Source organism: Rousettus aegyptiacus, unplaced genomic scaffold (assembly GCF_014176215.1).
Source record: "Rousettus aegyptiacus isolate mRouAeg1 unplaced genomic scaffold, mRouAeg1.p scaffold_m13_p_1, whole genome shotgun sequence".
In the NCBI taxonomy this organism is placed as follows: Eukaryota; Metazoa; Chordata; class Mammalia; order Chiroptera; family Pteropodidae; genus Rousettus; species Rousettus aegyptiacus.
The window spans coordinates 5,241,814-5,302,761 of record NW_023416284.1 but is presented as its reverse complement, the minus strand read 5'-3'; the positions used below and the strand labels follow the sequence as shown (position 1 = coordinate 5,302,761).

The 60,948-nt window shown below is 54.2% G+C and overlaps 2 protein-coding genes and 1 pseudogene across 2 annotated transcripts in view; 1 reads left to right on the top strand and 2 right to left on the bottom strand.

Moving 5' to 3' along the window:
- The first annotated feature begins 8,567 nt into the window (after positions 1-8,567).
- Positions 8,568-8,686, top strand: LOC118605341 (annotated as a pseudogene).
- Positions 8,687-14,569: 5,883 nt separating this feature from the next.
- TMEM201 (transmembrane protein 201) lies at positions 14,570-38,377 on the bottom strand. Its single transcript, XM_016163589.2, has 11 exons — positions 38,179-38,377; positions 31,312-31,432; positions 30,538-30,732; positions 28,842-29,018; positions 27,337-27,689; positions 26,490-26,693; positions 20,863-21,095; positions 19,383-19,454; positions 18,527-18,826; positions 17,652-17,789; positions 14,570-16,572 (listed from the first exon to the last, which is right to left on the bottom strand). The coding sequence occupies exons 1-11, from the start codon at positions 38,289-38,291 to the stop codon at positions 16,475-16,477; spliced, it is 2,004 nt and encodes a 667-aa protein (XP_016019075.2). The 5' UTR covers positions 38,292-38,377; the 3' UTR covers positions 14,570-16,474.
- Positions 38,378-41,251: 2,874 nt separating this feature from the next.
- SLC25A33 (solute carrier family 25 member 33) overlaps positions 41,252-60,948 on the bottom strand; it is a 25,991-nt gene continuing 6,294 nt past the window's right edge. The window contains exons 2-7 of the mRNA XM_016163607.2: positions 56,340-56,519; positions 48,562-48,639; positions 47,855-47,955; positions 45,956-46,022; positions 42,875-43,155; positions 41,252-41,729 (exon numbers count right to left, since the gene is read on the bottom strand). Of these exons, the coding sequence (XP_016019093.1) occupies positions 41,527-41,729; positions 42,875-43,155; positions 45,956-46,022; positions 47,855-47,955; positions 48,562-48,639; positions 56,340-56,519 (910 nt within the window). The 3' untranslated portion in view covers positions 41,252-41,526. The remainder of the gene's footprint in view (positions 41,730-42,874; positions 43,156-45,955; positions 46,023-47,854; positions 47,956-48,561; positions 48,640-56,339; positions 56,520-60,948) is intronic.

Here is a 60,948-nt window from a genome sequence, read left to right as displayed (position 1 = left end):
GGTGGGAGGGGGGGAGGGGGAGCGCAGTTTCTGGCTCCTTCATCTCTGCACATCTAAGCGGGGTGGTGAGAAAGGGGAGCGGGCCTGCAGCTGAGGACCCATCCCCAGAGGTTCCGGTTCCTGGAATGTGTTCCTGGAAGGGACGAGGGCCCTGGTCCCGTTGTGAGAGAAGAGGAGAGGGGTGCCGGGGAGAAGGCACCCGACTGACAGCTGCAGGGGGCGGGCACTGACGCTGAGTCCCCCGCACCAGTCAGGCGTTTATGACCCCGGCTGGCTGACACAGGCCAAAGGACTCGGAACTTCAGGTGAGTTCAGAACCTTCCTTCTGCCCCAGGCCTGGACCACGGGGAAGCCCCAGTCCCATAGCTTCATGACAGAGAAGCATCATGAGAATGAGACCCCAAGAAGGGGCGGGACTGAGGTGCCCAGAGCTATAATCCCCGAGGGCCCATTCCTGCCCAGGTTCAATCCCTCGCCGGCCCCCTGACCTCCCTTGCCCCAGGACCAATCACGGTCGGCAAACCGGGGTTTCTGGTGACTGTCCCCAAGGAGTCCCACTCCAAGCCTTTCCCTGCTCAGGGCTACTGGAGATCTGAGGCCTTTTTCTTTGGGGGGTGGGTGGGGGGGTTACCCTTATTGCTCAGGTTCCTCTCAGGCCTCGACCCACGAGGTCTCCCCGTGTTTTGGCTCCCCTTCGCCACCCATATCTACTTCCCGACCATCACCTCTGCCTGCACCTACCTCTGGGCATCCCCTAACAGTCCACAGAGCCCTCAGCTGAGCTCCCAGCCCCCCCCCCCCCAGCCCCTGCGGAAGGCACTGCTGCCCACACGGTCCCTGAGGTTAAAACCACGGTGTCATGCTGTGGCCTTCACTCACCCACCACCCACCTCCACGCTGTCCCCTGCCACGACAGGGCTCCTTTCTTAGAAGCCTCCGGGGACCGTCAGCAGAAGCCAGGTGGGCCCTGTCTGGTTCGGTGGTTGCTCCGTTGCTCTCTGAGTGACGAGTGTGCTCTGCCCTGCCCTCTCCTGCTGGGCTGCTGGGCTGCAGAACTAGAAACAAAAGAGCCTCCCCCCACCCCACCCCCCAGCATCGAAAGCATTCCCTTCCCCCCCTGCCCCGTCTGGGTAGCGGTGCCAGTCAGGACAGAGCAGCACTCAGAGGCCAGCGGGAAGGCGGCCGTGGTGGAGCAGGCCTGGCCTCCTTTCCTTTGTAGAGGACACTCAGCCTCTGGTCCCAGCCACTCTCATGAGAAAAGGGACTATAAAAACGAGTCGGTATTGGTAACGGGCTTAGAACAAGGCCTGACTCTTCACGAGGGCTCAATACGTGTTTATCACCATCGTCATCTAAATGCTTGCAACCCCGGGAAGCCAGGCATACACTCCCATTTTACAGGTGAAAAAACAGGCGGGGAGGCGAGCCGCGTGCCCGCGTTTACGCAGCCTCAGCGGCGGAACAGGGGTTTGAACCGCAGTCTGTGGGAGGCTTGTGCTCTCAGCCACGGGGCATGCTTTCCAGTCTCCTCTGCGTGTGCACAGCGCGCGCGTGCACACACACACACGTGTACTGCTCCCGCGCCCTGCAGGAGGGCTGAATGGGACGGGAGGCTGCACCCCGACAAAGAGGCGGAGCCCCGGGGCTCCCCCTCCCCCAACCTCAGAGGCCTCCGGGCTGGGCTCCAGGGAGGCACGAGGCGCCACCTGGTGGTGATGGGGGTGAACGCCGCCCCTGTCCCCGCCGCGCGTCCGTTCGGCCAAGGCGTGCGGCGATCGCGCCGCGCGAGCGACGACGTCCGGAACGCGGAGTCACGCGCTGCGCCCTGCTCCGCTTCTCCGGGCCCGGGGAGATGAGGGGGAACCTCGCGTTGCCGTGCTCGGGCCGCCGGTGGTTTGAGGCAGGTATTGAGGCAGCAAGCTCATTTTGCTGAAAATATGTTGTATGTTCCCCCAGGCATCCGTTTCCTTTCTTAATTCCTGCGTGCGAGAGGCGCGTTGTGCCGGAGCCGCTGCCCCGCTCGGCTTGGTGCCGGCGGCTCAGCGCACGGCGGGCACCCAGCTGCACCCTGTGCCAGGCTGCCCTCCCCTCCCCTCCCCAGCGCACCCTGCAGCCGCCGCGCCGCCCCTCCACCTGGGCACTTGGCGGCCCCTTCCAACGGAGTCTGACCCCGAATCCACTTCCCGCCCAACCTTCCCGCTCCTGCTGCACTGTCTGCTTCAGTGCCGGCCGCCCCCCTGGGGGCAGAGCGAACACCTGCCTCTCTGTTCACTTCTCTCTTCTCAGCCACCATCCGCAGGTGTCGCCAAGCCTCGCTGTCTGTGTGACCGACAAGGGGTGGGGGTGGGGGGAGGCGAGTGTACAGGTTTCACTCGTTCATTCAGCACGTGCTGTCAAATGCCGCGGTCCTGAGCTCTGAGGATACGGCAGTGACCAACGTCCCTGCCCCCGGGATATTCTGGTGTGAGAGCGTGAGGGAGCAGATGACAGACACAAATAAGAAACGAGTCCACTCATAACCCTTGCACGGGCGTATGTGCTAGGAAGAGTAAGAAAGCAGAGCGGAGCCACGGTCCGCAGACCCCCAGGCGCCCCCTCACCTTCCTTAGGCTCCACCCCCCGCCGCATCAGCACCTGCTGCGCTCAGCCCCACGTGGCCTTCCTCTGGGCGAGTGACCCCCCGCAAGGACTCCTGCGCTCCCTCCTCGCACCCTGGATGTCCCACCGGGCGCCCTCCCATGTGGATTCCCCTCTCACCTGGCTGGAGGGTCCAATGCCTCATCTGGACACCGGGGCGTCTGCCGTGGGGCGAGGGGCTCCGTGGAGGGGCTGGCCTTGGTGGGATCCGGGACGGCTCAGCCGTGGCGGCAGGCCGGAGGGGAGAGGACAGGGGCCAGCTGTCCATGGGGCTGCGAGATACGACGTGGGAGCATGTGGACTCCGAGTTTTGTGTTTTTTTCCTGTTAGTCAGGAAGCAAGCTCATCCCCAGAGCGAGGAGCAGGGAGGAGATGCTGAGACTGGCAGGCAAGTGCTCCCAGGCGCTGGGGGGCCTGAGACAGCGCCCCCGGCTCTGCCGTCATGCGGCTGGGGGCAGACCCATCGGCGTGGCGTGGCTGCGCTCTTCTCTAGCGCTTTGGTCTGAGTGGTTCTGCACCCCGCCCCCACCCCATCCTGTTTCCTGCTGCCCCTGCTTCCCCCCACCCCCTGCCCCTGCCCCTGCCCCTGCCCCTGCCTGGGAGCTGCAGGGTCTCTGGGGGCAGGGACTGCAGGAGAGAAGCTGGCAGCCGAAGCTTCCTCCCTCCGTGAGCAGAGGCACAGGGAAGAGAGGCGGTGGAGGGAGGGCCTGTCGCCAGAAGCTCCGGGTCCAGCCACAGCCAGGCCAGCCCCCCATTTCCTCTGCCCAGGGCCTCTCCTGCCGAAGCTGGTGTGACAGTTTCTCTCGCTTGGCCACCTGGAGCATTTCAGTTGAAACTTCTGATTCCAGCGTCTTCCCTCTAATTCGACTGCCCTCTAGTCCCTGCCAGACCCTATTTCTATGAGTTCATTGTCCTACAGGTGTTAACTAGACAAAGACATAGAAAGCTCTGGAAAGGTCCTGAGTGAGAATGATTGTAACCAGTTTTCACCAAGTACAAGGCGCTGTTCTAAGCATCCTTCGTGTTAACTCACTCAGTTCTCACAATGGTCCTCTGTGTAGCCTCCATTACGGGTTCCATGGCACAGGTGAAAGGTGGAAGAACAGAGAGGGGTCTAAGGTGATGTGCTCACGTCTGGACAAGCTGGAGTCTGAAAGCAGACCCCCTTCCCCCCGGGGCCTGACATGGTCCGGAAACCGAGGGGGCCCCCAAGGCTGGATGGGAAGGGTGGAGTTCGTGCAGCATCAGCTACATAATGTGCAGGGTCCTGTGCAAAGTGAAAATGTGGGCCCCTGCTCAAAAATTAGAACGAATTTCAAACTGGCAGGGCATTAAACCAAGCGCGGGCCACTCAGGTCACACGCCCGTGAAGCCAGGATGGCAGAGAAGAGAGACAGGCAGGACCGGGACGGTCCGGGGCGGGTCGTAGCAGATGTCACGTTGTCGCCTTTGCCTTCTCACAGGCAACCTGCTCCCCAGCCTTCCAGGCTCAGCCCGCAGGGGCTCCGTCATCGGGGGGTGGCAAAACCTCCCGGGTCCTGAGATGGCCAGGCCGGAATGCGGGGGCAGGGGCAGCAGCCCTGTGACAGGCCCGAGTTGCAGATGGGGCTGCACCTTTTTTTCCTTCAGTACGACCCCCCTCTCTCCATACCCACTTCTCTGAACCCCAAATCCCCCAAACCCTGAGGGATTCCTGCATCAGGACTAGTGGCTCCCTCCCACTTCCTTCTTCCTCCCACGCTAGGCCATTGGCTCAGGGAGATGGCCCCCATCCCAAGGCACGGGGCTGGCGACGTTTAAAATGTGTGACAAATGTGTTCTGAACATCGCTTACACACATAGAACTCCCTCTAACTCACCCTCGCTCCCACCGACCCTGTAACTGAGACCGTCGTGCCCTCTTGGTCCACAACAGCGGGGGCGGGGGTGGGAAGGGGTGCTTACAAAAGTTATAAAGACAGAAAAGTGCGCCATCATTAGAAATCGTGGAGAAGAACTTTAATGGTGAGAGACAATGCCAGGATGTGAGACGAAAAGCAAACCTGCTGCTCCCTGGCCCCAGCGGGCTCTTCACACTGTTGTTGCCAGTCCCGATGAGAACCCCACAACGGGGGCATCAACACCCCCACTCGAGGAGACCCGGAGACACAAAGGCCTGATGGGATCTGAACTCAAATTCATCTGATGACACCGAGTTACAGCATCAACCACCCCGTGGACCCAGCTCTGTGACACCGCACGGCATCTAGAGCTCACCGCCCCTCGTCCCTGCAGGGGACCGCAGATCCACCATCCCTCACCAGCCCTCGGGGCCTGATGGGTTTCAGAATTTGGGGCGTTCAGATTGTAGAAAGCTAACAGACGCATGCCCCACATCATGGCCAGAATCAAACCCGTGAGCAGCTCTGCGGCAAACTGCATCTTTCACGCAAAGTGTGCATGTGTGTCGCGGGTGGAGATCGAGACTGTCGCTTCACAGCCGTTCGAGTCAGAGATTTTGCCAAGTGAGTTTGTCTCCAATAAACACTTTCTCTTCTCAGAGCTCTGGGGCTTCAGAATGCACAGTGAGGAAGGGATTGTGAATCTAGACACAAAACTGAGGCACATAATAAAGGGTCCAATTTGACATGGAAAGTGGCTGAGCTGGGATTTAAATCACGTGGAGCCATCAGCTCTGTGCTCACTGCCCGCCTCACCCCGGATCATAGCTACTATGTAACAAGCAGCCGTTCGTTACAGGTGTTTCACACCAAGCACCTTCACACTGCAGGCTGGTTTGATCTCACAGCATCCGGAAGAGATAGAAAACAGGTCCCAGTTTTTTCCAGGAAGAAACTGCGTCTCTGCAGAGTAATTAATTTATCCAAGGCGAGCGGGTCGGTAGCGAACTGGTAGAGGCAGGATGCCATCCCGTCCCACCTGCTCCCCGCGGGGCAGCTGGATTTCCTCTGAACAGTTCCCCTTGTGCTCTGGACACATACATACACGTATGACACACACACACGCACACACGTATATGTTACAAACTGTGAGTGCTCGTAAACACGGGTACCGAGCACGGGATATAGGAAACCCTCGCCTGCTTTCACGCCTTCCTAGTCTTATCCCCCGGGGAATTATTGCTAACAGTTCAGTTCGTTCGCGGCAGGGTGGGCTGTTGTAACCGAGGGTTCTGGTGCAGGATGACAACATGAGGCTTCTTGTTCAAAAAGTGTTGAGAATTCCAAGACGGCGACAGAAGAGCATTAACCCGAGGAGATCGTGGCACCTTTCCGAACATGGGGGCTGTGCCACTGCGTGTGGCACACCCAGGAGGCCACCCCTGCTTCTTGGTGCGTTTCTAAAAGTCGCTCACAAATACGTTCAGGCTTTCAAATATATGTAAAAAGGCAACCAACCGTATGCGTTATCCTGCAACTTGCTTTTCTCGTTTATGAAGAATAACAAGTAACACTGTGTACCAGGCACTTTACACGTTTATCTCATTTCCAGCGCCATCAGGTGGGTATGACAGGATACAGAATAAGCCGTCATTAGCCCCATTGTACAAATGGGGGGTGGGGCTGAGGCACAGAGAGGAGCAGTCCAGGGCCCCGGTGTGACTGGCAGACGGAGATTAGAAGACCGGCAGTTCGGATTGGAGACTGCCCTCCTCACTCATACCGCGCTGGCAGCAGTAATTACTGTAGATTGTGGGTGGCTTCCAGGTTCTCGACCTTCTGCCAGTAGCTGCCCGACAAGACACTGAATGGAGACGTGCCATGTTTATTTATTTAATGAGTCCCCCTGACAATGGACATACAGGTCGCTTCCAATTTCTTGATATTTACATAAACAACTCTGCAGTGACCCGCTTTGGTCCATTTCTGGATCAAAAAAAAAATGTTCTCTGGACCTGACTGCAAATAAAGACAAGGTCTCAGGGTGATAGTGTTTGGGCTAATGCAATGATTTTCAATCTTGGGTCTACAAAACTGGGATAACTTTAAAATTGTTTAACTTTATATTGAAATAGCTCATCTGTATGAGCTTGCTACGGCTGCCAAACAAACCAGCACATAGACTGGCATATTAAACAACAGGAATTTTATTTTCTCACAGTTCTAGAGGCTGGAAGTCCAAGACCAAGGTGTCGGCAGGTTCGATTTCTCCTGAGCTCTCTCTCCCTGGCTGGCAGATGGCCACCTTCTCTGTATGTCCTCCCTCACGCAGATTTTTCTGTGTGTGTGCACACCGCTGGTGCCTCTCTCTTCCTTCTTATAGGGACACCAGTCCTATTGAATTAAGGTTCCACCCTTATTACTTCCTTTAACTTTAATTACCTCCTGGAAAGGCCCATCTCCAAATACGATCATGTAGGGGGTAAGGGCTTCAACGTACAGACTATGGGGATGCAATTCCATCCCTAACATCCATATGTTCCTAAGTGTGCAGCTTGATAAGTTTTCACAAACTGTATTAACAGCAGATAGGTCAAGAAATAAAATGTTAGCAGCATCCAGAGGCCCCCCTCCCCCACAAAGGTCCCCTTCTAGGTACTTCTCAACCCCCCCCCCCCCAAAGAATAACCACGATTGCGATTCTAACCTGATAGATCATTTTTGTCTGATTTTGAACTTTTTATATAAATAAATATTTATGGATTCATTTGTGTCTGGCTTCTTTCATTCCACAGTATGCTGCGAGTTCATCCATGTTGTTGGGTATAGCAAAAGTCTGTGTATTTTGTTGCTGCGTAGATGTCTACATTTATCATGCTTTACGTAGCCTTCCCACCGTGGATGGACATGCAAGTCGTTTCTAGGTTTTGGTCCTGCAGCAATTGCAAGAGACGAATATGAACTGTACTAAATAAAGAGCTCTCAGCCTCTGAGAATCTAACAGTTGAAGGAATCAAACTTTAATGAGCTCCTACTATGTGCCAAGTATCTGCATGTAGATCATCGCACTTGGCTAGTTTTCCTTCCTCTGGGTCCGTGCAAGTGGTCTGCTTGGCTGTCTGGCCCAGTACTACCTACTGTTCTGCGTTTATCTGTTTCCACGTATTTCCCCTTTGCCCAGCTAAACTGATCCATCGGGGTCTCTGGGGGTGGGAACCAGCGCCAGTAGGTTCTAAAGTTCCCGGAGGATTCCAATATCCTGCTAAGGTTGCAAACCAGTGATTTCAACTCAAAATTTTAGAGCCATGTGTTAACGAGGCCAGCCAGTTCCATGGGCCTGTGGGCGTGGCTTGGGCGATTTTGGCTGGCCCTGCTTCAGGCAGCTGGTTGCAAAAACCAGACCGGGGCCAGAAGGAAGACTGGGGTGGGCCAGGGGGTGGAAAGTAGGTGCCGCCTCCGGGAAGCGCCCTCCGAGGCCCTTACTGACACAGAGAGGGGCTTGAGAGCAGATCAGGGCACTGTACCCCCGGAAGCCTGCCAAAGACGGAGATTCATGGGTTCCTCCCCAGACCTAAGGTGAGATTTCTAATGAGTCCTGTGCACATGCAAGTTTGAAAAACATGGATTTAAAAAGCAGGCTAGTTCAGAATATGGGATCCAGAGTGGCAAGCCACTGTCCCGTGTTCCTGTGGGGAGAGGGGGTGCCTCAGACTCCTCATTTGTCAAATGACTCTGACGATCTCTAAGGCTTTTTCCAGCAAGACCGACTGGTGCAGCCGAGTCCAAGTTGGTTACAGGCAGACAGCTTCTGACTCACTGTTAAGTGCTATGTTAACACCTGAAAAAAGACGACACTACTTTCAAAAAGGCTGCCTTGGGCTGGTGGTGTGTTTCTAATGATGATTTGGGAACCAAGATAAAGAGTGGAGAAAATTATCAGGGGGAAAATGCCTACAAAAAGTAGTTAAGGCAATTGTCCCATTAGGCAGTGTTATTGTAATGCTTAGGATTATCCAAGTTGCGTAATATATTTTTAAAATAAACTTTTTAGCCTACAGCCATGCTACCCTGAACAAGCCCAATCCTGTCTGATCTTGGAAGCTATGCAGATTCGAGCCTGGTTAGTACTTGGATGGGAGACCACCTAGGAAGACCAGGTACTGTAGGTGTAAAAAAAATAAAATAAAATAAATAAGGGATTGTAAGCTGACAAGGTCCTTGCAATGTATGAAGTCAACCAAGGGTTGCCTTGCCAAATAAACAAACAAACAAACAGACTTTTTACTTAGCATAGTTTTAGATTTACAGAAGAGCACAGAGAGTTCTTGCATCCCCCACATCTAGTTCCCCCTGTTGCTACCATGTCACATTATTGTGGCATTTGTCACAATGAATGAACCGGTATCACTATTAGCAAAACTCCATAACAAAGTCTTGTTTTTACGGAGGAAGGTAGTTTGGGAATCCATACTAACTGCGTGGGGTCCAGGGATTTTTGCAGGGTGAAAGTTCAACAAAATGTGTCTAGAAGCAACTTTAGGCTGCTTACTGTTTACTCAGCACAGAAGTAGCACATAAAAAGGGACCTGCTTGCTGGGTCTCTTCCCGTATCACTCCACTGTGCCAGGGGTCACTCAGGGACATGTGTACAAGCCTTTTTGTAAAGTCATCGGCAAATGCAGTGAGTATTTTGGCAGGTTTTAGTGAAGGGGCCAAATAGCAATGAAATACTGTAGCCAACTGCCCCCTTTACTATTTAAAAGGTAAAAAGAGAGAGAGAGATCTTGTCCCCCAAACCCGATCACAGTGAATTTGGAAGCCGCAAGTTCATGACAATCTATCGAGATCTCTGAATGAAAAGAAAACCAAATTTCCAGACAAAACCCCAGCTCAGCAAAGCTCTCAGCAGCTGCTGGGGAGACTCAAGGTCATAGAATGAGTGCCCTGACCCAGGACCAGAGTTCTGTGCTAGATCTTGCCATAAAACTGGCTTCCCACCTAGCAGTTCTTGGAAATGTCTTGGCGACAAGGTTTGCATGCTCCGGCCATGCAGCCTGGAGTTGTGCTAATGCGTGTCACTTGGATGGATTAGTTTGGAAATACCCACAAGGATTAGAAGGAAGAGTTAAATTCATTTAGAGAAATTTCTATACAAGGCACCGAGTGGCGCCATCCGCGTGCCCCCACCTCGGTCACGCAGGCAGTGAGGGACCCCTGCATATTTACTCATCTATCAGTTTTCACACACGGTTCAAGCCAAGCACCAAATATCTAACACGGTTACATAGAGGAGAACAAACGCATTAAATGCGGCTACGTGCGTGGATCTCGGTCTCAGATCTTTCTTGGTTCTCCAAAAATTGAACAACTTTTAGTCGAAAACCAAAAAACAAAAAGCAAAAACGGCGGAAAACTCTTTCCACCTTCAGAGTTGAGGGGCACAACGAAAGGACCCCAATCGATTTCCACCCGCACCCTCAGCCCTGAGCAGCTAGCTGGGCCGGTGAGCGCGCCGAGGGGGTAGACGGACCCACAGACAGCACACCCCAAACTGCCTCTGTAAACTCGAAGCGCGAAGCGGAGGCGGCACCGTGTCTGCCCCAGGGGACTCTTCCTTTGGCACCGCGTATGCTCTCTCTGGGCGGCGAGGGCGGCGCCCACACTCGGCATCGGGGCGGTTGTCGGACCTGCCCAGACCTGCCTCCGGGAGAGCGGCCGCCTCTGCCCACGAGCGGCTCCTTAGCGTGCTCAGTATTCGGTTTTAGGGCCAGGACCAACATCGCACCGGTCAGCGGCAGCTCATCCTGCAGGTCCAAAGCCAGCGGCTCCGCCCACCGCCGCCCCCTGCCTGACCCCACCCCCGAGTCGGAGGCTCCACCCCTGCGACGAGGCCACGCCCAACACCCCCCACCTCCACCCCGCGCGCGCGTTCACCACCCCCCGACCCGCCGCGGACCTGTTGTCTCCACTCGCCCCTCCTTTTCGCTCCCCCCGGATCCAGCCTCACCCCCTTGCCTTTGTTGGGGTCCCGGCAGGGGCAGGTCGGTGGGGCCAGGCCAGGCAGGACGTTAGCAAATGCCCTTCCTTCCTCTCCCTCTGCGAGACTCTCCCCTCCCCGCCCCCTGCCCAGTCTTAAACCTCATGGCCGGCTCCCCTGAGTGTGGGTTCCCCCAAACGGATCCACAAAGACAAAAGTGCGTATATCAGACCCGTTCCCTAGTGACTCCCAGTATGAGATTGGAAGCTGGCTCCCACCGGGGGTCACCCTCACTGGCCTTCACAGGGGGCCCTCCAGCGTCCAGGTTTGGCTCATAGGACGGGGGCTGGGGGGTGGCGGGAGTGGTGTCAAAGCTTGTGTCACGCGGGTCTTTGCAAGCTAAAGTGCTACAAACCTACAAGACTCCTTCTCCGGGGATCAGCCCCCCCCCGCCCCCCCATTCCAGGGGTGTGGATTTTCAGGGCGGGAGGGGGGCTGGATGCCTCCTGGCCTCTGCTGTCCTGTACAATTTTCTCTTATACAATTTTCTCTTACGATAGTAACTTGTGACTGTTCCTTTAATCCTGTCTAACGGACATTTCATTCATTCGAAAATATTTAATGAGCCTCAACTGGGAGCCAAGGTTTCCTCCCTGGTGGAAGTTACGTTCTAAATGGGAAGGCAGCTGAGCCAAGTAATCCGAGGGGACAGCCACTTCTTGCGGTTGAATGGAGGCAGTTGTAGGATATTGAGAGAATAACAGGGAAGCCATTCAGGCCACTCATAGGCGATGGCCTTTCCGTGGGACCTGAAGCTGTGCAGTTCAGGGAGGAGGGCTCCTGGCAGGTGCACAGCGGAAGCTGTCAGTCCCATTACCTCTCTCCAAAGCACTCAGTGCGCATGCTCAATGCTGAATTTTAAGACCTGTTCTCCCCGTGCCCTGTTTCTAGTTTCCCCGGATCAGAAAGGGACCCCTCCATGCAGCCAACAGTGCACATACAAACCCAGAGGTCGACCTGGACACCCCTTCTGCCCCCACCTCCAATCACCGAGTCCTGCAGGTTGTCCCTGGAACCCGATGGTGTTAACTCTGCTTCCACGCTGTCCTGGAGGCCATTTCTCTCCCCAGAATGGTGGAGCAGCCCCCCGCCGGCTCTCTGCTTTCCTTTGTGTGCGTCCAACCCAGATTCACATTCTGCTGCTGATTGATCCTTTAAAAATGCACATTTGCTCCTGACATGATCTTGCTTAAACTGGACACCGGCTTTCTGTCTGTTGTTAGAATGAAATCTACACTCTGTCATGCACCCTACATGGGCGGTCCCCGCTCTCCTCCTGGGCTCATCTCAAACCACTTACACCCTCCCTCCCTGGGTTCTTGACACACTAACTTTCCACTTCCCTGCAAGCTGGCCCCTGGGCTTTTGCACGAGCACTTACTCCCATTCACAGTGATCTCCATCTTGCCTTCGAGTTTCATCTCCAACCTGACTAGTCACATCAAGGTGCCGTGTCCCACCGCTTCAGGGCCCTTTTGGTGTGGTCACGTGATGACTGTGTGCTCATCTAAGGCTGCCTCTGGCCCTGCGGGTCAGGGGCATCTCCCCTTTGCTCCCCTTTGTAGCCCTGTGAACCTAGCACAGCCTGGCCCGTGCTCGGGGCACGAACGTGGCTGGCAATAGAGGAATGAAAGAGCGTGCGTGCGCCGGGAACCACGGCTCCCTCCCTTCCTTCACTGACCCCGCTCGCTCTCACCGGGTGGACGGGTGGACGGGCAGGATGCACACATCCAAAGCCAGTGAAAGCGCAGACAACCCCACGCTGGCCCAGAAGCCGAGCTGGTTGCACCCAGCCCTCCAGGGACTGAGAACAGCTTTCTCTACGTCTACGCCTGGTAGCAAATGTCTTCAGGGTTGCTCTTAGGAAGAGGCACTTCGCAGTGGTGCAGTCACTCCAGGCCCCCGGACGCCCCCTAACAAGAGGTTTCTGCCTCTGATCACCTCTCAGAAAGGCTGGGAGACCACATGGGTCCTTCCTCTCCCATAGCAGGGAGCGGCCAGGGCATCGCAGGGCTCGTTGGTAAGGAGGATGACATGCTAGCAGTGGTCCTCAAACCTTCTGACATAAAACTCAGGCGAAGCCCAGCATAGGAAAACTGCGCCTCTCTGCCAGGAGGTGGGTGGGTGCCAGGCTCCCTGCTGGCCTCCCCCCACCACCCCGCAAGCTCCTCCCGGAAGCCTGGGTGAAAACCACCTTTACAAGTCTGACTAGAGCCTGGATCTTCTGATCATCCTTCCTCTCCCCACCCCCGCCCCCCGCAAGCTCTCTGGGATTGAGGGCAGGCTTCCCAAGCAAGTCAGCTCAGGATTTTTGATAAAAAAAACTAGATCATTTTCTGTATCTTCCCAGAATGCAACTAGGCAATGAATAGTGCAAGCTTTAGAATCTCGATAAGCCTTTGATAGAACGATTCAACTCTCAAGAATTATCCTAAAGGCCTTAAACACAGAAATGCATAAGACATAGGGACCTACAGAGATGTTCTGTCTGTCCCTGTTATAAAGGCAGAACGGACGGGTCTGGGTATTCGGCAGAGAGGGAAGGCAGGCGGCCTTTAAGAGGGATGAGAACGCACTTATGGACATGGAACAGGTAAAATAAAGTGACAAAATGCTATGTACAGAAAAATCCCAATTTTTTTTTTGTAAACCCCCCCCCCCCATGTATATAGATATGTAGAAAAAAAAAGACTGTGTAGGTACCAATATTCAATTGTGAGATTATGGGACATTTTCTTTTTTGCTCACTTGTATTTTTGGGTTTTCTATAATAAATATTGCCCTTTCATGAAAACGACAGATGACATTAGTCATGTAATATAAACTAAAGAAAGAAAAAAATCCCACCTAGCAACCACACACAGCGATTAGGGGTTTTGTAGGGTCCCCCAATTTGGTTCCCTCCTCAGTGTCGGGCTGGGCGCGGGAGGGGGAACCCTGGACAAGGGGACAGGCAGGTGACTTGTGGGAGCCACAGGTTCTTCCTTGGCACGTACTTTGCCGGGGTGCAAAAAAAAATTGTTTCCAAGTGGGTTCTCTGTGGCCCCCAGAGGTCATGGCCTCAGGGGACATCATAAGGACCCAAGGTCAGCGAACTCAGAGGTGTGTTTGTGGCTCCGCCTGCGGGCAGCTTGGTCCTGCTTCCCAGAGGGCCAGCTTCTAGCAGAGTGACCATCTGCCCCCTCCTGCCTGCCCTTCAGCCAACTACCCACCATCCTCCCAGGGTACCCTGGGCCAGAATGAGGCGCTCACATTTATTGGGGCTCCTTCTGCACTGTGTTGTGATTTAATCATCCCCTCCTCGGCCCTGGAGGGTGGGCCTGTGGCTTCAGAGTCAAACTGAAGCCCACAGAAATGCAGACAGCCTGAGCACGGAACTTGTGCTTCTGACACATAGGCGGCCAGCCCCTTGGTCCCCCACCCCGGCTCCAGGCTCAGCGTGGGGCCAGTACAGCATCGCCCCTGCCCATGCTGGGCCAGCTGCCCTTGGCCCAGATGCTAGGCCCAGATATCAGCCTCCTGAATTCCTCAGAGCTAGGCCTCCTCACCCAGCCTGGGCTTTGGGCCCGCCCGGATGGGTGGCGTCCAGCTGTGCACCTGGTGTTGGGCCCGGCTGCTGGGAGGATAAGGAGACCATTCCAAGTGGGCTCAGGAGAAAACAAGGTCTCTAGACATGGATGACCCTTGCCCCTGCAGCCCCAAGCCAGGTCAGGGCCTGCTGGTTGGGACATGCTTTTCTGGAGACAGGTGAGCACTTGCGGCCCGAGGCCTGCTCAGCAAACTCCTCCTGTTCGCCTTTCTGGCCCAGACCCCACCCAGGGGCTGGTCTCCCATCGGAATCCCTTAGGGCTTCTGGGACACTGTCGCACTGCGCCACCACCCCACACCAGGAGCCCCGCGACCCCACCCGAGCTCCATGGAATCACCGCCACCTCACCTGGGGCTCCGCCCCACCGTCAGGGTCCTGCGCTGGCCCGAGCTGGCGAGCAGAGAGAATAAAGACAAGAGACTGAAGTATAGTTCAAAGGTTGCTATCTTTTTTGGTTTCCTTTTCTGCTTTTGTAAAGAAAAATAAGGTTGGTTTTTTGTTTCAAAGAAAACATAAGAAAGCCCCTCCCCGCCCAGCCACACCCCTGCCTCTGTTGGGGTGTTGGCTGGGCCTGGGGCAGACAGGGCAGACCGCCCAGGCCCCGAGAGGAGAAGGGTGGGCTGTACGGGGGCTTCCTCAGAGCCAGAGAGGAACTGAGTTTGGGAACGGAGTTTGGCTTTGTTAGGCAAAAAAAAAAAATTAAAAAGTCGACACGTGTGCCTACTATACAAATGAGGGCCAAGAGACACCATCTCCGAGTTGGAACCATCTCTGGCAGTTGGACTAAGGGTCCTGGTGTGGCCCTGGCCCCCCGGGGCCCCATGTTCTGGGGTGGGAGACAGGGCAGGAAACAGCAGCTCTCAGGACAGAAGTGGGGGGAGAAAGGGGAAAGTCAGAGCAATCTCCTTCCCCACGTGGTAAAAACAATTACTAAAAAAGCACCCGAAGCTTAAAAAAACTAAACCTCCCTGGCAGGGAGAACTGGGGGCATCCTGCTGATCAGCAAAATGCCTTACCTGGCAAAAATGTGTAGAAAAATAAAATTAAACTTTATCCCTGAATGACAGAGTGAAGACCCTTCTCCTGCCCTCATGACCCGCCCCGCCCCCCACCGCAAGCTCGAAGTTCACCGAGGAAGCCGACCCCTCCCCGAGCGGCCCAAACACGTGCACTGACACGCACATGCACCCGCACACGCGCGCGCTGCCCACACCTGTGGCCGAGGCCCAGGGCAGCCGGGGCTGGGGGTCCTGACGTCCACAGGCACACGCAGCCTCTCACCCCTCACGGCGGCGTGAGGGTCCCTGTGCCGGACCAAGGTCCCTCCCTCCTCCTCCCGGGGCAGGACAGGACCCCAGCACCAGGGCGAGGTGGGGGTCGGGGGGACCTGCAGCAGAGGTCAGAGGGCGGTGGCAGGGACCAAGGGGAGTGGGGCAGGAAAGCCAGCCAGGTGGCCTGAGGATAAGAGGTCACACTCAGCCCATAGTGACAGCAAATAAAAGGGAAGAGAGTGGGGTCTCGGTGGCTGAAGGGGGCCGGGTCTACACTGGGGCGGGGGGCGGGGGGCCCTCGGTAGTGTTCACAGAGTAACGGGGCTACTGCCGGGGATCGCCAGAGGTAATGAAACGGGTGCACTCGGGCAGAAGGGAGCCCGGAGGAGGTGCTTATGCTAGTCCCGAAGGCCTAGCTGGGCTCCTGAGACCCAGGGATTCTGAGGAGCCCGGGGCTGGGGACCCCAGACTCCCACCGGCCCCCCGGGAGAGCCAGTGGGCAGGCCAGGCCTGGAGCCAATAGGAAGGGTAAGGGGCCGAGCGTGCCCACCCTCAAGGGGCCTGCCCAAGGGACCTGTTTCCCACTGGGCAGGGCTGAGGGCAGGTGCCATGCGGGCCTTCCCTCCCGCCTCCCCCGGGGGCCCGGTGCGGCCGGGGCGACAGGGGAGTACAGTACTGAGACGCAGTCACGGCCCGTGGCTCGGGGCAGGAGGCTCGCGGCCCCTGCCGCCATGACAGCAGTGGTGTCGCTGCCGGGCCGGGCCGGGCCGTGGGGGGGCCCTGGGGTCGTGCAGCCCCTCGGGGATCCCTGGCTTCAGGACAGCACCAAGCACAACTGATGTGAGCCAAGGAGACCGGTGGAGAGGGGTGTGGCCTCACGGACCACACTCGGCCCCGCAGTCTGTCAGGTGAGGGGACAAGGCGTCCTGAGGGCAGGACTCGGTCCGGTGGGTCGAGGGCCCTGGAGAAGAGGGGGAGGCGGAGTCCCTCGGGGGGACTCCGCGGCCGGCAGTGGTGGCAGCGGCATGCACCGGGGCGCCGGGAGGCGGAGGGCCGCGGGTCAGCGCAGGCTCTGGTACAGGTAGGCTGAGGTGAAGAGGGCGTTGGCAGCCAAGCTCACGGCCAGGAGGCCCCGGACCAGAGAGGGGCCGAAAGGACCTTCGGGAGAGAGGGAGAGACCGGTCAAAGGCACTGGGGTGGGAAGATGAGCCTGTGGGTGGGGCGCCTGCCCCAGCAAGCAGGGACACCGAGGGGCCAGCCCCAGCTCTTCCCTGGCTCCTAGAGGCCTCCCCACCCGGAGAGACCCCGACCTGGGGTGACCTAGTCAAGTGGCCCCTCCCCGAGGGAGCCAGCCTCCTTGCCTGAGCCTGAGCCACCGGGCAGGTCCTGGGCTAGGGCGTCACGCACTTGTATCTTGGCGATGGGGTAGGGGTGTGACGCCACTTTACAGACAGGAAACGGGGCTTTAAGGATGAGAGCCCTGCCCAGGCTCGGCGGTTAACTGGCTGACCGAGGTCCCGCACTCCAAGTCTGTGCTCTGGCCATGGCCCTGCTGCTGGGTCACACCCGCAGGACCCACCTGATTTGAGGGTAACACCTGATCTTTCTGGGAAAAACCCCCATGTGCCACTCCGTCCGTCTTCGACACACGGGCCCCATGCTCCCCAGGACAGCTAAGCGCCGACCGCTGAGCACTCACCAGGTGCCCTACACCTTACGTACAGAGCCGGGACTTGATCTCACACCGGTAAGCGGGGCCAGAACTGGGGCCCAGGCACCCGGGAGCCCCATGCGGGCCTGCAGCCCCCACGCCAGCCCCCAGCGTGCCCCTGCTCTCCAGGGCACGCCCTCCCAGGGGGGCTCTGCGAAGGCAGAAGTATTCTATGTCCGTGATATCTAATAAAGCAGCCACAAGCCACACGTGGCAAAGGGCACTTGAAACGTGGCTGGCACAGGAACTACATTTTCACTGCTACTAAGCTTTGTTAAAATTTAAACGGCTGCCCGTGATGGGAGGCTGCTGTCATAGCGCGGACCCAGACCCGGACTGGAGGCGAGAAGGCCGTCTGCTGAGTCAGCCTGGACCCAGACGGCGCTGGGCGGGTTACCTAACCACCGTGTTGCCTGAGGGCCCCCTTGAGGGGTCTCGCTCTGTCAGGGTCCCAGGCAGGCCAGGAGGCGACGGTGGCTGCACACCCACGCCGCCCTGCCCTCCCCCTGCACGTCGGGGCACAGACCTCTCCAGGCGGCGGCATCCTCTGAGCACCCTCTGGTGGTGGTGTCCACCACACAGGTGGACGACTGGGACGAGTCGTCCTCTTTCTTGATGGAGCGGCTGCTGCAGGCGCTGCCTCTCTCCGGCGCTGACCTCATGTCTGCAGGGAGAAGTGGTGTCTCAGTGGATGCTCCCCGTTCATCCCCAGGGACAGACACGGGGCTGCTTCCGACCTCGGACGTGGCCGGTCGGCACTGTCTGCCTGCCGCAACCCGCTCGCCCCGCCCCGCGCGGTGGGAGCTGTCCTGCGCTGGGAGCGACAAACTGAAACGCCATCCGGTGCTGGCAGGTGCTGGCCAGAGTGAAGCTCCTCAAGGAGGCAGGTCCATGGGGTGGGGGTGGCAGAGACCGGGACGTGGGACCGCAACCTGCCCTTCTACTCGTCTGGCCAGCATTCAGGCCCAGTGTGCCCGGATCCTCTGACATTGTAAGAGACACAGGAAATCCACACATTCACGCGAAAGCTCTAATTTAAGAAAGGTAAAAACGCTTTGCCAAACATTATTTGAGCAAAAACAAAAACATCTGTCACCAGACGCGGCCCAGCAGAGCATCGCGCATTTCTGATCCATCCCAAGGAACAGAGGCCCCTCAAGGCCAATTGCAAAACAAGAAAATAAAATCAGCCAACAGAAGACAATGTCCTGGGGGGTTCAAGGTCACCAGAAGCCAGGCCAGAAGCGACTGGAGCTTGGGAGGGTGGCCACACACACTCGGACAGATACGATCAAGGACGGGCCCGGCACAGCCTCTCGCCGTGTGCCGCCTCACTGACCAGAGGCTCCCACAGCCCTGCCGGGCTCCCCCGCCTCCGGGGAGGCGGTCAGGGGGTCCTACCCACTGTGTGCTTCGTGTCCTGCGCCGGCTGCCTCCGCGGGACCTGGGCTGGCTCAGTGGGGAAGAGGCTGCTGTTGTGGGGCGAGTGTTCGTCTGAGCTGCTGGGGGTGCTGGGGGCCTCCCCGGGGGGCGACGGGAACAGAAGCAGCTTCTGCCCCCTCAGGTTGAGCCGGGCAGGGCTGATGAGGGGCCTGCGGTGGCGCAGGGAGCCAGAGCTGGAGGCCACGGAGCCAGCCACGGAGGGCGCGGGGGAAGGGAGTGGGGAGGAGGGGCAGCTCCCGGCCCGCAGAGAGAAGTGATCTGGAGGGTGACAAAAGCAACATGTGATCACGTGAAGTTCGCTATTGTTACAGCAAGCTGGCACGGCTACTTTGTTACTCTATCACCCCACAACGGCAGGCAGGGCTGTGCAGGGACTGGGGGTCAGAGTGGGGAGGGGACTGCACCCTGCCGGGCACCTGGGGGAGGGGAGAGGACTGTGGAGCCTCAGCTGTGTCCCCGTGGCCTCCCAGTTTCCAGCCAAAGCCCTGGTACCGCCCTCTGCTGAGAGCGAGGCCAGGAGACCGAAGGTCAGGGCCTCAGAGCTCTGGACGACAGCACTGTGGCAAATACGAGAAACTGCCACTCACGCCCATTTCACAGGAGAAACTGAGGCTCAGAGTGTTAGTCACGCGCCCGGGGCTGCGCAGTGGGGAGCACGGGGCGGGGATTTGAACACTGGCCCGTTTGACCCCAAAGCTCATGCTTAACCTCTCTCTGGTCCGCCCCACGCAACGCCCCAGGAAGCCTGGCCTGCACGCTGCCCCCACCTGACGCAGCCTCCCTGTCACTCCTCTTGGCTCTCGGTTCTCCTTACCTGAAAGAGGAACCTCCCCGGATCGAGACACCTGAGACGGTGGGCGGCTCCCACTGAACAGATACCCTGAGTCTAGAGGAAAGAAAGCTGACATAGACTGGGCCTGCGGAGATGACAGCCACCTGCCCTCTCCCTCTGCATGGCCTGCCCCGATGGAATCCAGCCTGCCACCCCGAGGGATGATTAACCCGAGCCATTTCTAAAAGAACAAACCATGAAGCAAAGTGCCCACCCGCCGCAGTCTGCCACCCTCTCCCCACGAGATGGCTGGCCAAAGGGTCCAGCAGGGCCTGCACTCGCCCTGGGCCCAAACCCGCTGCACCCCCATCCCGAAGGCCTAAGACCCTGTGCCCGCTCCTGGGCCTCCCAGGTGCCACGCCCAGGGTGCTCCATGGTGGCCCTGCTCTATCTGCTGCTCACCAAGGGCCCGGAGGCCTAACAGAACCGGGGCCTGCGCTGGGCCAGGGCTCAGCTGGGAGTCACCTGCCACGGGCAGGGCTCCGGGATTCTGCTAACGTTTCCTGGCGGGAGGACCGGCAGCAGCCCCTCCCTCCTGGCAACCTGGCCGGGTGTGGTTACACAGAAACACTCGGAGTCTGGGTCCCTGTGCGTGGGGCGATCACACCTCCGGTCCACCCTGAAGGCCTTGAACCTCATCCACCATCAGCTGAATGCCGTGTCCTCTCATGAGCCGTCCCTACTGCAGCGTGACCCACCCTCTACCTAGGAGGACGTCCACCTACGCATGCGGGGCTAGAAGTCTGAGCGGGGCTCGAATCCACCTCCTAGCACGCCATGGGAGGAAACTGAGGCTCGGAGTGCCTGGCTGAGCTGCAGCCCCCACTTGGCAGAGCTGCCGACGGGCTCAGACGAGACAGCGACTGCACGTCAGCAAGCCCGGGGTAGCTAAGCCCGCGTTCTCAGGGGATGGGGTCCTGCCCGGCGGCCCAGCACCAGGCCTAGGACCCAGGGTGAGGAAGAGCCACCCGCGCGGCGGCTTCCCCACTGAGGAAGGTCGTCACGGAGCACACGCAGGCCTAAGGTAGGACAAAGACCCTGCCAGGGCATTTCAGTGAGGGATGACACAAAGTCTCTTGCGACAGGGACCAGGTCTCAGTCACACCAGGGGCCACGTGCGGCAAGCGCTCAGTAAACATGGCTGACCTGAACTGAGCCCCTGTCCTCTGGACCACACAGGGAGGCGGGGGTCGGAAAACCACAGCGGCGGTTAGGGCAAAGTGGTGGGAGAGAGAAACCCAGAGCGAGGACATTTACGCGTGGGCACCTTCTGCGCGTCACCTCGCTCACCCTCACGGCCCCGTGAGGCGGGGTCTACTACGACCAGCCTCGTTGCTTTTGAGGGACACTGGTTCAGAGTGGCTAAGTCCCTCGGCCAAGGGCGGCGGCAGGTCCTGCACCGCCTGCCACCGTGAGCCCAGCTGCCGGCCCGCCCCGCCCGCCGCGCCCCGGCGCCTCTTACCTGCGCGGGTCAGAGAGGGTATGGTTCCCAGCGAGAGGGCCCGGCTGAGGCGGCCGGGCAGCGAGGAGGGTGAGGCCCGTCGGGGAGACCGGAACAGCTGCTGGTTGGCGAGGGGCAGGAAGCCGGGTGGGGTGGGGATGAACAGAGGTGGCGGGGAGCCTGCGACACCGGAGCAGGGGATGGCCAGGCTGGGACAAGTGGGGAAAAGGCCGGCAGAGTCTCCTGGGAAGTACCTGTGGGAACCGCGGGCCGGGGGGAGAGGCGGGTCAGCCTGGGGGGCTCCGAGGCAGCCTCCGCCCGGCTGTCTGTCCTTCCTCCCCCGGTGCACAGTGGGCCCTGAGTCAGGGTCCCAGAGGAGGCGTGCGTTAGTTGAAGCGGAAAAGCAGTTCGACCACATTCACACCATTAGGACCAGGTGGCTGGGAGGTGTCAGCGAGACCCCCCCCCCCCCCGCATGCCCCTTCCGATCTCCTTCAGCCTCACAGCAAACGAGTTCCACTACAAGCCTCGGTATTAAAGTGACACTGTCACCCTTGCCAACCTCGAGCCAACCCTTCGCCCCACCCCACACCAGGCTCTCAGCGAAGGCCGTGGCCTTCGGCTCCCCCCTGCCCCTTTCTGCTTGTGTCCACGGCCCTGGGGCGGCGACTGCGCTTGGAGAGCCCACTGCTCCCTGGGGACCGACGCCAGAGGCCCCGGCGCTGCTCGCTGGCCTCAGACACTAGACACTAATCCAACGCCGCTGGGAGAGCAGGGGGAGGTGGCCGGGCTTGGGACCTCCGGGAAGAGGAGAGCAGGACACAAGCCAGACTCGGACTGAGAAAAGACCCGTGAGTGACCGCGAGGCTGTCCCCCAAGACGGATAGTGACAGTGTCTCTTTAACTCGAGAACGGTACAAATCACACAACAGGACCTGGTGGCCCCAAGCCAGAATGTCAACCATGCTTCTGATTAAGGCAACCGATTACAGAGGGGGAGGGGCAGAGACAGTTAATGTATTAGTCCGCCCACTGTCTGGACGGAGCTGCAGGAAGTCCAGCCTTACCTCGGTCCCAAGGGACAAAAGAGCCCATAAACAATGTGCCGACGGACAGGAAGGCTAGCTCAGGCCCTGCGGCAGAGCTGGGGCAGCTAGGGGACATCCCCCCACCCTGTGCCCATTCGACTGAACATTTGGGGTACCGCCGGCCGAGCTGCACTCCCCATAGTTCCCTGCTATTTCCACCATGCCCCTCCCTTTGAACCAGCTTTATGGGGTCAGTGTGGGGTCGGTGTCACCCTCCTGGAGGTCTAAGACCTTTTTACTGCCTTCCATAAGGCCGGGCCACATGGACTTCAGAAGCAAAGGCAGCCCCAGTGTTTGGACAACATGGAAAATCAAGGCAAGAGCTCATCGAGCCAATCTGCTGACGCCCATCTGACACCCACCTCCTTGCCCCCGAGATGCTGGGGGAAGGCCCCACCTCTAAACAGAAGGCAGGATTTTGCGCTGTCGCTTTAGAACTGCCATGCCATTTGGCAGGGAAGTGTGTGTGTGGGAGGGGTTTGCCTTAACGCACCGCAGGGGCCGTAAACATGGGAGACCTTTGGCCAGTCTGCTCCGGTCACGCCTGGAGCTGTCCCCTGCTGGGGCCTGCGCCTCCTAGAGGACCCAGGTCTGTCCCGTGGAGCAGCAGCCTCGCAAGAGCAGGATGCCCAGCCCCTTCCGGCAGGTGGCAGCAGGACTCCGCACCCACCCCCGCCGGGCAGCCCTCCGGGAGGACCACCCCCGGAAGCAGCGAGTGAGAGGGCAGCGTCTGAGCCGTCTGAGCCGGGCTGCGGGTGTCAGAGGTGGTCAGCTGACCCAGGGCGAACTGGGTCATGTTGGCCTCTCCCCACTCTCCCAGATCCCGCTCACAGCCGCAGCCACCCCGCGCTGGAAACCCGAGTCTCACGTCCACCTGGCACAGGTGGGTTCCCAATTCGGTGCCACTGAACATGATGGTACTGAGGGGGAGAGTTCTTCAACCTGACCCCTCTTGCTGTGACACCCAGCGACATCACTTGACCAGCTGATCCTTGTAAACTGCCAAGTGTGAGCTCTGGCTGTGACACTAACGATGGTCCCCCCGGGAGCCCCGTTAAAGAAGTCCGATCTCTGCGAGCTCCAGAGCTCTAAATGTCCCAACGCTTCCCTTGGCGAGGCCCCCAGGCTGCCCTGTACCCCCGTACCCCATCTCAAATAGGCATTCAGCCCAGAATCTAAGTCCACTGGATAAAAGGGTCTGAGGAGGAGGAGGTGGCTGTCCAGTGTCCCATCCGACAGTGGGAGGAACGCTTGTTTTTCCCAACCAAATCCTAGCTCCAGCTGGGAGCGGAAGGAGCAAGTGCTGCTTAAGTGGCGGTTTACTGAAGTGGGGAAAAAAAGGAAAAATATCACCCGGCAGGACACACGAGGACAGCTAGCTCCTGAGCCGTCTGACTCCTGTGGGCACGCCTGCACCCCAAAGTCCCGCCCCTGGCAGAGAAGTCTCTGAAGGAACGTGAAAGAAAAAACAAAAAAGACATGGTACCTGACGCCCGCCGGCAAGAGCAGGGCCCCGGGGGCATTTATTTAAACACAGCATCAGACACATGGCGTCGCCGGCCAGGAGTTGCGGTTACAGTCATTAGAGGGTCACTACACAGTCATCCACAGTTCTACTACACGACCAGAGAGATGACGAGACACTCAGCAACGGCCAGACAGAGGGGGCCCCGGCTCCTCCCCCGGCGGTGCGTCGAGGCAGTTTGCTCCTGTCCACGTGTTACTGGACGAGCCTGCTGGCCCGGGGCGGAAACCCCAGACCCAGGGGGAGGTCTGTGGCCACGTGCATCTCCCTCACATCTTGGGGACAAGTCACCCTGATCCTGGATGGCCTGATGGTCGTCCCCAGGGGAGGGGAAAGAGGCCCCTGATGGGGTGACACGCCCCCAGTTAATCAGCTACGACCCCAGCGGTGCCTGCACGTCCTCGGCTGTTGCCAATGACACGCGGAGGTGCTGAAATGCTCTCAGTGATGGAACTTTGAGGAGCAAATGGGCAATTTTAAAAAGTGGCACAAAACTCTAAAAAGGGCAGGAAGCCTTTGTCCGAGGAGGTTCAGCTGTAAGGGCGCCCTCCCATCCCCGCTGGAGGGCGGGAAAGACACCTGCTCAGCAGGGGCTCTGGCCAGCAGGAGAGCCGGTTAAGGTTATCATAAATAATTTAACTTAGAGACACACACACGTACACACAGATGGCCTGCTGCTTCTACTCAACGCCGAGAAAAGCAGCCATGAGCGTCGCGCCGCCAGTCTCGAGAACAGGAGACCAAAGACCCAAGGGCACGCACGGCCGACAGACCACTGGCTCTCCACCTGGGCTGCTGCCCCCTCTCCCCACGGCAGGTGGCCTGGGGTGAAGGGACAGGCAGGCGCTCCCCAGAGCCTCAGGCAGACAGCTAGTGGGGCTGGGCCCTGCCTCCGGCACCCCACTCCTCACTGTACCCCGTCAGGCCTGTCTGGGGTCACGCAGTTCAAAGGGCAGCTCCTGACCCACCCAGGCTCTGCAGAGGAGGACACTGAGTGGGGTCCAGGACCACTTGGGCAGCGGGGGTGGGGAGGCCTGACAGCCCAGTGAGTGTGACGGTTAGAGTGGGGCAGGCTCAGGGCAGCTCTCAGTGCTCTCTGGGGCTACCTGGGGCCTGGCCAGTATGCCGCCCCACCTGCCCCGCAGGCCCGGTTACTCGGTGGCTCCCTGCTGAGCATGGCCCTCATGCATGTCATGTTCCTGCCTTCCCTGGGCTCTGTGGGCACAGTGGGAAGGCTGGCACGCTTGGGCCACACCAGGAGGGAGGCTTAGGTTCAGAGTGACCAAGGGCAGGACATGGGCCCTGGAGGGAGTGTTTAGCCCACTCTGGGAGCGTCAGAGTGCAGAACACCAGGCAGGGGCCAGCCTTGGTGACCCTTGGAGGCAGCCCCCAGGCCAAGAACTTCTTCCTGGGGACAGCCTCTCCGTTTCCAGAGTGTGTCTACACAGTGGTCAGCACTTAAGGGTCCTAGAAAGGGGTTTCTCTCATCTCGCAGATGGTGAACTGAGGCTGAGAACAGCAGGACCTCCAGGACCACACGGCTAATGAGCTGACAGCTCTGTGCCACACACCAGCCCTGTCTCCTGGAGCGGTGACTCTGGGAGCAGGCAGCCCCTCCCTTGTGGGGCTCTGGGTTGTCACTGGCTCTGCTCTCCCACCTGGCCCAGGCAGAGTGACGCTGAGGTCTGGTGGGCTCTGTGGCCGCCCATGCGTGAAAAGCAGGCGCCTCAGGACGCTCTGCGAGGGCCTCCAGGGGCGAGAGCAGTGATGCTGACCAGCCAGAGACAAGGTGACAAATGACCTGGTATTGTCGTGGACCTACACGTGCCTTGGGCCACTTATCTCATGCTAACCTTAGTCAGTTAGATCTTTCCCCAGCAATCGCATGAGAGGAGCGAGTGCAGGAAGCTGGGGGACACCCCGGGTGTTGGGGGGTCGGGGGTGGCAAGGCCAATGAGAGCCAACTGGGCTCCGCACTGTCAGCCAGTTAGGGTGGCCTTAGCTTGGGAAGCCTGGACCCGAGGCCCTGCAGGGGCGTACAGAGGGCCCAGCTGTGGGGGTCCTGCCTTTCCAGGGCAAAGACAGGGGCTTTCAGGAGCGTGGGTGGGGCATGCGTGACCCAGTTCTGTATGGCTCACAGTAATGCCAAAAAAATAAAGGACAGGCTGTTCAGACTCCCTGATCATAGGCAAACTCCCACCACGGCCTGCTGAGAAGCAATTTGCTGACCCTAAAGAAGCAGACTTTTCTACTACCCACCTTGAGAAGGACCTTACCCCACAAATTCATGGCCAAGGCCAGTCTGGGCCCAAGAACCGCACCCTCCATTCCCAGGGAAGGAGGCTGAGGGATAGCGGGGTCTCAGGAAGGTCTCGAGCAGGAACTGAGCAGTGGATCCGGGGGGCAGCCCAGGCAATGAGCCGAAAGGACAGACTGGAGAAGTGATGTGGGGGAGAGGAGGAGCTGGGGGGCTCTCCTCTGGTGCCCGCTCAGCAGCACCTGCCTGCATCAAGCTGCCTGAGTGGTCGGGCCATGTGGCAAGGGCCCAGCCTGGAGCCAGTCACCAGCCCCCGCTGGGGACTCAGAAATGGGGCAGGGTAAGAAGAGAAGCAAAGATCAGGCCCACGACCTTCACCCCATGGTGTCAGAGCCAGATAAAGACCCATGGCCAGGATGGGGGTGCCTGTAGCTACCAGCAGGAAGCCACAGGTCACAGGCAGGCTGTGTGTGTGTCACCCATGTTCTGGCCTCGGGCAGTGGAGGTCTTAGGCCAGAGAGGTGGCGGCAGTGGTGAAAAGCTAGAGAGCACTCGGGAAGTGCCTCAGGTTGGGGGACGGCTTATTGCTGCTGGGAAGGAAAGGGGGGGGCAGGCTCAACTCCTTGGGGAAGTAGAGGGGCTGGACCAGGACTGGGGGCTCTGGGCTGGGCAGGGGTGAGAGTGAGGCAGGTGAGAAAGATGCAAGACAGAGCGGTGCCCTGCTCTGGGCCTGTCCGTCCGTCTGTCCTCCCCCCGCAGTCACTGCTGCTTCTCTGACCTTCGGGGCCGGAACCTCCGGGAACCTGTCGCCTTCTTCGTGGCCACAGCTGCCGTGAAGCCCACCAGGCAGCACAGGGACATGGTGCTGAACTTGAGGGTGTCCAGCCAGCTGGGCGAGTCAGCCTGCAGGTACTGCTCGGCCAGGTGCAGCGCCAGCAGCAGGGCCCACAGGCAGGCGGAGAAGGCGTCAACCCTCCGGAGCCTGCGGGGAGATCGGGGGGCGGGGTGAGGGCCTGTCTCGGCAGGACGAGACCCTTCCATGTCCTGCCACGTCCTGCCTCCTTCATCCACCGGGGCCTTGCTCAAAGGCCCTGACGCAGGGCCAAGAAATGTGAGAGGGCCTCTTAGTCCCGTCCCCAGAAGCTACATGCTGCGCGGCCGAGCCTCCGGGCTCCAGCCTGTAAGCCTGGGCTGAGATCGCCCCGGCCACTGAGGTGAGGTGGACAGCACGGCGCAGGCGCTGTGACTGCGCTGGGAGGGGGCGCGAGGCCCCAGAGCCGACAGTCAGGGAGGCGGGCGGTTACCAGCACGCCGACTGCAGACGGGGAGGCTGAGGCGGAGAAGCGGGGCGACTTGGCCCTGGGGGCCCCAGCATGCAGGGGTGCGTGATGGGCCTGCTGGGTGTCGCTGCCCCCTCTACGCAAGTCACTTGCTTCACCTCACCCACTGGCCCCCGCTGCCGGGGAAGAGGGCCGCACCTCATCTCAGTGGCGCAGTGGAGCTGCGCGCCCCGCCCTGCAGGCCCTCCTGGCTCCAGCCCCAGCGGTTTCCCCCGAGAGTCCACCCCGGGCAGTAACCGCAGTCACCCAGGGGCAGACCCCTGCCCCGCCTGGTCCCACACGCACCTGATGTGGCCGGCCAGCAGCATGGCCAGCAGGCAGGTGAGCAGGCCCAGTGCAACGACGCCCGTCTGGTGGCTCTGCCCAAAGGCCCAGGCCTCCCGCAGCTTCTCTGTCACGTGCTCTGGCAGAAGGCCCAGCAGCTGCCGCCAGCCCTCGGCCCCAGTGGCAGTGCCGTTGTCAGGAGTGGCTGAACCATTGCCGCTAGGTGGCAAAGCTGGGGGCAGGGTGATCCCTGGGGTAAAGGGGTCACTGGTGCCATACAGCGCGGTGGCCAGCAGGAAGGCACAGGCCAGGAAGGCGAGGGCACGGAGCATGATGACCTGGACCGGGGCCTTCACCGCGGACGAGCAGAAGCTCTGAGGGAGGGAGAGACTGGTCAGCGCGGTGGCCGGAGCCACCGACAGGCATTCTCAGGCCCACCCAGCGCGCGGGCGTCTGGCCGGGGAGCCCCGGCTCTCCCTGGAGAACCCGGCCGGGTCCCGTCGACCAGAGGTGCCGTCCTCGCTGTGCCCTCGATTCTCAGACCGTCTCGGCTATCCCTAGGCTCACCGCTGAGCCCCACTGAACCCCACTGACCTGCCGCCTCCGGGCCCTCAGCCCGCTGTGAAAGTCACTGTGTGGGGATGGGTCTACCGCATTTTTTAGAGAAATCTTTTTGATGTTACGGTGACCTTATTCTTTCAAATAAAATTTTCAATCATTTTGTCAAACTGTCATCAAAAATTCTTACTATGACTCTAACTGGAATGCTAATACACACACAGGTGACCCTGGCTGGAGTCACATCACAAAACACGGCAGCGAGCCGCTCCGTCCGGTGAGGGGGAAACCGAACACCCGGGCACGTGGGCTGGCGGCGTGGCGTGTGGTCAGGGGCCCCGCCAGGCTGGACATGGCACATCTGGGGACCCGAGCAAGTAAGGAGAAATTTCTTGGGGGAGGGGGTTGATTTTTACTTCTAAATCCACTTGCTACTATCCGATTTTAAAAAACAGAATATTCCATTAACTAAATACTATGATACGTGATAAAAAAGTAATGCTTTTTAGTCAGATGGTCCTGGGTTCGAATCCTGGTGCCTCTGCGCAGCAGATGACTGGCCCTCTGCAAGTTACTTCACCTCCCCGTTTGGTTCCCACGCTGTCAACGGGAGTCGCAGAGCCCGTGACCACACCCGCCACCAAAACTGCCGTGAGGAACCAAGACCAAGTGTGGGAAACGTGCCCCAACGCAGCTAGGCGACTCAAAACCTCGCTCATGTATGCACGTGACGAGTGGATCCTGCTGAGCCACTGTCCTCAGGGCACCCACTCTGGCTGGTGACATGAAAGGGCCTGGGGACAGGGCGGGCACGTGGACCCATGGGAAGGCTGTTTCCCTTGGGAGAAGGGCTTCAGCTCTGGCGAGCTGGCCTCCAGGCACTGGGGCCCGGCCCTCTAAGCAAGGGTTTCCTGCACAAGCTCAAGGGCTGCGACGCTCCAAATGCCCCGCGGGTGCCCCGTGCTCACCTGTGTGTGGCTCTGGTCCACCTCCCGGCGCTTGAACTGGTGGCTGAGCAGCAGGGCGCGCAGCTGGCGGTTCTGGTGCTTGATGTAGTGCTCGACGGCCGCCTGGCACGGCCGGCACAGCTTGTACATCTGCTCCAGGTGGTGCCGGTACACCTCGATCTCCTCGTCGTACCTGCCCTGGGAGTTGAGGGGGGACAGAGGCTCAGGGTCTTGGGTCGACTGAGGTCGAACCTGAGTTCACTTACAAGTGGGGTGACCATGGCGAGTTGTTCCCACTCTGATCCTGCTTCCTCCACTGCCCAGTGGGACAAACAGCCCACTGAGCATGGTGACGCTGGCTCCTGGGAGTAAGGGCTGGCCCAGAGCCTGGGACATGGCAGGAGCCCACAGGTGAGGGGAGACACTCTAGGCAGTTCTCATCCCACAGGATGCGCCTGGAGGCCTGGAGCTCGAATGTGGTCCTGCTTCAGGCCCTGCTCCCGGACGCGAGCTCCGGAAGGCGGTGTGCCACCGGAGAAGGTGGCTCTGGGCTGACGCAGCCTGGACTCGGGCAGATGTCCAACCCCGAAGCAGGGCCTTCCCTCCCCTAAACCCAAGGGTTTGGAAGGCTCTGGAGAGCCTCTGGCTGAGCCAGCATCTTAGTGGGAGCTGCAGGGTCCCTGGGGCTTTAACAAGAGCCCGGAAGGGGTGAGTCCCACCGCCCCGCCTCTCCTCCCCCATTTCTGGGGCAGCCAAACGCCTCAGTCCGCAGTGGCCAGGAGGGGTATCAGATTGAACTCCTCTTGCTGGGACCAAAATGCCAGAAAAGCCGCCCTGGTTGCCAAGTCACACGTGCCTCCCCTTCTTTCTGCAGGTTCCCCATCTCCCCCTGCCCGGCCCTCCTTCCCTCCCTCCCAGCCTGGGCCTTGGGAAAGCCAGCATCTCCAGGCCTCAGCTCCTGGGGTCACGACCACTGGACTAGGCAGGGTCTGGCAGTGGGAAGGCAGGATTCACTAGATGATAAGGCCGCGGGGATCCATGGCGGGGCGGGGCGGGGGAATTCCTAACGCCCAGCCGCTCAGCACTGCCCATCTTCCTTCCTCTCCCAGAAGCCAGGAGCGTCTTTCACCAACTACAGAGCAAACCGCCCCACCAGCCAGTGGGCAAGCCTGACTCAGAGACAGACAGGTTGGGCCCGGTAGGGCCCCGGCTGGAACTACCTCCCTCTGCCCAGGGACAAACCCCTCTGGACCGGTTGGCGCTGGCACCTGCACGACGCTCCCAGGCCTGGAGCCAAGCGCAGAGGGACCGTGAGACAGAGGGAGCATAGGAAGCATGGTCCTAGCAAGACAGAAGACAACGCACCCGGAACGCGGGGCCAGCGTGGGGTCAGGGTGCGGAGGGGGCCCTGTGAGCATTCAGGACAGAAAAGCCGCTGTCTGGAGGGCCCTGTGCTTGCCACCCCCAGAATCTCCTAAAGCAGCAGTCCCCAACCTTTCTGGCACCAGGGACCCGTGCCCCTACGAGAATCTAGTGCCTGAGGATCCGAGGCGGAGGTGAGGCAGTGATGCTGGCACTGGGGGGCGGCTGCAGATACAGATGACGCTTCGGGAGCCCTCCTCCTGCTGTGTGGCTCGGTTCCTAACAGGCCACGGGCCAGTACCGGTCTGTGGCCCGGGGTTTGGGGACCCCTGCTCTAAAGAACCCCCAGCCTCACCTCATCGCGTGGTGCGAAGGCGGCCAGCTGCTTGATCTTGGTGGTCTGGTGGTGGCTGCACCTCCTACACAGCAGCACCTGGCTGCTCACCCACTGCTGGGGCTGCGTGGGGGCCCCGGGGTTGGGTGCGCTGCTCACCACGTGGTTCAGGTGCTCCATGTACTGGGCGGGGATCGGCTTGTTGTAGTCGCCATTCTAGGGGAGGAGGGGAGGCACGAGTCAGTGGGGGAGCCCCAACCCCAGTGACTCTCCGCAGGGGCTCAGGCTTGGTGGCAGGGCAGAAGCCCCGAGTGGTGACACTCTAGACAGTGGTGGCGGATCTCAAGCGACTCCTCCTTTCCCTCTTTACATGTGACAATTAGTAAAAACTTGTCTTCCAAAAAAACTGCACAAAAAACCCCAACAGACAAGAGCACAGCCCCGAGCCGGGACCTCAGGCTGGAACCGTGGTCTGGCGCAGGGGTCCGCAGACTAGGGTCTATGGGTTGGCCGCCTGGGTTCGAGAAGTTCTCTGGGACCACAGCCTCGTGCACTCGTTTACACATTGTGAGTGGTGGCTCAGCAAGCCGAGCGGCGGAGGCCGAGACCGCACGGCCTAGAAAGGCTGCCGACCCTCCACCTAGAGCAAAGCGGAGCGGGTGAGCCGGAAAGCTCGGGGTATGGACCATCTGACAAGGCGCCTTGGCCCCCTGGGCCTGCTTCCTTGTCCTCGGAGGAGGGGCGCAGGGTGGTGCGGGGTGGGCCCGGCGGGGACCAGGCGGGGGGTGGCCGCACCTCCTGGAAGCCGTTGTACTGCTCGCAGTGCGGGCAGTCCCAGCAGTTGCGGTTCCCGTAGGGCACCACCGTGTCCTGGCTGCAGAACCAGCAGTTGACCGTGGTGTGTGTTGGCTTCGTCCTGTGGACAAGGAAAGAGGAGAGGCAGCTGGAGCCGGCCACCGTGCAGCGGGAGACCAGGCTGCGCGAGGCCCTGTCTGGACGTTCCGTGTCCACTAGGAGGACCAGCAAGGGGGCCACACTGGCTCAGGCTTCTCAGCACCCCGGCAAAGCTCCCGGCCCGAGCTGGGGAACGGATGGAGACTCACCAGATCCCTTGGCTCCTGCACACCCATGAGGCGACCCCAGGCCACCTGTTGCCCTGGGGCTCAGGCATGGGGGCACCAGGGGCCCAGGCTGGACAGGCCACAGGGCGGACAGGGACCAGGCTCCAGGACCGTTCCCTGTCCCCACGAGGCCAGCTCCCAAGCTGCACAGTGGTGCTCTTGGGGAGCCCGCAGGTGGAAGGAGCGTCCCGTGCTCCACAGAAGTCCCCAGGGCTGAGGGCCAGGGAGGCCAGGGAACCAGAGACAGCTGCCTGGCTTGCAGCTGGCTGGCCCTCCCCAGTAGAGGGGAGTGTGCGGACAGGCCACAGTGGCCTTGCTGGCCACACACGTGGTGACAGGTGGGGCCTATGGGATAATCCCAGCCCAGACACTAGGGGACCTGTGCTCCGGGGCCCTCCCTCCACCTCATTGGCTGTGGGGTGTGGCAACTGCCCAACAACTCCCTCCAGTCCTAGGAATCTAGACACGATGTGGGTGACAGGAACAGGCGGCAGCTGCTTGAGCCCCAGGGTCCTGGCCTTGCCACTCCTGCTCCCCTGCCCTCCCCCAGAGGCCACCCCCTGCTCTGGGGCTGCTGCCTGGACCCCTGCTGCCGTGGCCAGCCATGCCACACAGACGACCCTGCTGTCCAGAGGCAGCGCAGCCCCCAGCCTCCAGGAGTCAGAGTCTCCGGCTCTGCCACCTCCGAGCCGTGTGCCCAGCCTCCTCTCCGGCCTCGGCCCGAGTCTGCGAAGGGTGAGGTCACGACACCCATGGCATCGCCGTTACAAGGATCGAGTGACGTAAAGGCTCTCTGCAACGTGAGAGGCCAGCTCTGTCATTGTCTTGTCCCTTGGGAGCAGAGTCCCCACTCCAGACACAGCAGCTGCCTCCTGGCCGTGCCCCTTCACTGATCACAGACAGAACTTACGAGAATTCTCCAAGACTCAGTCTTATCACCTGTTGACTGGGGACAAGAACACAGCCCTCCCAGGCGGCCTTGTGTGAGAAGTGCTTGACAGTGCCTGGCCTCAGGGCCCAGCAAAGGGCAGCTACACGGGGAGGGCAGAGGGAGGTGGCGGCTCAGGGAAATGCCGCCCCATGAGCTCCTCAACCCACTTCTCCCCCAAGCCAGAGGAGGCGGACAGGGGCGCCAGAACCAGCAGACCCACAGAGGGCACCCGGATCAGCCTTGTCCTCACAATGGACAAGGACAAGAGACCGTTACATCTTGTCAGAAGCACAGGGCCACGGGGCACGGCCCAGAAAGAGGGGCGTCAGGCAGCATGGCACTGCGGTCGCGGCGTGGCCTTTGGAGAAAGTCATCCGCTTCACTCATTCATCTGGCCGGTGGGGACGGCGATAATCCCCGTCCCGAAGAGAGGTGCTGAGAGGATCACACGGGAGAATCAGGACAGTGCTGAGCGTGGCAGGTGGCGGTGCAGCCACAGCCGGAGGGGTGGACACTGCGGCAGAGATGCCAGCACTTGGCATCCCCGGGCGCCGAGGCGCGGGCTTGCTCTCTGTTAGCTTGCCAGGCTTCTTCGTGACTGCGCACAGCGAATGCTAGTGGCTGAGGACGCGGGCCGGTGACCCCTCTCATCTGCCCCCTGGGCCCTTCCAGCCTCACGAAGGGCCCTCCCTTCAAGCTCCTTCACCGAGAACCCCACCACACCTGCCTGGCCTCTGGACAGAAGCCAAACAGAAAAACGGGGAGCCCATGAAAGAAGAGAGAGACCGAGAAGGAGACAAAAACGCTGGCCCCGGGGAACACTGGCCGGCGCGCAGGAACTGCTGCTTTGGTCCAGGGAGCCAGCCACACAGCCCCTCCCACCCCAGGAAGTCTCACCAGTTGCACTCTGAATCTCAGGCTCCGTTGCTAGGGAAATGAGCCTGCCTGGAAGCCAGTGGCAGGAGGGGGTGGGATCGGCCCTGGTCCCTGGGGTGGCTAGCTCCAGCTCCTGTCACTCTCAGCCCCTGGTAATCCCTGCTCAGTGTTGGGGGTGGTGGCCCCCCTTGTGGCCAGAGCACCTGCAGCCTTGGCCAGGCAGGGGTCCAAGGTCAGGGAGTCCGCAGCTCCTCTGCCGGGAGGCGGGGGTGGGGGCGGGGCAGCTGCAAGGCTCTGCAGGCCCGTGAACGGCAGTGGACTAGCAAAACCACGGGGGGCTGGGTGCAAACCTCAGCCCGCCACGCACCAGCGCTGGGCCTCCCGTGCGTAGACATGTGGACCAACGCCAGGCGTGCCTGGGAGGGATGCGCCTGACAGCTGTTCCGCGGCTGGCCCTGCACCCACCTCCACCTGGCCTGACACAGGAACGCTTCCAATCTATCCTGAGCCAGCTTAGCCCAGGCCTTGCTCTTGCTCAGGAAAATACCCCCAGCTCCCTTTATAAACCCCTTAACACACTTCTGCCCCAAGCCAAAACCTCTGACCCCGCAGGGCTCTGGGACAAACTAATCTTAGTGGTGGACAAGATCTCATGTGACAAGAGAGAATATCCCTTGACAGAGTTAAGACGGGCCTGAAGAGACCCTCTTAGGAGGCAGCCTGGCCCCAGCGGGTGGGCAGATGGGAGGCTTGGAAGGTGCTCGCCCAGCTCCCACCACCCTTGAGCTGGCTCTGCAGGGCCGGAGGAGGCCCCAGGAGGTCAAGAGCATGGGGCCCTCGGGAGGAGCCAGGGGCAGCGGCACGCCCTGGACCCAGTCCTCCACAAGCCCCGAACACACCCTGGGGAAAAACGATGAACTCATGTCCTTAACAACAGAATCACCCCTTCGGCCCTGAACACAGATGTCTGATTAAAACAAAGCCGGAGCCCTGACACCCCACCATCTCCTACGAGTGGCGTGTTCGTGTGTGCACGTGTGTTCTAGGAGTGAGGCCACCACTCTGAGGGCTGCGGCTCCAGACCCTCGGCCCGGGACCCTGCCAGGGGTCGGGCACGTGCTGCGTGCCCAGTGCTGCGCACATGGAGGACACACTGGGTGGGGCTCAGTCTCCGTGTGGGGGAAGCCAGTTCTCGCCAGGTCCTGAGAAGTGCCCAGCCTCCCCCAGCTTAGTCTCCGTGTGGGGGAAGCCAGTTCTCGCCAGGTCCTGAGAAGTGCCCAGCCTCCCCCAATGGGCCTGGCACATAGCTTGTGACCTGGGCACCATGTTCTGGCCTGGGGGGGGTCTGGAAGATGATCCCTCTGGTCAGCGTCCAGCAGGGCCCCACGAGGACATTCAGGACTGCCTCGCAGGTAGGAGGTCCTAGATGGGCCCCTAGGTGGCTCCTTGCTTTCTCCTGTGTCTTAAGTGGGCAACACATGTCGTCCTATCCAGCTGCGAGAATCCGAGAAGGTGCCTCCTGGGCTGCAGTGACAGCGGCGCCAAGATGCCAGGACCCAACGGGCCTCCGGGCCCTGGCCTTTAGGTCCAGACAGAACACACTCGAGTCTGCGGCGGTCCTGCCGCACCGAAACAGTCCCCAACCCCACGTCTCTGGGGCACACCTGGCCTGAGGCGTGTACACACCGCGCCCCTCCCCGTCCACCTCGGCGCGACCGCGTTACTGAGCTAGGCTACAGAGAGGCAGCAATAACAAACTCTCCACTTCCGACTGGGACACCAGGACAAGAACAACAACCTCACAGGGCAGCTGGTGACAGATGTCAGTGGAGAGAGGCCAAACAAGTGGAGCATCTGCTGTCACCCAGAGAACAGGTTTGCTGGCCAGCAAGGCAAGAAGAGTGGCTGGAATTCAAACAGGCGGCGGGGCTGCTGGGCAAAGGGAGGGCCGCCCAGCGTGCACCCGGCGAGCACCCGGAGAGCAGTGTCCCCCCAGCATTCCACACCGGGACAGCACGGAGAGAGGCGAATGGGAAACAGGTGCCCTGGGTGCCAGGACAAAGCCCTGCTACTTAACCTGAAGGCTGCATCCCCTCAGTGTCCCAACATGACAAAGGGGACAACGCAGTAAACATCTATGGGTGCTTCAGGAGGTCCCTGAGGTCTCGAGCAGGGATGTGCCAGGGGAGGGTGGATCCTGGACGCAGTGCGGAGCAGCGGAGTCAGGGGGTGGGATGGGCGCAGGAGGCCATCACCATGCCCCGATCCAAGGTGAGTGAGTGTAGGCCCAGGGAAGTGTAATCCGGGCCTGTGGGCTCCCGTGGGGGTGGAGGGCAGCCACGGGACTCGGTGCAAACCTGGAGCGCGGGGCTTGCTCAGGGCAGAAGCCCGACCTCACAAGCCTTCTTTCCTCGGCGGCAGGATGAGGAGTACAGTAGCCTCTGCGCACGTTTCGCCAGGTGGCACCATGCAGGGGCTTCCCCACGTCGCCAGCATAGACTCGTTACTAATACCCTGGTCAGGAGACTCCACAGGTGGGGACGCCAGGCCGGCCTGCCTGAGGCCTGGGAGCACTGCAGCCCTTCGGAGAGGGGACCTCTTCTTGCAGCCCCTCAGCCAGCCGTCCCTCCATGTCCCTCCACCCCTGTGCCGAGCCCACGGACACCCACCAGGCCAAGGCGACTCCCCTCACATGCCCTCTCAAAAGTCATTCAAAACTTGTTCCGTGGCCAAAGCCATTGTTCCTCGCTGTCCCAGTTCCCCTCCCTGGAAGGAGAAGGGCTCAATCTCTGCAGGGCTGGTCTTTCTTCCATATTGTGACAGTGGCCAATTTGTGACACCCCCCCCCCCCCAGACAACAACCAGTTCTCTACGAGCATCTCAGAGCATCATGGGAAGGGCTGGTCCTTCTCGGCCCAATAGGGCCCAAAACCACACCACTGGTGTCGTGCCGGTGGAGCGGGAAGCCTTCCAGGTACCCTCCTGGCTCCTCTCAGGCCAGCTCGCCCAGCGTCGCACCACGGCCCCAGACTCCTGTCTCTGGGAGAGGAAATGGTGTGGCTGGCAGCCCAGGAGGGGAGACAGGACCCAAGGACAGCCACAGCATGAGACACGGGAATGTGGATGCAGTGGGCACACCTGGCCACGTTGCACACAACCCAGGCGCTGCGGGGCTGGGGAGCAGTGCCCGGGCTCTGATCCTGGGGCCAACGCTCCCCCACCTCGGGGTAACGGGAAGCAGCAGCAGGTTGGCCTGTGCCTGCTTCTGCCGTCATCACGCTCTGGGATTCTGAGCAAATCACCTTGTACCTCTGCACCTCAGTCCCCTGGTGTATAAACTGACTGGTTTGAACCAGCTGATCCTGCGAGCCCCTCCAGCTTCCAGAAACTGGGCAGGAACCGGGACACGTGGAGACATGGGTTGTCAAGGACCCTTTGTGTTGGGAGTTCCCTCAATTCCCCACTGCCCTTTGCTGGAGGCCACCCCCTCCTCAGGCTGCCAGTCTGGCTCATCCTGCAGATACAGCTGATGCCCCTCCTACCTCTTCCTCCTCCAGAAAGCCTGTGACTCAGTCACCCCCACACTTTTCCCCCTTGGGTGAGAAGCAGTACATAGTGGTATTTAAAAAAGAACAGCCAGACTGCCCAGGTTCAAATCCCAGCTCTGCCACTTGCTGCCAAGTGACTGCCCACAAGTGCCTTCGCTTTTTCCACCCAAAACGAGCCTCTCACATCTCTTGCTGAAGCGAAAACCCACCATTGACCCTGACATGTTCTCACAACCCCACCTTTTCCCCCTGACCCCTGGAAAAGTGGATCTGATGGGGAAACAGTCAGGATGCCCCTACGTCCCTGATGAAGCAAGAAGAGGCCATTAGGAACTTTTGTTCCCGACAATGAAGGTTCTTGATAAGCCAGCTCTGAATGGGGGTGGCACGATTTCTGAGCCTGGGCCAAGGATGGGGCTGGGGGTGGCCGCGAATCAGCTCAGCAGCAGCCGCAGCCCACTCGAAACACCTCTGAAGTGTGTCAGGCTCTCCCGTTCTTGGACGCCTCAGCGCCCAGGCATCAGGAAGGCAGGCTCCAGGGCCAGGCTGCTTCCCATCACACCCCACTCTTCTAATAAGTTTACTTAGCTCTTCTGTCTCTTAGCTTCTCTAGGGGGAGCAGGGATTGTGACTCTGAAATGGGCTAATATGAGATTAGAACAACACCTGAGACAGCACGTGCAGACTGGAAAGTGCCGCCTAACATCATGCCACCCCAAGGTGCTCCCGAAGACCAGGGAGCGAGGTTAAGAGCGGAAAGCTTTCAGAGCGCAGTCTGATCCCCGCTAGATTCTCACGCAGGGTTTGGGGGGCCCGGGTGGGAGTGGGGGAAGGCCCTGGAGATCCTGCGGCCCGGCCAGCACACGTCTCCATGGGGGAGGAAGTTTGTAACCCACGTGCCGGCTGCTCTCGCCCACCTGGAGTCCCCAACCCACTCCTCAGCCGCTTCCCTTTGAGAATTCCAAACCCGGACTTCTCTGGGGGGATAGGGGACGTGCAGAGCGGATCTTCGCACGTGGGCACACAGGCCCGGCCCCCGCCGCGACGCTGCGGCCTCGCCGGTGCGGGCAGGGAGGGGCCGTGCGGCCCGGGAGCCCGCCAAGGCGGGCGGGCCGCGGGCGGAGGCGGCGGGAGGGCGGGCGGCGGGGGGCGGGGGCCCGAGGCCGCGTGGGCCGCGCGCACTCACCTCCGCGCGATCCGGTAGAGCAGCACGCCGGCCGCGGCGCACGCCGTGACCCCCAGGCCGCCGGCCAGGCCGGCAGTGGGGCAGCGGGCCAGCAGCGCGCTCATTCCCTCCATGGCTCCCCGCGCGGGCGGCGGGCGGCGGGCGGCGGGCGGCGGCGGGCCTGAGGGCCGCAGGCGGGACGCGGGGCGGCGGCGCGCGCCTCCTCGCGCCGTGACCTTCGTCGCTTTGTAGGCGGCGCGGGCCCGCCCCCTGACTCGGCGCGCTCCCGCCGCGCAGCCAATCGCGGAGTCGGGCGAGCCGGGTGGGCGGGGCCCCGGGAGAAGCGGCGGCGGCGCGAGCGCGCCCCCTTGGGGCCCGAGGTGGAAGGCGGCGCGGAGCCCGGTCGCGCGCACTCCTTCGTTCGCGCCGCGCTCGCCAGGCCCCTCCCGCGGTCTTCCGCTACTCAGGTCTTCCCCATGCTTAGCCAGACCTTCGCGCACAATGCCGATTTGCTGCAATTTGCAATTTCCTTAAGCCACTTCCACTTTAGCCATTCCGGTGATCCAAAATAATTTATAGAAACGTGATTATGTTCATGGAAACATAAATGTTTCACCGATAGGGATGATGTTGAATTAATCATGATAGCCATACATCTGAACATAAAGCAACTATTGTAAGGTCAGAGCTATAGGTATTGGAGGAATAATAGACTGCTCGAAAAAGCAACACATATATTAATTCTTGTTAGATCCAAAGTTTAAATAACCCCCTAGGATATACGTATGCTTATAGGAAACAGGTTGGTTCACTGAACTGCAGTTACCTCTGGGGGGATGGGGGGGTGTTAGCCATTAAGAATTTTATGCAGGTGGTTTAGTTGATTTGAGCTCAATCACATTTATAACTGGAAAGACACAAGTGTTTAATTGTTTGTTACCATAACTTTTCCAGTGTTTTTTGAGGTGACCAGTAGAGTTGTCTTGGACAGTGCTGAGTTGATGGGCTTCCTGGGGCCAGTTACTTCACACCCTAGCCACGTGCATTAACTCAGAGCTGCCTCCAGAGGGAAGGGGCCCTGGCATGACACCTGGGGGGTGACTAGAGTCTGTACTGGAAGCTCCTGTCTTGGAGCCTTGCTGCCTTCACCAGCCTGAAGCACACAACGAAATGAGCAGCAGCAAGGCTTCCCTCTAAACGTGGGGCCTGGTGTTGAAGCACTGTTCCAGGAATGATTCCATGTCTGCCGTGTCCCATTCAAAGGGCCGGCTGTCCTGGTCATTACTGGTTCATGTCACCTCATTTTGGTGGCTCGCTTGTGGAACTGAATGGAATGGCTTGCTGGACCTTGGGTTCAGAGTCAGACCATCCCACGGGTCCAGATGTCTCCTCTACCTTTCATTCATCTACTCAACACGCAGTACAAAGCTGCGATTGTGTTTACTGCTTACCATCTGCAAGATCTCAAGCAAACTGTGTAAACCTCTGAGACTCTCTTATTCATAAAACGTGGACAATGACAGCTGCTTCACCAGGTTGGCAGGTTAACTTGTGTGAGAAGAGACACAACCCCTTACATAAGCTTAGCACACACTGGGTAGGCAGTGAGGGTTTTAAAAGTCTTTATATACGTGAACTACTTAAAAATAATAAATGCCCAATGACTAAGCTTGTGGAGAAATAAATAAATCATGAGATTTCTCCAGTAACAGCTCAAACAGTGGTATTTCCCACTTAAAATCCAACAAGCCCCTTTACAGAAGCATCACTTCCCCTGCTTGTTCTCTTCTGACTTTTGGACTCGTTTCTTTCACTTTAGGGCAGGAGAAGCAAGTGGAGAAATAACCTATACTAGGTCAACATCGAATTTATCAGTTCAAGATTGTATAAATGAAAATCACCGCCAAATAATTCTCTTACCCAATTATGAATATTAAGGAACTTAATTTTAAATCTTCGTGTTAGGTGAAATCTTGAGGTTTTAATATGCATATTAAAATAGGGAGATGTTGCTAAGTGCCACTATCAAACAGTTAAAATGGGATTCTGGAACAAGACTGTATTGGAGAAGCAATGAAACTTGACTACAAGTCATTTGACCTCTACTACGTAGTTGTTGACAGTTAAAGCAATTGTTCTTGAGAGCTCAACACTGCTGACCGGCCGGCCTCCTTCATGACTAAAGGCGAACAAAATTAAACTTGATCTAAACACAGTTAGAAAATCTCCTCATCCCTACCAGAGTATCTGCGACTCCAATGGATCGATTATTAGTCAAAAACAACTTTCTGGATATTCAGATTGAAAAATGACCTAATGTATAATATGTGCAAATTCCAGTGAAAAGGCTGATGAAAGACTATCCGTCTTTCCTGCCTTCTGCCTTATCTTTTTGTCTCTTATTAAATTTCTTTTTAAAATGGGAAGTGGAGGGCACTTGCAATTTTGGTAATTTCTCATTTCTGGGATTTTTTTTTTCTTTCAAACTTTGAACTAGGGTTCAAACAACACCAACACTTCTTATCAGAATAAAAGCAAACTCTCCTCTTCTCCGCAGCAGAGATCCAAGGACGGGATTAAGGATCTGAGGAAATGTCGATCACCCAACACCTGGCAGCTTGGGAGGCCGCACTCCAACACACCGACAGTGTACCTGGGCTTAATTTAGGCTTAGCTTCTTGAAATACGCCCAGGAACAAAGCCACTGGTAGGCAGTTCTTTAAAACTCTTGCTTTAGGTTCAAATTGGGTATAGAGGATAACTACAGAAAAATGTTCATACTTTAAAAATATTTAGTGTCAGAAAGTTGCACTAATTCTTTTTTTTTTTTTTTTTTTAACTCAGCAGCCTGAAAGCTTAGATTATCAATTTGTATGAGAAATGTATATAGAAAAATAGCTGGGAAGTCTGCTCTGGTCTGCTCAGTGCCATCGAAATGATATTTCTTACACCTCCAGTGCAAGATCTTATGTTCAGACTGGAAAACAAGTGTACTTTGACTTTCAAGTTTTTTATGCATTTCTAGGGTTACATTTCACTGAAGACCTTAGCTATAGTTTACAGTACAGTGAACATAAAAGAGAACACAACCAAATTTATACTTAAATTAAGTGGCATGATTTAATTTAGTTTCTGCTTGATCCTGAATCCTCTTAAGTTAAAAAAAACAAAAGTTATAATTAACCATTAGCGTTAATGAGTTTAAACCTTCCAGAAAACATGAATCCAAAAGGAAATGTCCAACAGGTGACATGAGCCACATATTTGATGGCCCTTCCTGTTTCAGTCTCAAACATTCTAAACATCAATGGAAAAAAAAAATTCTCTATTGAGTTTTTCAGTTTTATTCTTCTAGAGCACAATTTTCTGTTACTGAGGATGGTCTTCTAAGAGGTACACAATTAACTCATAGGTAGACAACACAATGGCAGTGTTTGGTATCTGCCGGATGAGCTGGGCAAAGAGTCCTCTATAAAAGGCAAGGTAGCCTTCTTCCCGAAAGACCAGCCGAGCAGTCTGGACAAAAGACTTATACTTGGTGCCCTCCTCCCGGAGCCGCGTCCTTATGACTTCTGCAGAGAGAAAAACATATTTTATGTAACAAATCAACTGCATTTCCAGGCAACACCAGGAGACGGCTGAAGCACACAGCTCTATAACTGTCAACGCGCACCTCTGCCCGTTTGCCACCCCAGCTCTGTTTGGACAGGACAGTCACACAGACGTAATGAAAGGTTAAGATCTGTTTAGAACATTTTCTAACTCTAGATAGGATAAAGTACAAAGTATACTTTATCCATACAAAGTATAAGATAACTTTAAAGGGATTTAAGAAAGCTTAGTTTAAATGGGACTTAATTTTAAGATAGTTTATGGTTTTCTACTCCTGATTAAGCAAACATTGCAATTTCACTGAAGCGGGAATTTGTGTTCAGAGTGACGATATCCTCCACGAGAGTTTATTTTCATGTACTCCTCAACTTTCTCCTTCTAGAATCGTCTCCACTCTGTCCAGATTAAACACAGCCTCCTCCTTTTTGAACCTTCACCCACCTGGCCCTCCCTCACCCAGATACCCACAGCATGACACTGCCTGTCACTCCTTGCCATTGCTTGTCAAGCAGACCTCTGCACACGCTTTGGTCTCCCTCCCACAGAAGGCACCCCAACCTCTTCTTCATGAGCCCTGAGGATGCTCAGTGCCCAGCACAGAATGGGCACTGAATTACTTGTTATTGAGTCCACCATGGGCATTTGTCATAGCTGACAGTGCAGCAGACTTGAAAAACAAAACTTGTTTTTTGTGACATGATAAACTATTTTTTTTAAATGGTCAGAAGGACATTAAGTTTGTAATTTCTTAAAAAATAAAACCCAAAGTAGCCTCACTCAAAATTACATTCAAAATGGAAGCTGAGAGACTTCTTTTTTTAAAGTTTGGCTCCCGTGTAATTTTTTTATATTGTGGAATTTTAAATAAAATCCAGCTTTTTGGCTTCTGTGAAAATATCGGCAGTTCCACAACATGGGGCCTGCATTCTACACAGCAGGTTTCGGCCACCGTCAGCTGGGGCTGAGTGATGCCGAGTCCCGCATGCTCAGTTCCTTCCCGCCTGCAGGCATTTACGTTTCATTCGAGCTCGGGTTCTAGATATACTGATGAGCAATGTAAACCTGACAGCTGTCTTAGGAATCTGGGAGAGAAGGCGACACATACCATGCGGATAAGCGATACAGGAGGCACATCCCTTAGAAACAGCAGCAGCTGCCATAAGTCCAAAAAAATTTGTGGAATTCTTCTCAGTCCCATTTGTAGAAGGGGCTAAGGGAGCGTCTTTCAGATACTTCTTCAAACCTTCATAAATAGCGAAGCAGATGACAGTTTCTGAAATCCCAGCGTAAGAGGCAGTCAACCCCCGGTAGAAGCCGCGAATGCCCTCCGTGCGGTAGACGTGGCGCGCGCACTGGAGCGTGTTCATCTGCTCGGAGCCCCGCACTCTGCGGAAAGGAGACCAAGGACAGGCCGTCAGCGCGCCCACGGGAGCCGGCGACCGCCCCGAGGCCCAGAAGACGGTCAGACGATCGCCTCGACGACACCGAGGAAGTCACGCAGCGGGGCACATGGGCGGCCGAGCCCCCGCCCGCCGCGGGGCCAGAGTGGCCCACAGCAAGTGCGCGCACCTGCACTAGGGTCATACAAATATGCTCGCGGCCTCTGACCTAATTTTGGAAAGAACCACGTGGAGGAAAACATTCATCACAGAGGAAATGTAACTGCGATATAATCAATACCATCCGAACACCTAAAAATAGGAAGAGAGAGGTAAACCACGGTGCGCGCATCAGCCTGAAGGCAGGGGGCGTGGGGGGCGCGTGGAGCACACGCCGAGCGTAACTACAGCCGCGGCGCCAGCGCAGCAACTCGCCCACCTTCCGACAGGTGGCGCACGCAACGGGTTTCTTTCTCACCCCGCGTCTCCAAATGAGATATTTCGACTCGAAGTTTATTTCTAAACTTATGAAATCGTAGACCTCCAACAGACTATCTAATAACCAATCAAAAGCCGTAGGCTGGCTGCTCCCACCCCACGACAGAAAGTGTTCCGAAACCACCCGCAGGCCACCGGAGTCCCCGCTCCTGCTCGTGTTCACTCCGGGCAGACGCCGAGGCCCTCCCGCTCCAGGCCCCACCGCCTCTCCCTTCTTCCCTCTCCCTTCTTCGCTGTGTCTCCCCGAGGCCGTTCTCTACACCCTAGCTGGGTGACCTTTCTAACACATCCGACCAAGCCGTCCCCTGCTTAAAATCCTCCAAAGCAGGGTTTCTCAGGCCCGGCACTACTGACATCCAGGCCAGGTAACCCTGGTGGGCTGTCCTGTGCGCCAGGATGTCCAGCAGCGACCCTGGCCTCTGCCCACGCGATGCAAGTAGCACCCCACCATTGACAAATGTCCCCTTAGGGGCCAAGTGCCCCCAGCAGCCAACCACTGCTCTAATGGCTCTCCGCTGCGTCAAAGAGAAAGCCCAGGTCCCGACTCCAAATTCCTTCGCAGGTCTCTTGAGGACGCGGCCCCGCTCACTTCTCCAGCCCGTCTTTCCGTAACTCCCTCCCCCTCCAGCACGCACACGTTCAATACACTCCTGCCACATTCCCCGGCCCTTGGCTGCCCAGGATTAACGCTGCCTTCCTGCCTCCAGATGCTCTGGGCACAGGGTCCTCTGCAGCACTCTTCGCTGCGGCTGGTTTTCAGACGGTAGGGTGGACGTCGCTGCCACTGGAGGCCCCCCCACCCCCCAGCTCCTTCTCTCTGTCCATCCTGCCTAGACTGCATTGGGGAACCTCCGGGGCCCTGCAGTACTTCAGGCCCCTCATCCCACCAGTCTACAACTCTCTTTATTTTCTGTAAAGCTGTTTCTGGAGTTGAGTTTCTTCTTCCCCACTGACTAGTGCAAAGGAAACAAGCCAGAGATACTCGCTGTTGAAGGACATGTTAAGAGAGTCCACCCAAACAAAGCTTCAAAGTATCCTGAGCACGGACCACTACTAGGTAGATTTGAAAGAATGCACAGAATGGCTCTTAGCTGACTCGTGCATTCCCTTACTACTGAGCAGAACAGGTGTCAGGACACTGCACACCTGGAATTGGGAGTGATTACCAAAGGTTTCTAGACGGTGCGTGAAGGACGGGGAGGTGTTAGCAAGCCAAGAAAGGGAGACGGGATTCCTGGTGAGGGGCGGCAGGATCTGCGGGATGGAGGTGTAAGAGCACGCGACGATTTTTAGGGAACTGCAAAGGATGCTGAATGGTAAGTTAAGGAGTTAGGATTTAACCCAGAGGGTAACTGAGAGTCACCGAAGGGTCCTGAGCGAACGATCTGTTCACAATGATTAGACCTGATGCATTTTAGAAGGTTCTTTCAGGCAGAATGGGCTGGGGTGGGGTGGGATATGGAATCGAAGACCGATTTAGAGGTGACTGTGGTTATTAGAGAGAAAAACTAAAGCAGCCCCCTCCCCGCACTTCCCGGGGCATTCTTACTCTCTCTCCTCTTTCCTTTACAGGTAGATTAAAGTTAGACTGGACCAGCTGAAGGTTCCTGTGGCCCACACACAGTTCCAGGCAACACAGTTACACAGGGTTCTTAGATAGAGTCCTAAAACAAAACATCGCTTCCTATCACTTATTTGAAACCACAGTAGTTACTGGGCTGCTGCTTGGTTTAATATATTAAGTATGTTACCAAATCATACATTTAAAAAATATTAATAACTGTATTTCAATAACTGGTTTCCATTGCTTCTAAAAAAGGCTCACAGGCTTCACCAGGCTAACCAAGGAATCATGCAGCACAGGGAAGAGTTTCAGGGCAGAAATCTAGTGTATCAGGGCTTGGAGAGTAAAGTGGCCCTTCTGACACCCAAAGGCATATGCTGTTCTGCCCTTACTGGCATCTTCCCACTTGGAAGAGAAGCCACCTGGAGGAGAGCCCACAGCGCTCCAACTGGGGTGGGTCGGCCAAGCGCAGAGACCCACCCGCCGAGAGGAAGTCAGCACTGCCAATCAGGGGCTGCAATCGGGTGAACTTCCGATCTCCCTTTGTGTGTTATTTCTGCCTCCCCACAATGCCTGACAGCACAAATCTCAAAACAAAGACGTTTCTACATAGGCTCACGTTCAGAAAAACACAAGGATGGGGATGGCTAAGGACTTGGTACAGCTCACGCTTTACAGGTGGAACTGCGGGAAGAAAAAACCCCCAAGAACCCATCTATTAAAGAAGGAACAATTAATAACTTACTTCCGTTCTAGCTGCATCCGGGTTTTAACCATCCATATAGGATTCATTAAGGAATTTGTGACAAAAGCTAGAGGAAAAGAACAGAAAATGTCATCACTGAACACCGTCGATGCTGATTAAAATTGTCTATTCCATCTGATAAACTTTGAAATTCGGCTTTCAATAGTTTAACAATAAAAATGGGTGGTAGGAAGCAGTTACAGCTCTGTATTGTGGGTGGAAACTATAGTCCTGGAAAATGTACCATATTGGACCCAAAAGAAATCTCTCAAGTTTCTGGAGCCCTGGCTGGCGTTCCCAGCCTCCAGGTGGTGCTGTTGACACTTCTGTTAAGTGGTCCCTACGGTAAAAATCAAACTTCCAAAAACTCACTTAATAAGCTTCGGGTCCAGAAATAATTTGTTTTAAAAAGTTGCTGATCTAATCCAAAATGTCACCTTATATCAAACTTAAAACAGAAAAAATGAAATCTCCACTTACCTGAATTCAAACTTAGATATTTTAATATCCGACTAATCATTTTAGGAAATCGAAGTTTTAAGACTGATCTGCTTATAGGAACCATCATTTTAGTAAGTCTCTCCAATTTTAATATTGCTAATTGTTCCAGACCAACCACCCTCCGCCTCCCTCCGCCAAAAAAAAAAAAAAGAGTGGAATTATGGCATTAGCCTGACACACAGGGACTTTTCTTTATCCCCTCTCCTGTCCTAAGCAAATTAATTAGATACCAGGAACCCAGACAGTGGTTTAAAAAACTCCTTCCAGGTCCGCTTTATTTACCAAGGGTTCTTCTATGTTAATTTTGCAAAAGTGACAAAACTGGTAAAATAGTTTTTAGCTTATGGCTAACTCGCTATTGGTCTCGTAAGTGAAGACTGACCTGTCTCGCGCCCACGCTTCCTCCTCGGTAGAAGCGCCTCACTGTATGAAGTGGCTTTGCTTACACTGTTTATTTGGACTCCAGAAATTATCATCTACAACTACTCGGAGGGGTTAACAGCACTTTCATTTGGAGTGAGAGAGGCAGACGGAACTGGTGTACACATTTGAAGGCTGGCAGAAGGCAGAACTTTTTCATAAAATGCCAAAGTAAGTTCTCTAAAATACCTTTCTATTTAAATGGACATGAACCTTATATGTAAAAAGACATAACCTTCTCTCAGCAATCAATCTATGAGTCTGTGTATTTTGCCAACTATTTCCTGAGAAAAAGAATCTTGTTATGAATTTTTTAAGTAACTGGAATGACTCCCTCAAGAGAACGGGAGTAGCCTTCTCTGTCACCAGCCCACTAAGAGACCTCCGCCATGAGCCCCAAACCCTCATCGTGACTCCAAGCGGTAAGGATGGAAGTGCCAAGGGTGATGAGCAGCGTGTGCTGGGTCCCATGGGGACTTATGAAAACAGCAGCTCCAACTTAAGAAAATAACTCCACGAAATAGAGAGATGTGAAAACATAAGAAAATTCCTTTAAAAGAAGCATACCACTAACGACTAGCATGCGCAGAACATGTACATTTTGAGGGAGAATAAAAAGCTTCAGTGGTCAAAGAAACAGAAACAAAGTTATGAACTGATCTCAAAAACTCACATTTTATCAGCTCTAACATATAGCTTTAGAAAAACGATTTTATTTTTATTTTTTTTTAAAGTAAAATCACGGTTTCTTCCTAGGTGATCTCCTAACCAGGTACTAACCAGGCCCGACCCTGCTTAGCTTCCGAGATCAGACGGGATCGAGCACGTGCAGGGTGGCGTGGCTGCAGACTAGAAGAATGATTTTAGATGCAACGGAAGCAGAGAGCAATTTTCTAACTCCTGGCAAAAGCCACCGGGCACAGCACAGGCTTTAGGAAAGTGAGTGGCGCGCCTCCGCCCGCCGGGGTGACGACTTACCCGCAGAGCCCGCCGAGAAGATGTGCACGACGTTGCTGTCGGGCACGAAGACGCCGTTGAACTGCTCTTTGGCTTTGGAGTAACAGGCAAAGTACACAGCCCTGCGGGAACCAAGAGAACCCGGTAAAGACGGTGGTAAGGACACACGCGGCTCCCTCCGCGACCTCTGAGGAGTCGAGGGAAATAACCTGGGAAGGAAGTTTGCGTGCAGTCAAGAGCTTGACCTGATCTGTGCTCAAAGCGAAAGCTGCTGCGGGCACCTTCAGGAAGCTCCTCGTCCCCCTAGACAGTGTTCAGTGATGACGAAGTGTCAACATGACTGAGGAGAATGAGACTCTGGGCATATACACGCGAAGGCCATTTAAATTCTTTATTCTGGATAAATGCCAATCCTTTGAGCACCAACATATACTGTAACTTTAAAATCTTTTACTATTTCTAAAACATACCACGCTTGTCCTGCCTTATAACAAGTAAGTACGTGTGATCTGGGGGATGCCGAAGCTGCTGCCTCAGAGAAGATGCCAGGGGCGGGAGCACACGCATTTTAATAAAATAACTAGACGCTCTTTCTCACACACACACTAAAGACACACCGACAGCTGTCACCATTTGTCAGGTGTATTTAGGCAAATCCTACACAGAAAAAGCAGCTGGCTGTCCAGCGGTCCCGCACACAGGGAGCCTGCTGAGAGGGTGATGCTTACCTCGATGGCGCAACTCCAACCAAATTTGGACCCAAGCCTCTGAAGAGTGACTTTGGTCCCTCCTTCTCCAAGATTGACCTGAAAAAGAAGAAAAGAGGTATCTTTAAAATCCTTAGGTAAGGCCCATGCAAAACCAGGCGTCAGCCTTCACATTAGCTCCTTGGATAAAGAAAAAATTGTTGTCAAGTCCCCAGACCTCATCTGTTACGTTACGACATAGTATCAGAAGGCTGAAGACTGTGGCATAGAACACTCTTAAGAGGCATTTTCTTCCCACTCCAGTATGATTCTTCAAGTTGGTTAAATTTATTATTTTCAATGGCTCAATTTTCACGGTACCCAAGATAATCTGTATTTTTAAATTAGGGTCCTCTCCAATTAACCTCCTTTTTGTACTGAGGATTTTTCTTTATTTAGTAATTATTACCTCTGATGTGACAGCATTCTGAGTTGGTCAAGCTCACAAATAATCATATAGGTTTAAAAGAGTTACATGTTTTAACTTCATTATGACATTGAAGGTTAAGATAAAAAGATATATTTCACATTATGGAGGAGATATTCCTAAAAAGCTAATAGTAAAGTGAATCTTGCCAATTTTATTTCTACCAACTTCCACTTTTTCCACAGAGAAAAGGTTTCCAAAACCAGGCTGAAATTTTGGGTGCATCAGAGGTTAAGTTGACGTTTTGGTCCCCAGCATGTTGATAACCGCCGGACGATGCTAAAGTTTTACCCGCTTGTAGTTTTCTTTCTTTTTTCCTTCCTCAGATAAGTGTCATTTTCATGGTCTAGGTTCTCTGAATGTACAAACTAAAGAAAATTCTAAATCTTATCTTCCCCTCTCCAAATTTTTGGATGCTTATAAACAATTTCAATTGCTTGAAAATAAAGAATATTGATACCTTTAAGAGCTTTCCTAAAAAACAGCAGGCTAGTAATTAGACAAGAAAAAAAATAAAAGGTATCTAGGTTGGAAAGGAAAACCTAAAACTATCCTTATTCACAGATAGTATGTTATATACAGAAATACTAAGGAACCCACTAAAAAATTACTATAATAAATAAGTTCATCAAGGTTGCAGGATACAAGATCAATTTGCAAAAAAATTAATTGTACGTCTACACAGTAGCAATGAACAATCTGAAAATGAAAATAAAAAGCAATTCCATTTATAATAGCATCAAAAGAATAAAATACTTATCTACAGAGACATGAAGTCACTGAGTGGCTTCTAGTGGTTGGGGGAGGGGAGAACAGGGCATGACTGCTAATGGGTACATGTTTCTTTTCGGCTTGTTGAAAATGTTCTAGAATTAAGATATGGTGATAGTCACGTAACTGTGACTATAATAAGAACCATGAACTATATACTTCAAAAGGATAAATTTTACGGTATGTGAATATCTTAAAAATTAGCCATTAAAAGATAGTAAACTAGATCTCAGTTACATTTATATAATTAAATTACGTCAAAACATTAGGAAGACAATAGTTTTATTTCTAATCATAAAATCTTTATCTTACTGGCAGGTATAAACCCAGACCCTTTTAAGTGATCTCAAGCTACACTCTTGGTTTGTGTGGTCCAGACTAAACCCTCTGGCCACCGCTCGGCGTCACATAAAGGCACTCTGTTCAACACATTAGACAACTAGGGAGGCACATCTCACTGTAAGGACAGTGTAAGTTCCTTTTCCTTTCATGGCATCTGGGCAAGGATAAGGCAACATATTTAAAATGAGACCTAGCCATAACAACAAAATATTAATTCGACAATAAAAAGTACTGATGCACACTGTAAGTAGGAACCTTACACACTGTATGATTTCATTTATATGAAAAATCCAGAGGAGACAAATCTATAGAGACAGAAAGAAGATTAGTAGTTGGTTGCGTAGGGCTGAGACTTAGGGGTGGGGGATACGGATGGACTACGAATGAGTGAGGGGTTTCTCTTAGTGAGGATGAAATGTTCTAAAATCACACTGTAGAAATGCTTGCACGAAACTCTGTGAACATACTAAAAACAGTAAACTGTATCCTTTATATGGGTAAGTTGTATGGAATGTGAATTACATCTCGAAGCTGTTAAAACAATGGCAAGGAGAAAGAAAAAGGCTCACTGAAAAAGGTCAAGAGCACAGGGGCTGGCAGGAACAGAGTTTAAAACAAAATTTAATTCTTGTGTAAATCCATCGCTTTCAAGAGATAACTGACAAAACTGGAATGTGGACTGTTGATCAGTTAAAAAGTAGTTTGTCAATATTAAATTTCTTCAATTTGAAATTGAACTGTTGTTTTAAGAAAATGTGCGTGTTCTTAAGAAATAAATGCTGAAGAATTAAGTGGCAAAGGGGCATAATGAGTATAACCGATTCTCAAATGGTTCAGAAAAAATATGTATGTATATAGAACAAAAATAAAAAAACAAATGTGGTAAATGGTAAAGATTGGTGACTCGAGGTAAAAAAGTATCAACAAGTTACTTGTACCATTCCTGTAACTTTTCTGTAAATATGAAATTATTTCCTTTTTAAAAATAAGCTATATAGGCCATAGGTTGTAAAAATACTGAGACTCATGATTACAGTTCTCATAGTCACAGAAACATGGGTTGGGGTAAAGACGATTTCTGGGTTTCTGCAAAACTAACACGCTAAAGGAAGTTTGTGAAGTATCAGTGAATTTTCGCACTTGCCCAAAACAAGTCATTTGGCCCTTCACAGAGGCAAGAGAATTCAGTGTTTTTCGCTTCAAATACGTCTACTCTCTCTCAAAAAAGGACTGAGATTTAAAAGAGTCCAGCTCTCTGAACCAAAACTTTTCTTAATAACATTTTGAAGTGCCCTACACTTTACAGTATGTACAAGACTTTCAAGTGGTCAGTACATTCAAAATGTTTCAAGTTTAGGTTCTATCTGTGGCTGCCATTGTGTGCACTATGCAGCCAGCCCAGGAGTCATTTAGACACAATGAAGGGACTCTCTGGCTCCAGGAAGCCTGAAGCCTCTCATCTATAATGCAGGAGAGAACGCGTGTCCTCAAGTGACCCAGGCCTCCTAAGCACTGCAGAAACGGTCTCCACAGCGACACACGTTAACAGTGGGCAGAAGGTCAAATTTGTTACATAATTCAAACTCCCAACCTTTCTGGATGTTTACAAAACTTTTCTGGAACAATCAAGTTCCTACTATAAATGGTACATTTCAAACTCAAAATAAAGCATGTTAGGATCCAGGTTAATTTTCCCACAGTCATGTAGACTTTCATTTAGGAAAGAAATGCAAAAAGAAACAAGGGTTTTATTGGAAGCATTTCATTTTCCTCACAAGTTTTAGATTGTAATCCAAGACAAAGGTCTCTGAACACATCGGTTTATTCTTATAAGGAAAAGACTAGCTTACTAATATATTATTTTTCAGATTAAAAGGTACCTGAGTAAAAAATTACCTCAGTAATGTAAAAAATAGGAGGAGCTTGGGGGAAAAAAAAGATCAAATCGTAAGACTTTTTAAAGCAGATACTGGAAATAAATTACATATTATTATCTTTTGGCAAATTTAACAGTGAGAGCTTTGATGTGTTAACACCTTGCCTTTTTTTCTTTTTTCTTTTTAATTATACTATGCTGTAGTGAAGAACATTTTTTCTCTAACAGGTTAACCTAACATGACACAAGCACATGCTGATTTGCATTTTGAAAAATAAACTTCCTGTAATCAAATTCTGTTGCCTGTTGAGTCTTTTAAAGTAGTTCCTTCTGCAAGAGGAAGGCTAATAATAAGCAACTTAACTGTCATCATTGCCCTTGCTTGGGGACAGTTCATGGAAGAATCAGAAAGCCATGGAGTAACCCAGGAAAGAGAAGAGGGCCTGGCTTCAGCCAGAGTGGTGCGACAGTGAAAAGGAGCCGGCTGCCATCAACCACCCTAAAAGATGTGGCCTCTTTGCCGGCACACCGTCTTTACATGAGCACCAGTGACAGACCACTGTAGAACCTAGTAAGAGGAACAGACGTACATTTCCCCCAAAGAGCGAGTATGCTTTCTTCAGATGAGAATTATGTAACATATCCCCCTTTTTGCCCTGGCTACCTGGAAACTCAGTTGTAAATCTTACGTTTAAAAGTACAGGAAGTGCGCACTATGACAGCAGCTAGTATTTACTATTTACGCGGGTGTGTGTGCATGTTGGGCTCTTTATACGCAACATCTTATTGATGTGCCAAAACCCATCGATTCTGTTTGTACTGAATGCTTGCTGTGTGACAGGTTGCATTCTAGGTGGTTGGGGACCCCACGGTGATCAAAACGAAGGCCCACCTCTGAGGCACTTCCATTCTGGTTGGGACAGGGAGAGGAAATAAACAATGTAAATAAATAAGCTCTGCTGTGTGTTGGATGGAGGGAAGTGCCCTGGATGAACACAGGGCGAGAAGGAGGGAGAGGGTGTGGGAGAAGGGCTCAGTTTAAGAGCATGGTGACTGCAAGGTCTTCTTGCAAAGGTGACAGCTGGGGGAGCCAGCCGTGCAGATAACGTCCAGGACCAAGGGCCCGAGGTGGAATGTGCTAATGTTCCTGGCTTTTTAAAGGGACGGCAAGGAGGCCAGTGCGGCTGACGGGGAGTGGGATGGGAACCATCAGAGAAGTGATGGGAGGAATGACAGCAGTGCAGAGCCTGGCAGGCTGCAGGGACAACTCCGGCTCCTACTCGGAGGGAGAGGGGAGCCACTGGAGGGATCTGAGGAGAAGGGAGCCTGGCCTCGCTGCAGACCAGTTAGGAAGTTCATGCAGTGATACAGGTGAGGTCTGGTGGCTTCCATCAAAATAGCAGTGGAGAAAGTGGTGAAAAGCGGCCAAATTCTGTGTGTATTTTGAAGGGAGAACAGCTAGAATGTCCTTCTAGGTTGTGAGAAAGAAGATATAAGGATGACCGAGACTTTAGATCTGCACGGCGGGAGGAGAAAGTCGCTTTTAACTGCCACAGAAAAGATCCTGGGAGCAGCTGGTTTGGGGGAGTTTGGGTTTGCACAAGGTATGCTTTGGGCATCCATGATACATCTAAGATGAGATGTCAAACAGGCAGCTGGACGCACGGTGAGGCTCAGAGCCCTCGGGCCTCCAATGAGAGGCTGTCAGGTTGGAGACTCAGTGGAGGAAGCAGCGGCCAGCGAGGCAGGAGAAGGTGGGCCCAGGAGCCTGGGCTGGATCTGCCCAGTGTCTCCGCGCAGCAGCGAAGCCTCGGCCAGCGCGTTTGGGGTTGTTCACTCTTAGCTGCTTTCAAGTTTTTCATGGAAATAGGTGAATATACATTAAAAATGGCCTTGAGTAAGTCACTTAACCTCTAATTTGCGCTTCCTCATCTGTAAGGGTAATATCATGCCTAAGCGCTAATCTCATAGTTGTTGTGAAACTTAATACATAAAACTAGCCATTTTAAAATTCAAAGCTACTATATCTCAGCTGAGAATTATCTTAATAATGTATATATATTAAACTGAGGGAAAAAGCTTAATAAAACAGCTCTTGGGTGAAAAATGCCACTTTGACATACACTTCTCTAACAAAATATCATAATAAGAACTTTACTTAAAATTCCATTATTTATATTTTGATGTGGCTATAGAATAAATGGTTTTAAAAAGTATTCAGGCATAAGTGCTCTCTCATTATTGTGTAGCTATGGCTGCACTACCCAATCACTGCTGTGGACCCACAGTAAAAACTAGCTGTTTTGTGTGCAGTACGGAGTGGCAACTGTCCTTGTATTTTAAAAGATGGAGAGGCGGTTTTTTCTTTGATTTACATTTTGATAAACAATTGTCCTAACTGGGGGAAGAAAAATATTAATAAAAAGACGGACTTATTGGAGCTAAAGAGACAGAGATGCTGGAGATGTAGAACATGCAGCCTAAAAAACCTGAACTAGAGGAACATTCCTATTGATCTCATTCACCTTACGGCTTGGCTCCGTTGACACAACCTCCGCGTAATCGTGTCCCAGTTACGGTAACTCTACAAATCCACTAGTCATGAGTTATTTGGCAAGCATGTAAAAGGAAGTTCATTTTGGATGTAGTAAGGTTTGCAAATTACCTGTTTCATTGTGTCCAAAGCACTTTTGTTCCTCAGAAGGAAGGTATTATTAGAGCACCGTGGCCCAAGTGTATACAAAGGCAAACCAGGAGGGAGGTGTTTTCAGAGCCATGCCTTCTCGAGGACGTCAGGCTGTCCCTCTCCTTTCTGAGATCAGAGTGTGCCCCCCTCCTCCTCGCTCTGGCCCATCCCTAACCTGCTGCCTTTTGTGTCTCTGTTCTCCTTCTCAGTGCTCAGTGAAAAAAACCTGCTTCTCCTGGGGTCTTGGGTACCAGCCTCCTTTCTCTAGCTGGGCTTCTGATTCTCTCATTTGAGGCCTTGCCCTCAGCAGCTAGTCTTGAGTCCAGTTTTGCTTAATAAGCTTGCATATATCCTCATCCACTTTGACATACACTTCTCTAGCAAAATATCACAATAAGAACTTTACTTAAAATTCCATTATTTATATTTTGATGTGACTATAGAATAAATGCATGTTCTACATCTCCAGTATCTCTGTCTCTTTAGCTCCAATAAATCTGTCTTTTTATTAATATTTTTCTGCCCCCAGTTAGGACAATTCTTTATCAAAATGTAAATCAAAGAAAAACCGCCTCTCCATCTTTTAAAATACAAGGACAGTTCCCACTCCACACTGCACACAAAACGGCTAGTTTTTACTGTGGGTCCACAGCAGTGATTGGGTAGTGCAGCCATAGCTACGCATGGATGCCTAGTGACTTGTAAGCGGGCTTCACAAATAAAACAGACCTAAAAATAAATTAAGCACTTTCCAACTCATTCTGTCTTATTAAAATGTGACTGAACTCTGTCCAAAGTCCTATGTGGTACGCACGGTTTTTTAGACAGCACTTCCCTTTTATTGCATCTTTTTCTAACGTTTCCCAATTCAACAGCTACACTGATATGGCTTTCTCGAATGTATCTTCTTCCAATGAGAAATTTCAGAGATCTGAATATTATGTATAGTTCAGTTCGACCACTTGCTGAGTATCTCTTTTAAAGTGCAAGGCCCCAAGCTAAAAATTCAGGTATTGTCAAGTGCTCTTCTGAATTTCTGACTTTGCCTTAAGCATAGAGATTGATAAATCAAATTCAACTTATGAATATTTAGCTACTTTGTAAGCAAATGAGACAATTTTAATGCAGTAAAAATAATAAATTAGGCAGGTAGTCTAGATACGAAATAAAAATTTTAAAACCCATTTTACTATATATTGCAACTTTTCTATAAATGTAAATTATTTCCAAATAAAAAGTAAAAAATTAAAACATTTTATTTCCATATTACTTCCTCCTGAAATATTCATATCCTCTCTCGTACAATTAAAATAATTTTAATTTCACTTTACGACCCCAGAGCTTCTTGCTAGCCCTCATAATGTTTGGGGCAAGAGCGACACTTTGACACAACAATTTAAACATGAATTGTTTTTTGTTTGCTTTGTTAGGTTTACTTTAACTGTCCCTGGATGGTGACCACATGCACACTGGGTGCCCTGCTGTCAAGGGAGCAAGGTCAGAGTTCAAAGGTATTGGTACAGAAATCCAATTCTTAAATTTGGGCAAAGGCTGCGCACACAGAACATCCAGTCTGAAGGGCTTAGGCAACATTCTCTATTGATCGTGGGGGGTGGAGGGGTGCGGTCGCAGGAGTCCAGACCCGGGGCTGAACTTACTTCAGAACCTGCAGAAGTCCGGGTGTCACTGACGTTGGTCTCACCATTCCAGCTCCACTAATGGTCCCCAGATGAACCTGAGGATAATAGACTGTGCGGAGAGCTAACCTCGAAGACTGTAGCCTCGTCTTAATGACTTCTAGTGGACAAGTGAAAATAGCACCGACTGTGCCCCCACACCTGTAAGAAACCACAGCGGGGTCAGGAAAGCTATTAGTGGCGCTTCCTATTTATTCTCTACATGAACAAAATGCGAAGTTTAACTTTTTTTTTACAAAAAAAAAAAAAAAGACCTATGTTCATTTCGAAATTAGAATATTTGGGAGAAGTAAAAAAAATGATAGCAGCTAAAGAGATAACCACTGTTAAAATGTTAGCACATCCTTTAGGGCTTTTCATTACTGGCTTTTTAATCTCATGTTTTTTTGTTTGTTTTTTAAAAATTATCTAGATATTGTGAATGCCCACATAGACACTCACAGCATCATTTATAATGGTTGTGTACTGTTCCTCTGGATTGATGTATAATGTTTTAACCAATTTCCTAATGTTCGACATTTGTCATATCCAATTTCACCACCATGGTACAATGAATATTCTAGAAAACGCATCTTTTCACAGTCAAACAAAAATAACTATTCAGGTAATACTACTATTTGAAAATCAGTGTTTACTACAACACAGACTTTTATTAAACTCTAATTAATTTGGACTCCATTGAAAGTTAAACTAATGCTTGTTTTTAACGACAATGTCCTTCTGTTTCCTTCAGTCGGAACTAACAGATTCACCCTCTGCGGTCTCCTTCGTCACACCGTCTCCTTAGTCACGCGGTCTCTCGGGCTCTGGGTTCCCCTGACTACCTTTTACAATTTGTGTGTATCAAAGTATTACCTGAATGAAAAATGTAAGTAATTTTCCTTCGAGACGAGTCACTTGTCCTAAAATGTCTAGTTCCACCTTTTCCTGAGCAGAACACCCATGAAACTGCGTGCTTGATGGGCTGGTGATAACGAACGATGTCCCGTCCCATCTACAGCCATCCCCACACCACCAGCGACACGGGTTCCACTCTTCGGAAAACGGAAGATCAGGACCTGTGTCTTATTCATCTCTGTACCCCTGGCATCGGGACTCACTATTTGCTAAGCAAAAGAATATTAAATTGAGATTTCAAGGAGAACGTCTCTTAAGGGATCTACATGTTTGCAAACAGCATCTGCCATCACAGGCGACTCTCCCAGGGGACCAGGAGCTCCTTGCAGGGAGGGGCTGCATGTTCCTAGATTCCTGCACTTGGCACTCAGGGTGCAGTACCTGGCCAACAACGGAGGTTCAGTAAAAGTGACCAGCACCAGCATCTCTGCCTGAGGGAAGTTAGGGAAAGGGAGGCAGGAAGGACCTGCCCAGCCTGCAGGCCACCGTGAGCTTCCCTCCCCCACCGGACCGAGGCGCCGGAAATCTGGAAGCAATCCCAGCACCCAGCACAGACTCTGAGTAAGGAATGGAGTAAAATCCTGTGCAGTGTTTTAAAATCAAGACCCCATAGTGCCACAGAGCAAGTCAAAGCCTGGTGACTAAGAGCCAGAAGCTATCGGCTTAGATGCCAGCACTACTGCCACTGCCTGGACGGTCACCCACAAGCAGTCAATCCTCCGACAGTCCCATGAGGTGGGAACTATCATCTAGCCTCGATTCACCACAAGGAATCTGAATGTTGGAAAAAGAGAATAAAATGCACAGATGTTGGGGGGAAGAGGGGAAGGAAGGAAAGTAGCCATTTGGGGCTATTTAGGTAAACCTGCTTTAAAATCCTGGTAATAATGTACCCTGAATTGAACTGTTTGTTTATCTACAGTGTTTTCTGAACTGTGAGCCAAAGCCCATTGACCACATAAGCAACACAGGGGTTCACAGTCAGAATGGGGGGGAGGCCGGCAGGAAGGACTCACTGTGTGAACTGGCTGGCATTTACCCCTCAAGAGTTTGGGGGGGGGGGCATTATCCTTACTTTACAGACGGGGAACCTGGGGCTCCATGAGGTTATACACTTGCTCAAAGTCACAAAGCATCGAAGTGTCTAAACTGAAACCCAAACCCAGCCGCTCTGTCTCCCAAGCCTGTGCTCGTCCCACTGTGCTGAGGAACCCTCGTTGGGAGTATTATGGAAAGATGAGTGTTACAGAGAGTTTTGTCGGCTAATTTACACTATTTTCATTCACACTCAAAATGGAGAATTGTTGGTTAGGCAACTACGCCTTTAAACTCTGATGTGTCCTTTTGTATCAATAAAAAATTGTGAGTCTTAACTGAATGCTGTTCTGTATCACTGGCTCTAAGCACTAGAATCTAGCTAAAGAAAATGGGATGTGATGGGGAGTGTTTAAAAAAAGAGGTAAAAAAAATAAGTTTCTAACCCACGCCTACAAAATAAGTTTCTAACCCACGCCTATTCACATAAAATAATTACTCTTATCTATTACAATAACCATGTGCTTAAAAATGATACTATTTTAAAACACTGGAAAACTTACATGCTACACAGTAAGGTAAGAAATATCTGAAATCTCTATGTTGAATAACATAACTTCATATCACTGATAAAACAGAGCTTCTGGGCAAATTCTTTCATCAGAAAGTCAGCAAGCTCAAATACAACACAGGTCAGTCAGTCACCTTTGCTTTGTCCCCAAGTCAGCTGCACTCCTGACTTCAGCCGCTGTCATCCGAATCTATGCCAGTGATCAAAGGACGACCAGTGGGACGGTGCTTGCCTCAGAGTGCAGACCTCCGCCTATCAGTGTGACAAGTCACACTCAGCAGCAACCCAGTCGCTTATCTGTTGCGCCCCACACCCATGGGAGGAGGGGTGGCGAACGGGCCCTGCCTGGCCTTGTTGACCACTTACTGGGGGACAAGCTGAGGCTCTCTAGGGCTCACGGGCCTCTTCTGCAAGAGAGGGATGCTGCTGCCTCTCAGAGTCACGAGAAACAATTAAAAAATGGGAAAACACTGCATTCTGCAAACAATGGTTACTACTCAGTAGGTAGGCTCCTCCTTACCTACTAGTTAAAAACTCCTAGATGAAAAAACGTCCAAAGGATATTTTAAATTATTAAGCTGTATGGGATACATATGCACTAAAATACTCTTAATCAGAAGAAAATAAATTCTGATATTAGATTAAAATGTCCAAAGAAGAGTCTTCCTGAAATGTAAAACATTTCATAGCAGCATTTTAAATGTATCTTTAAATAATACAAATAATAATAAAGTATCTTTTAGATCAACTTTTTCTTTCTTCATGAACCAACATGTATAAGACATTCATCAATCTGAGTTGACAACTGAATCAAAATACTGACTTCTCCAGATTCGCTTTCCAAATTTTTCTAAAAATATTTCATCATGTTGGGTCCAGAGCATTTTAGAGTACAAATTATTTTCCTTGCGGAAAAGGGTTCCTGTCGATTCACAATTCTCCGACACAAAGACCTTTGCAGTTGGTCTGGCTCCTAAACACCGTGCAGCAGCTCAGCTGAAGGCCCGGCCGCCGCGATTCTGCAGAATTCATAGCCAAACTTTTCTGGGGTTTCAGTTCAGAAAGGATGAGGACAGCGGCCCTGTCGGCCAGCCCCCTCCCATTACTGCTCCTCCGCTGTGCTCTCCTGAAGCCCCCTTTCCTACCCATGATGTCACAGGCAGATTCCATGACTTTCTGGTAACTTTTTAAATTCAGTCCCATCTAAAACCTTAATTGCAAATATGATTCGAAACCTCTGCCAGCTAGACATGTGGCCTGAGGACACGTGGTCTGCTCTTTCATTTTATTTCTTTACCGCCTTTTAGGGTTCTATGGAAATGGTACTGTCTTGTGGGTCCACCTGGCTACGTACTGTACAGAGGCTGCAACAAATGTCATGATTTCAGTGTAGATGGTGCACGGGCGTCAAGCAAGAGCCCAGCAAGAGCCTCGACACTGGGAACCCCGGACTGCTCCCACCTGAAGTCTGCCCCCAACCCTCTTTCGGCCTATCCCACTGTAGTCCCCATGCTCCTTGACACCAAGCCAACAGGGCCCACTAGAATCCTCCCATGTCCGCCACGAGGCGACAAGACTGGCACTTGTAGGAAGTTTCCCCCGTGTCCTTCCCAAGCACAACACACTCGTCCCGCTGGCATGGGCTAACGCGGCAGCCTCCCACCTGCAGGAAGCCTCTGGCCACAGCGAGCTGCCCATTTCTTAGCCTCACCAGCTCCCTCAATCTGCAGCCCGGCCCACCAGAGGTGGGGACAGGGAAAAAGCCTCTCAACACTCCACAGGCCACAGTGTTGACAACTACAACCTTCCTGCTCTGCACATACCGTCTGGGGTAGGATGGTCAGTGGCAGGCACCTCTTCCTACATCTCGGAGTGGGCTCCTCTGGGTCAGGCAACGCTCAGACACAGGAAAAGTCGCACTAAACACCCAGTTACATGGTGAGCCCGCCGGCATCAGGGAACTGATTCTGATTAGATACCAATACTTCAGACCACTGAGCTCCCAAGTGAGGGACAAATTCTAAGAGGCGTACACAATGACCCACGAGCATACGGTACGAGAAATAA

Coding starts and splice junctions, on each gene's coding strand:
- TMEM201 (XM_016163589.2), bottom strand. CDS start 38,291: ATGGAGGGAATGAGCGCGCTGCTGGCCCGCTGCCCCACTGCCGGCCTG. Junction 31,433..38,178: donor CTCTACCGGATCGCGCGGAG/GTGAGTGCGCGC, acceptor CCTTGTCCACAG/GACGAAGCCAACACACACCA. Junction 21,096..26,489: donor CGGAGGTTCCGGCCCCGAAG/GTCAGAGAAGCA, acceptor CGGTTCCCACAG/GTACTTCCCAGGAGACTCTG.